Source organism: Trichosurus vulpecula, chromosome 3 (assembly GCF_011100635.1).
Source record: "Trichosurus vulpecula isolate mTriVul1 chromosome 3, mTriVul1.pri, whole genome shotgun sequence".
In the NCBI taxonomy this organism is placed as follows: Eukaryota; Metazoa; Chordata; class Mammalia; order Diprotodontia; family Phalangeridae; genus Trichosurus; species Trichosurus vulpecula.
In genome coordinates this window covers 408,157,664-408,229,752 of record NC_050575.1, presented here as the reverse complement: position 1 = coordinate 408,229,752, position 72,089 = coordinate 408,157,664, and the positions used below count along the sequence as shown (strand labels likewise).

Genomic DNA, 72,089 nt, shown 5'->3' with positions numbered 1-72,089 from the left:
ACATCATCTTTCCATGTTGGAACAAAATAGTTCAACTTTAGTAAATCCATTATGATTTCTTTCTTGATTACCTTTTCATGCTTCTCTTGATTCTTGTGTTTGAAAGTCAAATTTTCTATTCAGCACTGGTCTTTTCACTGAGAAAGCTTGAAAGTCCTCTATTTTATTGAAAATCCATGTTTTGCCTTGGAGCATGATACTCAGTTTTGCTGGGTAGGTGATTCTTGTTTTTAATCCTAGCTCCACTGACTTCTGGGATATCATATTCCAACCCTTTGATCCCTTAATGTAGAAGTTGCTAGATCTTGTGTTATCCTGTATGTTTTCACAATACTCAAATTGTTTCTTTCTGGCTGCTTGCAGTATTTTCTCCTTGACCTGGGAGCTCTGGAACTTGTTGACAATATTCCTAGGAGTTTTCTTTTTGGGAAGCTTTTCAGGAGGCAATCGGTGGATTCTTTCAGTTTCTATTTTACCCTCTGGCTCTAGAATATGAGGGCAGTTCTCCTTGATAATTTCTTGAAAGATGATATCTAGGCTCTTTTTTTTGATCATGGCTTTCAGGTAGTCCAATAATTTTTAAATTATCTCTCCTGGATCTATTTTCCAGGTCAGTGGTTTTGCCAAGGGGATATTTCACATTGTCTTCCACTTTTTCATTCCTTTGGTTCTGTTTTATAATATCTTGATTTCTCATCAAGTCACTAGCTTCCACTTGATCCAGTCTAATTTTTAAGGTAGTATTTTCTTCAGTGGTCTTTTGGACCTCCTTTTCCATTTGGCTAATTCTGCCTTTTAAAGCATTCTTCTCATTGGCTTTTTGGAGCTCTTTTGCCATTTGAGTTAGTCTATTTTTAAAGGTATTATTTTCTTCAGCATTTTTTGCATTTCCTTTAGCAAGGTGTTGACTCATTTTTCATGATTTTCTTTGCATCATTCTCATTTCTCTTCCCAATTTTTCCTCTACTTCTTCTACTTGATTTTCAAAATCCTTTTTGAGCTCTTCCATGGCCTGAGACCAATAAATATTTTTTCTTGAAGGCTTTGGATGTAGGAGCTTTGACTTTGTTGTTTTCTTCTGGTTGTATGTTTTCATCTTCCTTGCTGAAGTAAGTAAGTAAATACCTTTTCACCAAGAAAACATGACTCTGTAGTCTTATTTTTCCCCATTTGCTCATTTTCCCAGCTAATTACTTGACTTTTGAGCTCTTTGTTAAGTGGAACTTAACTGCCCCAAGCTTCAGGGGTTTTGTGCATCTGTTTTCAAAGCTATTTCTAGGGACCTGTAATTTTTCAGTTCTTCCAAGGCAGTATTATCAAAGAGGTATTTACTCTTCTCATAACCTGTGCTCTGGTCTGTGAGCAACTACAAGCACTCTTTTATGCCTTGGAACTGTGAGGAGGATTCCCTCTCCATAGCCTCCAAAAATGCTACCATGCTAGTGCTCCTTCTCACCCCAAGACTGCCACCCAGGACTGTGATGAAAGCATGGGCAAAGCAAGAGAATCCTGTCTCATAGCCAGCAAAGTGATCCCTCCAATCTCCATCTGATCAGCTTCTTGATTCCCCCACTATCCTTAAGCCAAGAGCTCCAGAGTGTGGCTGTGGCTTCTGCCACCTTGGGGCTGGGGCCAGACCACCCTCCTCTCTCACCCAGATGAGAGAACTTTCCCACTGACCTTCAAAGCTGTCTTTGGTGTTTTGGGGTTGAGAAGTCTGGAAACAGCCATAGCTGTCAGTGATTCAGTTCCCTAAGGCCTGCTCCAGCCCCATCTGTGCCAGCACAGCTCAAGCTGGACTGCGCTCTGCTCCCAGCGTGGTGTGATAGAACCTTCCAATCAAAGTTCCAGATGTTCTTTGGCTGGAAATTTGGTTCAGTCTGTCATTTTGTAGCTTCTGCTATTCTAGAATTTGTTTAGAGTCATTTTTACAGGTATTTTGAGGAATTTGGGGAAGAGCTCAAGAAGGTCCCTGCTTTTACTCCATCATCTTGGCTCCTCTCCAACTTTATTTCTTTCTGCCTCCGTTTCCTCAATGATAAAATGAGGATAATATTAGCACCCACCTTTCTGGGACATTATGAGTATAAAATGAGATACTATTTGTAAATTGCTTAGCACAGTGCCTGGCACATTGCATGGAGCTTAATAAATATTTATGTCAATTAGGAGAGCAAGGAGTAGTTGAACTGGTAGATCTATGGAGAAGGGAAGAATTTATGACCAAACAAAAGAAAGAGAGCTTTATGAAATGCAAAATAGATAATTTTCTTTACATTAAAATAAAAAGGGGTTGCACAAATAAAATCAATACAACAAAGATTAGAAATAAAGCAGAAATCTGGGAAACAATTTGTACAGCCAGTGTTTCTCATAAAGGCATCATTCGTCAAATGTATAGGGAATTGAGTCAAATTTATAAGAAAACGATTCAGTCCCCAACTGATAAATGGTCAAAGGATATGAGGAGGCAGTTTTGTATGAAGAAATTAAAGCTATTTATAATTATATGGAAAAAATACTCTAAATAACTATTTATCAGAGAAATGCAAATATAAAAATCTCTGAGATACCACAACCCACCTATCAGATGGGCTAACATGACAAAATAATAAAATAATAAATGTTGGAGAAGATGTGGGAAAAATGGAATGCTAATAAATTCTTGGTAGACTTGTGAACTGATGCAATATTCTGCAGAGCAATTTGGAACTTTGCCAAAAGAGCTATAAAATTGTGGACACCCTTTGATCCAATAATACCACTACTATGTCTGTATCACAAAGAGATCATAAAAAGGGGAAAGGACCCACATGTACAAAAATATTTATAACAGTTCTTTGTGTGGTGGCAAAGAATTAGAAATTGAGAAGATGGCCACCAATTGAAGAATGGCTGAACAAGTTGTAGTATATGAATGTAATGGAATACTATTGTTCCATAAGAAATGATAAGCAGGCAGACTTCAGAAAAACTTTGAAAGACTTACATGAACTGATGCTGAGTGGAATGAGCAGAACCAGGAGAGCATTGGATACAATAACAGCAACACTGTGTGACGGCCAACTTTGACAGACATCTCTTCTCAGCAATGCAATGATGTAAGGCAATTCCAAAAGACTCATGATGGAAAATGCTATCTATATCCACAGAAAGAACTATGGAGTCTGAATGCAGATTAAAACATACTCTTCTCTATCTCTCGCTTTTTTTTTCTTTATTGTTGTTTTTCTCTTTCGTTCTGACTCTTCTTTTGCAATATGATTAATGTGGAAAAATGTTTAATATGATTGTACATATATAGCCTATATCAGATTACACGCCACCTTGGATACTGGGGAGGGGAGGGAGGAGGAAAGTTTATGACTCAAAATCTTATGAAAGTGAATGTTGAAAAATAAAAATAAATTAATTAATTTAAAAAAGAATACAAGTCATTCACCAATTGATAGATGGTTAAAAGTTATGAACAGTAAATTTTCAGATGAAGAAACGACAGATGTCAATAGTCATATGAAAAAATGCTCTATATCACTTTTGATTAGAGAAGTGCCATTTAAAACAACTCCAAGATACCACTTCATGTCTATCAGATTAGCTAATATGACAAAAAAGGAAAATGATCAATGTTGGAGAGGGAAAATTGAGACACCAATGCACTGTTGGTGGAGTTGTGAGCTAATCCAAACGTTCTGGAGAACAATTTGGAACTATGCCAAAAATGCTATAAAACTGAGCATACCCTTTGACTCAGCAATACCACTACTAGGTATATGTCCCAAAGAGATCATAAAAAAGGGAAACAACTCACATCTGCAGCTCTTGGTGTGGTGGTAAAGAATTGGATATCGGGGGGATGCTCAGCAATTGGGTAATGGCTAAACATGCTATGGTATATGAATATAATGGAATACTACTGTGCAATAAGAAATTATCAGGCAGATTTCAGAAAAACCTGCAAATTCTTATACAAAATGATGAAGAGTGAAATGAGCAGAAACAGGAAAATGTACTTAGTATCGGAAACGTTGTGTGATGATCAACTATGAATGACACAGCTCTTATCAGCAACACAGTGATCCAAGACAAGTGCAAAGGACCCATGAATGCAAATGCTAACCACTTCCAGATAAAGACCTGATAGACTCTGAATGCAGATGGAAGCATACTTTTTTTCACTTACTTAATTATTTTTGTGTTTTTTTCCTTTTGATCTGTTTCTTCTTTTACAACTGTGAAAAATATGAAAATAGATTTTACATGATAGCACATATATAACCTATATCGAATTGCCTACCATTTTAGGAAGAGGGGAGGGGATGGAGGAAGGCAGAAAATGTGGAACTCAAAATCTTGCAAAAGGGAATGCTAAAAATTGTCTTGACATGTAATTGGGGAAAAATACTCTTAAAAGATTTGAGAAAGTCTCATTGTGATGGCCAATTATGATTCCAGATGACTGATGATGAGGCATACTAGAGATACTCAGAAATGGACAGAGAAAAGGGATGGATTCAAGGTAGATGTATTATGAAGGCAGAATTTATGATTTCAAGGAGAATCATATATATGTCTGAAAGGTTCGGAACCGCCAGATATAAGGAATTCTCTAGGTAGAAGGCGGAAGAATTAAAGCATGTATTTAAGCTCCAAAGTAACAGACCCACGAACCAGCATCCCCATTTTTATATTTTGATCAAAAGCTTCCAGGCCCAATAAGTCCACCTCACAAGAGTAACCAGGAGGCCACAGAGAAGCATGATGGTATAAAGCAAAATCATATACATGCTTCCCCTCTACGGTAAAAAGATTACCCACTGGCCTCAAGTCCTTGCTCAGCACTCCTTGGTCCACACGTGGGTCAGCTCTGCTACTGGCAGTTCCTGCTTCAGCTTCGGCTATAGCTATCTCTGGCTCCAATGGAAAAGTGATCTTCAAGCTGTCTTCTCTCCTCTTGTAGAGTTTTTGACATCATCAAGCATCGCCTGAATGACCAGAGTCGATTGGTTCTTGAGTTGGCCCCTCCCCTTAGGACCCTGGGAGGTTCACATCCATGTAGATTAGGTTAACACCCCATAGGGCATGGCTCTGGAGTTAACACCTCCCCTTAGCCAGCCCCATGAATTGTCACAAAGAGGCAGACTTAAACCCACGTGGTCTAAAAGCCTCTGCTGTCCCAGACATGGAAACTAGGCCCTCCCTGGAGTTAGCCTTACCTTGGGCCCCACCAAGGTTCCACACCTAACAGGGCTCTGGGCCTGGGGCCCAGCACCCAGCAAGGCTCAATGAGATAAAATGAGTCACTCAAAGAAAGCAAAGACCATTCTGCTTACAGTAGAGAATAAAGAAAATTTTTCTGGGTACAGTCAATGTGATTGTTTGTTTAGCTTGCCTATACATATTTATCCTAAGAGCTTTGTCTTTCTTTTATCTAATAGTGGGAATGGGAGGTGAGGGGACATAGAAATAGGGAAAGAGAAGCAAAAAGAAAACAAGCAGAAAACGTGCCTTACGTATCTTTTTTAATGCAGACAAGAGAACAGTAGGAAGGACAGAAAGAACCTGAGACAAGAAGGAAAGTTTTGAAAGTTACAGGTGGAATTTATTATAAACAAAGAAGGAAAAACAAGCTACACATAATAGAAATTTGCAGCTTCATATGCAATCCTGATTTTCCATTCTTTTTCTTTCTGGAAACACTCATTTTATTTGGTGTTTCCTTGGTACTATTTACTTCACTTTACATCCCTTCATAGGTCTTCCAGCGTTGGTTCATGAAGACCAGGCAGCAGCTTCATGAATCAGGGAATGGAGCAAAGTGAAATTTCATATCCTATGCCTATTTTCTCCAAACACACTTATAAACCACATTTTTATGAGAAGTAATATTTGTCAAAAACTTTGGAAATATTTATCTGATAACAATGATGATCAGAGGTTGTGGGAATGTTGTTGTTGGTGGTGATTGTGTTTGTCCTTCATTTTCAAAGAGGACCATGACATCAGGAAATGATGTCATGACCTGCAGTTGACTTGTATTTGAGTGAAGGAGGGCTGTGAAGGGTCAACAACCTCACTTTCTCCTCCAGAGCCATCAGGATCCAGTGACCAGATATGTATCAGGATGACTGGAGATGACCCAGGATGCAATGGGGGACCCTGGCCCTTTTAGGCTAAGGCCTTTTCATGTACTCACTTCAAAGGAGGTAATGCCCATTCAGTGAAAAGGCCTCTTAAAGAAGTGAGTCAAGGGATGGCCCCTTTAATTAGAAAAGAAGATTTTTAAAAATCAAATTGAGAGGAGAAAACCCTCAGGGTTGCTGTTCCAAAGAGAAAGTTACCTTTGGGGCAGGAGGGCCCAAAATACAGCCATTAAGTGGAGCTTGGGCAGGAACCTATTGTGGTCCAATCTATGAGTTTCAGAGTGAACTGGGTTTAAGGTTTTGTGAAAGAAAGAAAGAAACAAACAAACAAACAAACAAAGGAACGAAGGAAGGAAGAAAAAAAGAAAGGAAAGAAGGAAGGAAGAGGGAAAGAGAGAAAGAGAGAAAGAAAGGAAGAAAAGAAAGAAAGAAAAGAAAGAAAGAATTTTTAGTGTGTTTTGGTGTATTCAATTTTTTTTTAATAATATCTATACCATGTTATTATAATGGAATGTAAATTCTTCTTAAGCATCAGAATTCCAGAAGTATAAAAAAGTATTACTTAAATATGTCAACATTTGTATAAAGAGAATGTTCAGATATTAGTCTCCTCATAATGTGATTAAACTTGACTATGTCAAGATTGAATCTGAAATTTAGCTCCAAAACCCCAAATCAACTCTTGATGTAAATAGCAATTGTCTTTATGACAGGTAACCATCAAGTTCATTAAACTGACCATATGGACTAGGCCAGGCAGTTATTCACTCACCTGGACTTCACTATCCAAGCAGAAGAGAGAGTTCATAGCAACACAATCTTTAATCTTGACTGAGTTGGGTCAAGAGCACACTGCATACAAACATTCTAGCACTCAGGGAGAAGCCCTGAACCAGGGCAACAGGAGATCCTAAATCCATGCTAGGGCAGCACCAGACCCATACCAGGGCAGTACAATGGGAACAGGTGAGAACTTTGTTGCCCATTAGCTAATTCTGCATCAAAGATCTAAATAAGATTGCAAAGGGCATCTATGCCCTGGAGTGGTCTCCTTAGGTAGGAAGGTCCTATGTAAACAACAACAAGAAGAAGAAGAAACAAGAACAAGAAGAACAAGAAGTAGAAGAAGGAGGAGAAGAAGGAGAAGGAGAAGAAGGAGGGGAAGAAAGAGAAGAAGGAGAAGAACAAGAGGAGGAGGAAGACAAAAAGGGAGAGGAAAAAGAAGAAAAGAGGAAGCGCAAGATGAAGAGGAAGAAAAACAAGAATAAGATGAACAAGAATAGGAGCAAGAATAAAGACAAGAAGAAGAACAAAAAGAACAAGGAGAACAAGAACAAGAAGAATAAGAACAAGGACAAAAAGAACGAGAAGAAGAAGAACAATAAGAACAAGAACAAAAAGAACAAGAAGAAGAAAAGGAAGAACAAGAACAAGAAGAACACAAACAATAAGAACAAGGACAAGAACAAGAACAAAAAGAAGCATAGTACTTCAACATCCTATTTCAAGAAATCTTAAAAGAAACTGCCCAGATTTCTTAGACCAAAGGCGGGGAGCCTGTAGCCTCAAGGTCATATGTGGCCTTCTACATCCCTGAGTGAGGATTTTTGACTGTCTGGTTTTACCAAACAAATCCTTTTATTAAGGGGATTTATTTTGTGAAGTTTCAATTCAGTCAAAGAGCCACACTGAAGGACCTAGAGGGCCACATGTGGCCTCGAGGCTGCAGGTTCCCCACCCCTGCCTTACAACCATATGGAAAAGTAAAAATAAAAAGAATCCATTGTTCACATCCTTAAGGAAATCCCAAAATGAAAATTCCCAGGAAAATCATAGCCAAAATCTAGAGTTTCCAGGTCAAAGCAAAACTACTGCAAGCAAACAGAAAGAATTCAGGTACAGAAGAGCCACAGAAGAGATCACACATGATTGAACAAACACTACTATACAGGAAAGGAAAAGAAAATTACAGAAGGCAGGGTAATAGTCAAAAATAACTTACCCAGCAAAACTGAGTAACATGCTGCTGAAGGGGGAAAAGCATTTTCAGTGAAATAAAGGTCTTCAAAGCATTCCTGATGAAAAGACAAGACAAGAATGTAATTATGTTCATAAAGTTTCTGGGTTTATCTTGGCAGTAGACTTTCAATTATTTTATAATGTCTACAGTAACATCAAATGGAATTTCTCTTTGCATCTCTTCCTGTTGGGGTTTGTTAGTATTATATAGAAATGCCAATGATTTATGAGGGGCTATGTTATATCCTGCAATTTTACTAAAGCTGTTAATTATTTCAGGTAGTTTTTTACTTTATTTCCTAGGATTCTAGGGTTCTAGGATTCTCTGACTATACCATCATATCATCTACAAAGAGTAATAGCTTTGTTTCTTCTTTGCCTATTCTAATTCCTTTGATTTCTTTTTCTTCTCTTATTGCTAAAGCAAATATTTCTAGTACCAAGTTGAATAACAGTGGTGATAATGGACATCCTTGTTTCACCCCCAATCTTATTGGAAATGCTTCTAGCTTATCCCCATTACATGTAATGCTTGCTGCTTGTTTTAGGTAGATGCTACTTATCATTTAAAGGAAGATCCCATTTATCACCACTGCCACTGGCTAGCTGGGATGCCTCCTGCCCTGTACTGCTCCACCTACCTCAGAGCAAGAGGGGCCTTTCCCATTCATCCCTCAGGCTTCCTGGGATACAAGATTGGTGTACCCCATCTTTCTGCTGGCTGAGTTGTTCCAGGGGTTTTTTTCCTGGGGTGATATTTTCTGGGCTTTCAGAGGTCAATTATGGAGGGTGAGAGTGACTTACTTCTTACTCTATCATCTAAGATCCTGGAAGCAGAAGATACCAGGAGATATCTCTGAGTGTTCCAAAACCACAGACCTCTAGACCTCTCACTACTCTTCCATCTAGGCTTATTCTTTCCCCTAAGGTAAGAATAGTATAAACAGAAAGGGAAAGAGGCAGCCATCTTTTCCCAGCTCCCATGGTCAAGGGGAAGTAGAGAGAGGGAAGGCAACTTCCCCATTCTGGCTCTCCAGAGGCAGCTAAAAGATGCCCTCCCTTACTCACACTGGATCTCTGTATGGATATCAAGTTCTAGCTTCAGGGCCCCTGGGTCATTAGTCCTTTCAAATAATCAGGTAATCAGATTTCCTCATCTCCCAGACAGTACAAGCACTCAGTCATACATGGCCAGACACAGACCCATAAAGTTTCATGTGGTAGACCAGAATCAAGCAGGGAATATCTGGATTAGCCCCTAAGAAGGACAAAGCTGAGTGTGCCCCATGCCTGTTGTGCTAATGTAAAGTTTAATAAACAACACTTAAGGTGTCTGCCTTACATTCCAATGATTTTTAGATTCTTCCCATTCTGCCTGCCTGTCATCTCTTTCCCTTCCATTAAATTCATATGGCAGCACAATCTCTGACATTTACAGTCACATTCCTCCTTCTCATCCCCTTACCTCCTGCACAGAAAAGCATCCCTTCACCTCTATATGAACCCGATTCATGTCCTGAGTTTCCTGATCACTAATGGAAAATTCCTTGGAGGAGTATGGGGTCTCTGCTAAATCCTTCTCCCCTGGATGTTGTGTAGACATAGGCTGCCAGGAGCAAAATCCAATGGCCTTTTCTCAGTCTTCATCCTCCTTCCCTTCTCTGCAGATTTTCACACTGCTAATCAGCCTCTTCTTCTGAAGATTAATTCTCTTCATGTTTTCAGGACACTGCTCATTCTTGGTTCTCCTACCTATCAGGACACTCCTCAGTCTCCCTTGCTGGATCCTCATGCAAACTATGCCCTCTGACCCTACATGTTCCTATTACATAAATATTTATTAGTCATCTACTATGTGCCAGGCGCTGTGCTAACCTTTGGGGGAAAAGATGGTCACTGACCTCAAGAAGCTTATAACATAATGGGGGAAGACAATACACAAATAAAGGTGGGAAGGGGATGAGACACCAGGAGGTATCTTGTACCATGGAATTGAAGCCAGAGGGAGCTGCAGATGCAAATTAGAATTGATCTTAAAAAATAGATCCCTTGACACATAAGAATGACAGAATCCAGTACAAAGGAAGACATTGGGAGGAGTTAGGCACTTTAGCCTCCAGCCCAGTCAGAGGAGAAGTGGCTGAGGGAGATGGTCTCAAGGCTTAACTTGGTATCATGGTGGGGATGAGCAGTGTTGAGCTTATCCTCAGAGGGGGATCTTGTTTCATAGAGTAGAAACTAGAGACAGCTGCAGATGCAAAGTGAAGTGGTCCACAGGGATCACTGTGGACTCTTTCCCCTCCTCCCTCTTTATGATTTCACTTCAAAATCTCATTAGCTCCCACAGATTTAAATATTATCCGATGCTGATGATTCTCATATCTACCATTCCTGTTCCAGCCTCTCTGCAGACTTCCAATCACCCATCTCTGACTGCTTTTCAGACATCTTGAACTCGATGTCCAGTAGATGTCAAAAACAATGCCATTATCTTTTCTCCCTTAAACCCTACCCCCTCCTATCTTCCCTGTTACTATAAAGTACAACATCATCTTCCCCATCTCTCAGAATCACAATCAAGGAATCATTCTCTTCTACTGGGAAAGCCCATTCTTTTCCCTTGGGAACCGCTAAGCTATGAAAAAGGAAGGCCTGCTTATCTACAAGAGTGCCTTCTACCTAAGTAGTTATTTGGTCTGATACAGGCCAACTGGTATCTGTCTTGATTCCCAAGGACATACAGGGAGTCCAGTTGGGAGAGCAATAACCAATTATGTCAGCAGGGGTGGGGGTGGTTCATCCTTGACACATTCAGAGCCACCTGGATACTTCAACTCCAGGGTTTCTGGAAAAAATGACCACTCAAGATGACAAGTTCAGGGGACCCCTATACATTTCCTCACTGGATCCTGCCAAGGCATCTCAGAGTCCAGGGGTCTCCATTGCTTCGATTCCAAACTTTCCTCAATAAATTTCTGCATTTAGGAGGTTGATGCAGGCAGAAAAGTGAAGATTTAATTATGAAGAAATCCTAATACTAAAATATCTCTTTTTTACTCAAAGTAGATAGCCTATTGATTCATATTAAGGTTTCCATTCCATTAATCCTCTTGCTCTCCCATCCATTGTCATAAGTATTATTTTCCTCTGTTTGGCTTTGAAAGTCCTTGAGGAACCAGACCCTTCTTAGCTTTTTAGTCTTACACTTTGATCTCTTCCAAGCAGTTTCCGTGCAGTTTGAATACCCCAGCTTTGCTATTCCTCAAACAGGACACTCCACTTCTCAATTCTGGGTCTTTTTCCTGGCTGAACCCCATGGGTGGAATGTTCTCCCATCCTCACTTCCATTTCTGCTCTCTGGAGAATTTTAAGACTTAAAAAAGGTACTTTCTGCAAGAGGATATGTCTATTATTCCCCTTCCTCACCACTCACTTCCTGCCTTCCTAATTGCCTTCATATATACTATATCTACCTTGTAAGTACCTGTTCATTCACCACAAGTCTTTCCCATTAAAATGTCAGCTCCTTGAGGGCAGGGACTGTGTTTTAGCCTTCCTTTGTATCCCTTGTACATGGCAACTTCCCTGGCTCACGATAAAAGCCTTTTAAATGCTTGTGGACTGTTCTTTGACTGACCACATTTCCCTTCCCCAATCCCCAAACCTGTACTTGTACAGCTCCTTCTTTTTTCCTGTTCTGGGGCAGGACTTTACAGAAAGTCCTAGAAAACCCATGTCATTAAATGTGGCCCATTATTTCAGTCTTTGGAAAACTTTTTAGATTCTATCCCTGTTCTTCTACATGGAAGATAATTTCCCCAAAAAAATCCATGCAGTTTTGGTCCACAAGTAAAGAATGAATAAGAGAATCAAGGGTAGAAATTACCTTAATTTCCTGTGAGCTCATTTTCTAGGGCCAAACTCCCATTACTCAGCTTCCTTTCCTCTTCGCTGACCAAAAGCCTTCAGGGCAGGGTCCATTCAGTCCTGCCTTCCTTCACCCAGACTCTGCTGGACCTCAATTACTTTTCATCCTTCCCCACCCCAGATTTCCCCATTACCATTACTTTAGGATAGCTGATTCCTTCAGGGAAGTGAGGGTGGAAAAGAAAGCTGGTTCCCCTAAACATACCAAGGAATAAAAGAAAGACAGACCTTCCATTTTAGGAGACTCCATACTAAGATCCCAAAAAAACTGTTAATAAGAGGGATATCAGGTCATTGGTTGGAGTAAAGTATAGAATGTCAATAGTTTTCTGATGTTGCCTGCCTTCAGGTCTTGACCTCTTTTCACTAGACAATATTGTTTCTCATGTAATATCTCTGGCCATTTGGAAATGTTTTTGTTGTTATTCAGTCATTTCTAAATCTTAGTAGCCTCAATTGGGGTTTCCTTGGCAAAGACAATGGAGTGGTTTGCTATTTTCATCTCTGTCTCATTTTACAGATGATGAAAGTGAGACAAATAGGGTTAAGTGACTTGCCCAGGCTCTCACATCCAATAAGTGACCAAGGCAGAATTTGTTCTCAGGAAGGTCAGTGTTCCTAGCCCCAGACTCAGCACTCTATCCATCGCACCACCTCACAGCCCCATGAAACCATAAAACTGACTAAAACCAAAAAAAGCCATCAAAGAATATAAACAGGCAGTTTTCAGAGAAATTAAAGATATCTATAGGCATATGAAAAATGCTCTAAATCACTATTGATTAGAGAAATGCAAATCAAAACAACATCTTTTCTGTCAGATTGGCTAACATGACAAAACAGGAAAATGGTAAATGCTGGAGAGGATGTGGGAAAATTGGAACACTCTTACACTGTTGGTGGAGTTGTGAACTGATCTAGCCATTCTGGAGAGCAATTTGGAACTATGCCCAAAGGGCTATAAAAATGTGCATATCCTGTGACCCAGCAATACCACTTCTAGGGCTGTATCCCAAAGAGAACACACAAGTAGGAAAGGGACCCGTATGTACAAAAATATTTATAGCAGCTCTTTTTGTGGTAGTAAAGAATTGGAAATCAAGGGGATGCCCTTCAATTGGGGAATGCCTAAACAAGTTGTGGTATATGAATGTAATGGAATGCTATTGTGCCATAAGAAAAGGGGGCAATACTGACTTCATAGTAACCTGGAAAGACCTACATGACATAATGCTGAGTGAAAACCAGAACTGGGAGAACGTTGTACACAACCACAGATATATTGATTCTGTGATGACTAAAGCTGAAAGATTTTGCTCTTCTCAGCAATACAAGGTTCAAAGAAAACTCCAAAGGACTCATGATGGAGAGAGCTGACTACATCCAGAAAAAGAACTATGGAGTCTGAATGCAGATTGAGGCAAACTATTTGTTCTCCTTTTTTTTTCTCTTTTTTTTTTGTTTTGTTTCTTCTTTCTCATGATTCCTTCCATTGGTGCTAACTCTTTACAACTTGACTATTGTATAAATAAGTTTAATGCGAAGTTATAGGTAGAAGATATATTGGATTCCATACCATCTTGGGGAGGGAGTGGGGAGGAGGGGAACAAAATCTGGAATTCGAAATCATGCAAAACTGAGTGTTTTAAACTAAAAATAAAGAATCTTAATTTTTAAAAAAGGAGCCTAAGGAAAGGGGGAAGGGCAGGAGCACTCATCACCCTAGGATTCCAGGAGGAGGGACATCTTCAGGGTCTTAGGGCCTTCCCATGAGCTGAATCAGCCACTTGTGCTCTAGAAGCCCCACAGCCCCAGCTGCTTTGCATACATGAGAATATAACAGATAATTCACAGAGTGATTGAGCATTTCATAGTGATGTGAGCAAAACAAGGAGAATGATTTGTAAAATAACATAAAATAATAATAATAGCATTGTGAGGACAGATAACATAATTTATTAATTTTTTGCAAAGCAATCAGGGTTACATAATTTGCCTGGTGTTGCACAGCTAGTAAGTGTCAACTGTCTGAGGCTGGATTTGAACTCAAGTCCCCCTGACTCTAGAGCTGGTGCTTAATCCACTGTGCCAGCCAGCTGTTCCAGAACACTAACTTTAAAAGACTTAAGCAAGAAGATTCTGGGACCCAAATGGTGGAGTAGGTAGTAAATAGCCATAACTCTCCCTGATTCACCACCAACCACAAAATCAAGCCCCTAAAGAAATAATAGGACCTATCTTTCCTTGACTTTCACCAACGACATCCTCCCTTGGCAGGAAGAAATGAAAACTAAGACAACACCCTGATGAATTTAGGAAATCAAAAGGGATTGGAGAACTTTTCAAATCTGCTTGCAATCTTTAGTTCTACATTCAGAGACCTTGTCCTACTATTATTTTAAATTCATGCTGAGGGAGGCACTTTGCGCTACAAGCACAGAATAGCAAAGGTCATGATTGTTTGGATCTGTTTTTTCCCAGGATAAGAACATCCTACCAACTGTCCTCTACATTCACTATTAGCTAGAGAGTGTTAAGGAGCCTGTGACCATCCCATGCCAAGGTGGGGGTCTTGCAAGGCATCATTCTATAAGCTTAGCCACAGTACATTGGGGGAAGCTGTAGCAATGTGGACCCACTCAGGGACTACTGCTCTTCTGACTGCAGCCACTAGGTGGTGCCATAGTGCACAGAGCACTGGGCTTGGTGGACTCTGGGTGTTTGCAGCCACTTCCTGGTCAAGGACTTTCCCACACATGCTCTCTCTTTAGATGAGCCCTCCCCCGCAACACACTCTTTTCCTCCTCATTGGAATAGTTCTCTTAATGTCTTCTGACTTTCATTCATGGAGGTCTTCCCATCCTTCCGGTGCTTCTTTCTCTCATAAAATTCTAGTCCAGGACTCTCATTCACAGAAAAACAGCACTCTCCTTTGTCTGCCACTTATGTTACAAAAGGAAAAAGCCCAGATGTCAGAGAGAAGGAAAGGAGTTCACGGTTCTGGACTCAGCCTTTACTTTCTACATTCCCTAAGTCAAAAATGTGGGCTACAGACATAGCTGCTGAGTTGTTAGACCTAGACCTAAGCAATGACTCAACCTTGTAAAGAGAAAATTAGCTTGGATGGGAGGCTCCGCACCACTGGACAAAATGCACCATGATGGAATAGATAGAGAAAGGGAAGTAAGGAAGCTCTATGGAGAGGGGCTTTTCCCACAGTGGAAGACGGGTCAGGAAGTCTAGGCACACACATGGAAATCCACTGAAACCCTGGATGTAATTAGGTGCCCAACTTAAGGGAAGCAGGATTAATTTATGGACTTTTTTTCTCTGTGTCAAACAGAGCCAAGTCATTGGGGGCAGGGAGCAGAGATCTCAGACCTGTGCTGTAGGACAAGGTCCAAGACTGGTGCTGATTGAGAACTGGGGAAGTATGGAGGAAAATGAGTGGCTGGTTGATATTCAGATTCCCCACCTAGATAGAAAGGGAGAGTTGGGCTGTTACTGCTGGTCTTATTCAGATAGAAAGATTCTGTTAGTGACCTTTGGGCTTCTTTACTTAGCAGTTAGGGGAAGCTACTATATTCCCCCAAGGTCCTATCTATTCCTTGTCTGAGCTCTCTGAAATCTGTTCTTCCCAAATCTAGGCAGCAGGCCACATGACATCTGGTTTTCCTCCCCTTTTCTCCATAAGTTTTAAGATGTCGTGATCACCACATATTTTGGTACAAAATCATAAAAGAAAAATCATCACAGAAGGAAAAAAATGACAGAAAAGAAATCAGAAAAAAATGGGAAAATTTGAATGAACCAATGTGTAATAAAGTAATCACATCTGAGAGGAAAATTTATCGAATGACAATAGTCAGGAAATGACCCACGACTAGACATCAGAAATCTGTTAAGTGCAATGCCCAGTCATGGTATGAAAGCACTGACAGTCAATCAGGCCTCCTTCCCCTCAGAATTTTGTGGTGGACTATAAGAAGGGTGTGAGGAATATACTCGGACATGGACAATATATTGGGTTGTTTCGTTTAACTGAATTTTGTGGGTGAAAAGGAGGGGTTTTGGGGTGGATCATTGAGAAGCGAGAGCAAAAGAAATTAACAAATAAATGTATGAAGAATTAATAACAGAAAATATTAAGTTCAGAAACAACTGGATCGAGACTGCCATATTGAATTTATTTTTTGGATTGATTTATTTATTGGATGCTATTTGGGCATGCACAAATACACACACACACACACACACACACACACACAAACTGACATCAATACAACAATTCTTCTTGAGCCATGTTCCTACTTGAAAGACAGAGCTCCAGCCTGGGTCCCCAGGAGGGTGAATATTAATTACTAGGAGTAATGCTGAGGATTGCACTCCTAACACTATAGTACCTGTAAGCTCTCTATCAAAAAACAGACTTCAATTTGTTAAAAGCATTCATTCCTGTGGTACAATAAGAACAGTTACTACGAAACATTCCCAGCCAGAGCCTGGAGCACCCTCTCCCACAGAGTCCACACCATGAAAGATGGGCACGCAGTAGTGAGGCTTCTAGATAGAGAACACGTATGACAAGTGGTAATTCTCAATGTTCAGCAGCAGATGTCCTTTCACTCCTTGTGGGCACCTATGCAACTCCTTTTCATTGGAGCTCTCTATTGCATATCTGCCATCTTGGCCTTTCTGGAGCCTACAGCTATCACCTCACTCCACCAGGAGGGGTCAGGATGCCTGAAGCTCTCTGTCCTCAGTATGTCTCTCTGCTCCCAAAGTAGACAGACAATTCCTCTGTCCTTACCTAGATATCAGAAGATATTTCTAAGTGAACCAAAACCACAGACCTCTAGACCTGGCAATACTCTTCCATCTTGAGTTATTCTTTCCCCTAAATGAGAATAGAATAAACAAGAAGAAACTGAAGCAGGTTTCACAACTCCCATGGTCAAGAGGGGATTAGAGAGGGCAGCAAACTTTCCCCTCTCTGGCTCTCCAGAAGCAGCTAAAAGATATCCTCTCTTAGCCACACTGGATCTTTCTATGTGTCAAGCTCTACCTCTGGATCATTAGTCCTTCCAAATAAAGAGGCAATTAGATTTTCTCATCACCCAAAGAGTATAAGCCCTCAGTCATACATGGCCAGATGCAGACCCATGAAGTTTCATATGTTAGACTAGAACCATGCAAGGAATATCTGGATTAGCCCCTAAGAAAGATAAAACTGAGTGTGCCCCATGCCTGTTGTACTAATGTAAAGTCTAATTAACCTCTCACCTTTAAGGTAAGTGCTTTACATTGCAACTATTAGCAAATTGTTCTGATTCTCCCTGCCTGTCATCTCTTTCTCTTCCACTATATTTATGTGGCAACACAATCTGACATTTACAGTCACGTTCTTCCTCCTCACCCCCTTACCTCCTACACACTACTATCTTCACCCCAATATTAACCCTAATCGTGACCTGGCTTTCTTGCTCACTAATGGAAAATTCCTTGGAGGATAAGGTGATCTTTGCTGACACCCTCTCCCCTGGATGCCATGTAGATATGGCCTCCTAGGAGGCAAATCCTTCTCCTCCTCTTCTATGCAGATTTTTCACACTGTTGATCAGCCTCTCCTCCTGGAGATTCTTTCTCTCCAGGTTGTCAGGACACTGCTCATTCTTGGTTCCCCTCCATATCAGACCGCTCCTCAGTCTCTTTTGCTTGATCCTCATCCAGATCATGCCCTCTGACCATCCATGTTCCAATTCCATAAATATTTATTAGCCTTCCATGTATATAATTATCATCTCATTGCTGATGATTCTCATATCTATCTTTCCTTTCCCAACCTCTCTGCTGACCTCCAATCTCCCATCTCCAACTGCCTTTGAAACATCTCAAACAGGATGTCCAGGACTCATCTGTAGCCATAATGGCTTTTGTTTTCTTTGAATGGCTCAGCTTGCCTCATTGAGTCTCTGGACACTGTGGCTTGCTCTTCCGGGGCAGGAGGCCCGGGGAGCATGCCGGGAGGCAGACGGCTTCCTGTGTGGGGAGTCATGGGGCTGGCTGAGGGGAGGTGTTAGCTCCAGAACCTGGTCTACCCTAGGGGGAGGAGCCAACTCAAGAACCAATCAGCCCTGGTCATTTGGGCGGAGCTTGATGATGTCAGAAACCCTATAAGAGGGGAGAGGACAGCTTGAAGATTCTCTCTCTCTTTCTTTTCCGGTTTGAGCCAGCGACAGTTACAACGACCGTTACAGAGGCAGTTACGACAGTTACATCGTCAGTTGCAGTTGCAGCTTCAGTTTCAGAAACAGACACAGCTGAGGCAGGAGCTGCCAGCAGCAGAGCTGATCTACGGGAGGAAGCTGAACAAAGACTTCAGTCCAGTGGGTAATCTTATTACCATCAAGGGGGAAACATGATTTTGCTTTACGCAATCATGTTTCTCTGTAGCCTCCTGATTACTCTTTCAAGGCGTACCTATTGGGCCTGGAAGATTATGACCAACATATCAAAATGGGGTTGCTGGTTCATGGGTTGGTTACTGTTGAGCCTAAATAAATGTTTTGATTCTTCTGCCTTCTACTATGAGAGTTTCTTCTATCCGGCGATTCCGAACCTTTCAGACATGTTTATGATCTTCTTTGAGATTATAAACTCGGCCCTCCTGATACATTTGGCGTCACGAACAGGATCGCTAGGTATAAGATCTCTATTTAGAAGCAGAACAATTCCAGAGGAAGAGATAAATATCCCAGGATGGGAGGATCCATTTTATTCCTCCCTAGCAAAAGAATTGGCTAAAAAAGCTGGACCCTGTGAAAACTGGGAACCAAGGCTACGGAGAGGAGATCCTAGGGATTTAGAAAAGTGTTTACGAGAAGTTGGGATTCAGTCAGGGGCATCACTATCTAGGCAAAGCTGGATAGTGTTATCAGCCTACCGGCTAGTATACGAAAGATTGAGATTAAGTGAAAGACGTGGGGGTACTCCTACCCCACAGGAAGAAGGGAAATCTCAGATAGCAGAAGACCAAACTGACTCAAATGAGAACTTTTCTATTAATGTGGCTAAGAGCAACAGGAGACCAAAAAAGCCCAGAGTGCATTTCAACCCAGCCCAGAAAGAGCCGGCTGAGGCACAAAACACTACTGGGGTTCAGGATGTGCCTCACACAGAGAATAGGAGATGGTTAAATGATCAGACAAGGGCTCGACCCATACAAAGGAGGAAGACAGAAACCCGAGGTGAAGATTCAGTTACAAGGGAAATTCAGGAAGATTTCTCACCGCAAGAGGTCACAGATATTTTGAGTAGATTCAGCCAAAGAATAGGAGAACCATTGATATCTTGGATGGTAAGACTCAGTGATCAAGGGGCCGGTGGAATATCAGTAGATGGGACAGACTGCATGAGATTCATAGGTATCAGCCATGATCCTCTAGTTCAACAAGCTTTTAGGGAACATCATCAGCAAGGAGATGGTGATAGCAAGACTACTCTGTTGGCATTAGCCGCTGTGGGATGCAATAAGAGATATGATACTGATTCTATGTGGCCCACTGAGCACAGACCCTGGTATTCACTTAGAGATTGTATCATGAGACTAAAGGAGGAGGTAATGAAGACTGCCATTATGACAGGAACTGCAGACAAATATTACAATGATCCAATGGGACTGCCTCATAGGAACTTAATAATTAGGACAGCTCCCCCTGCTTATAAACAACTAATTTTGAATTTATTACTTGGAGAAGTAGGGAGCCGTCTTACAACAGTGATAAATAAGATTTTACAGTTATATGACTTAGGTGACTGGGGAAGGGATAGATCTCCTCGAGAGAGAAGGGTGAATAACCAGCAAACTTGGCGCCAAAGGAGAGTAACAAGGAAAGAAATGTTTACTGCTTTATTGAGAGCAGGGGTAGGTTTTGAAATGATAGATGGAATTCCAACCAATGAATTATACAGAATGTATAGAGGACTTGATAACACGAGAAATAGGGAAATAAGAACTGCTCCTGCAAGCCTACAAGCCACTCAGACTGAAGGTGACCTTGTGTGATTAACGGATGAAAACTTGTACATCTGGGGAAAGGCTGGGAGGACAATCTTAGTCTATATCTAGGGTGGGATCCTCTTGGCTTCCTCATTATGTTCCTTTTGAAAAGAAACATTTCCCACCTGAGTTTGGCTCTGATGTTGGATCTTTGCATAACTAAAATCTCAACCAAACTTGAGATGATTTTATTTGAAGAATTATAGTCCATACTTGTCTATTCTTTTTGTCCTTTGTTTTGGCTAACCTTGTTGCTAGTTTTGTTTCCTTCAGGCTTAAGCACCCTGCACTTTCCGGTGACTGCCTAAGCATGTAGCATTCTTGGAATTCCTGCCAGCTCGTTAAAGAAATGACCTCTGGAATGGGACTTTTTGGGGGCAGGGCCATCTCTACATCCAATTTCAGCATGAAGAAGCTATGGAAAATGAGACCTTCACCCCTCACCCCAAGATTTTGAGCCCCAATCGTTCAAGGGGGGTGGAAATGATGATAGTGTTCTGTTTACTTATTTTGTGTTATCCTTGCTGTGTTGTTTTATTGTTATGATATTATTGATCCTATGTAATGGATACAAGGATTTAGGGGTGGACATTTGAATTATTAATAATTATTTTGGGGATGATTGATTGAAGAGATTATCTTGCTGGGACCTAGGGGTGGATCGCATTTGAATCGTTAAACCAATGTTTAGGAATGTCACCAAATGATATGTTTTGCTTTATAATGAATGATATGTTTTAGTTTCCTTTGTAATTGAATCACAATGTATGTTCTAGGATACATGGCTGATTAGATTATGTATCCTATAACAAGGGGTGGAATGTAGCCATAATGGCTTTTGTTTTCTTTGAATGGCTCAGCTTGCCTCATTGAGTCTCTGGACACTGTGGCTTGCTCTTCCGGGGCAGGAGGCCCGGGGAGCATGCCGGGAGGCAGACGGCTTCCTGTGTGGGGAGTCATGGGGCTGGCTGAGGGGAGGTGTTAGCTCCAGAACCTGGTCTACCCTAGGGGGAGGAGCCAACTCAAGAACCAATCAGCCCTGGTCATTTGGGCGGAGCTTGATGATGTCAGAAACCCTATAAGAGGGGAGAGGACAGCTTGAAGATTCTCTCTCTCTTTTCTTTTCCGGTTTGAGCCAGCGACAGTTACAACGACCGTTACAGAGGCAGTTACGACAGTTACATCGTCAGTTGCAGTTGCAGCTTCAGTTTCAGAAACAGACACAGCTGAGGCAGGAGCTGCCAGCAGCAGAGCTGATCTACGGGAGGAAGCTGAACAAAGACTTCAGTCCAGTGGGTAATCTTATTACCATCAAGGGGGAAACATGATTTTGCTTTACGCAATCATGTTTCTCTGTAGCCTCCTGATTACTCTTTCAAGGCGTACCTATTGGGCCTGGAAGATTATGACCAACATATCAAAATGGGGTTGCTGGTTCATGGGTTGGTTACTGTTGAGCCTAAATAAATGTTTTGATTCTTCTGCCTTCTACTATGAGAGTTTCTTCTATCCGGCGATTCCGAACCTTTCAGACATGTTTATGATCTTCTTTGAGATTATAAACTCGGCCCTCCTGATACATCATCTTAACCAAATCATGTCAAATTCAATGTCATTATCTTTCCCCCCAACCCTCCCCTCTCCTACCTGCACTATCACTATAAAGAGCAACCCCATTCTCCCCATCCCTTAGGCTCATGAACCGGAAATCACCCCGGATTCCTCCTTCTCTCTTCCCTCTCTTGCTTATCTCCCATTTACCCTCATAGATCTTGTTTGTCAATAGTTGTTCTTATGCAACTTACCCATTAGACTGGGTTCTTCATAAAAGCAGGGCCTTCCCCTGAGCTGTCAGCCACTTCTTCTCCTAGAAGCCCCACACCCCCAACTGCTTTGCATAAAGGGATCCCCAAGGAGAGGGCCTGCAGATCCAGGGACATAAACTGCGGCTGGGGGCAGAGCAGTCACAGGGAAGGAGACGCTGCACAATGGAGTCCCTGTCCCAGCTTATCTGTGGGCTCATCATGCTTTTGGTCCCAGGTGAGAACATGGGACAACACAACATGCAGATGTAATTTTTCTTAAGATAAGAGAATTCAAAGAAGCTTAGAATCTCTGGGGCCATGAGCCAGTATAGTCCAAGGGGGAATGTGAATTTATAGGAGGTCAGTGGGATTTGCCGAGCCAGATTGTCGGTGGGCTGAATGTCAAAATGGAAGGAGATTCTTCTGTTTATTTCATGTTGGTTGATCATTAATTCCTGCTTTTAGGTTCTAGGGGGGAAATTGTGCTGACCCAGTCTCCAGCTTCAGTGTCTGTGACCCCAGGAGACAGAGTCACCATCAGCTGCAAGGCCAGTCAGAGTCTCAAGCACAGTGATGGAAAGACTTACCTGTCCTGGGTCCAACACAAACCTGGACAATCTCCTCGGGGTCTCATTTACTATGTTTCCAACCTGTACTCAGGAGTCCCTGCCAGGTTCAGTGGCAGTGGTGCTGAGAAGGATTTTACCCTCACAATCAGCAGTGTGGAGCCTGAGGATGTGGCACATTATTACTGTGCTCAATTTTCTTTTTATCCTCCCACAGTGTTACATCCCCAAACAAAAACCTCCCCAGGTCTAGGTTGGCTGGTCAGGGAGGCTCAGCTGTCTCCTCTCCTTCCTCTCCTCCAGCAGCTGCTGGGCTGCCTGCTCAGGGCCAGGGCCTCTGGGGCTGACATGAGAAAAGGGACTCAGGGCTCAGAAGAAAGGCCATGGTCTGGCAGCTCTGTGTCCTGGGTGTTTTTTGATTCTCTTCAGCCATGAGCAATATAGTCAAGGAAACAACCAGCCCCTCTCAGATTGGGTCACTCTACACTACCCTGGGCCTGAGGCACTCTCCCATTCATATTTCATCTGACTCCCCACTGAGTGAGAAACAAAGAAGAAAACAGAAATCTCTAGCCAAGACTCTTTCTGTCCTTTCTTCCTAGCTCAATATTACATAGAAAACAATGAATCATTGACCCAAGAGCTCAAGAAGACCAGGCAGCAGCCTAAGGAAAGCCACCAATGGGCCAAGCTTAAATTTCACATTCTGGGCCCATTTTTTCTCACCAGGTTTTTAAATCAGATTTTGATCTAATTTTTTATCTCTTCATGTCAGTGCACTCTGAAGAGATCTCTCTAGATTCTGCTTTGCTCACTCTCTTTAAAAGAAAGCATTAATTCCTACAAAGAAGGCAAATAAGAGATTTGTGCCAGGAGGCTGGCTGTTCTTCTTTCCCCATAGGCACGGTACCTGGGTAGAATTATAACTACCTTCCCCATCTTAATAATGTCAGTATAAGAAAAGGAAGGAAATTACATCATGCTAAATGTTACCATATACAACAAAGCAACCAAATTAGAAGAGCAAGGAATGGTTCACCTGTCAGATCTAAAGAGAAGGGAGGAATTCATGACCAAACAAGAGATAGAGAGCATTACAAAATAGAGAATAAATAATTCTGATCATTTGAAATGGAAAAGCTTTTGTACAAACAAAACTAAAGCAAGCAAGATTAGAAGAAGAGGAGAAAGCTGGGAAACAATCTTTATAGCAAGTCTCTCTGATAAAGGTCTCATTTCTCAAAATACATAGAGAACTGAGTCAAAGTTATGAGAATGCAAGCTATTCTCCAACTGATACACACATATGAACAGGTAGTTTTCAGATGAAGAAATCAAAGCTCTCTAGAGGCATATGACAAAGTTCTCTAAATCACTGTTGATTAGAGAATAGCAAATTAAAACATCTCTAAGGTAGCACCTCACACTTATCGGATCGGCTAATATGACAGAAAAGGAAAATGATACCTGTAGGAGAGGATGTGGGAAAATTTGCACACTAATACATTGTTGGTGGAGCTGTGAACTGATCCAACCACTCTGGACAGCAATTTGGAACTATGCCCAAAGGACAACCAAACCACTACTGGGTCCAGCAATACCACTACTGGGTCCACCCACACAAGTGCAAGTGCCATGTAGAATGTCATCAGTTTTCAGAGTGTTCTGACTCTGTTTCTCCTTTTTCAAACAGGCAAAATCTCCTGGTTCCTGTGACTTTTTATCAGCTTTATTGGGGGTGGGGAGAGAGGGAGCATACCTAATAAGAGGCTGGCAGCAGCTGCTGCACTTGGACCTCAATGCTCCCCGCCACCCCGGGGAGACAGACCTTTCCTGCCAGGCCAGTAAACTGCTTCCCTGCTCCTAGATCAATTCTAGGTGATTTTCTAGTTGTTTGGAGCTCCTTCCTCAGTCCATTATCTTGGCACCAGAAGTCTTTGTGGAATTTTGCAGAAGCCATGGAAAACATGCGACAGCCAGCAGAATGTTTAAAAAGTCAGAAATACACAAAATAAATGTAAAGCATTGTGTAATATTAATGTTTTATCATTTAATACCATCATGATCAGAATTCTTCTCTGGTACAAAGTCAGGGCTCAAAATTTTTCCTGGGTTTTTTTTAGATTTCTGGGAGTCTCCTATCCCTAACCCCCCAATGTGGAAGAGATAACTGTACTTCACAAATTCACATCCATACAACTATTCTTAGACAATCTTTTGATTTTTAAAGCAATCTTGTGAATTAGAAAATAAAACTTAGATCTACTCTAAAAGTAAGAAGATATTCCTTCTTTTTGCAATTTAATATCACTACAAGTCATCCTTTGGGCTTTTTCTTTGGTCTAGAGGTAGCCCACTCCAAATCTTAAAAAGTAGGAACAGTCTCCTTGGGCAAGAGTCAGGGGACCAGAGGAATCAGATGCCAAGAATCCTTCTCTCTGATGCTCTTGCCACACTCTGGGATCCTCAAAGAGGTCACAGGTTCAGGTAGGATGGAGCAAGTTGGAAACTGGCAATGCATCAGATGAGGGCCTCTGATTAGAGGTTATCATCATTCCACTGTCAGAGCCCAGCACGGAACCACCAGAACCCTCCAGTCACCTCTGCCCTGTGACTCACTTACAAAAAGATTTTTTTTTATTCATCAGTTCTGGTTATTTGAGGAACTTTGAGGACTTCCCCACCACCCGTTTCTGTTTCATTCTTTTCTCCCTGAATCATCTAATAGAGTTTGAAGTTTTTACATCTGTGTAGGGAGCAAAACCTCAAGCCTATGTTGATTAATTAGGAGGCTACTTTCAGCTGCAAAGCACCAGTGAGCTCAGTTTCCCCTCTCTGCCCCATCAAGATGAGGTTTAGAGTCACACTGGTGCCTAGCATTATCCCTGGCCCCTGTTAGTAGAATGATGTCATCCTTTTCCTCTACTCTCTCTTTCTCTTTCTCCTGCTAAATAACAAAATTTTGCATCTTTGTAACTTCCATGTTTCCCCCATTGAATTCTATTCTTTGGGGCCAATTACTTTTCTATCCTGCAACTTGTCTAAAGTTGTTTATTATTTCAACTAGTTTTTTTAGTTTATTCTCTAGCAAGTGTAACATCATATCATGTCATCTTCAAAGAGTGATTGTTGTGTTTTCTTTTTGGCTGTCATAATTTCTTCAGTTTCTTTTCCTTGCCTTATTGGTATAGCTAGTATTTCTAGCACAAGACTGAATAATAGTGGTGATAATAGGCACTCTTGTTTCACCTCTGATCTTATTTGGAAGGCTTCTAGCTGATCAGAGCAAGTACAACATGGTTAAATTAAAAAATTTGAACATAGCTTTCATGTTCTCCCTGGGTCATTGCTTGCCCAGAGGTTAAATATCCCCCTTTTCTTCAAATGAGCCTCAAAGATACGAACTCAAGGTCTTTCACCAATCTGGTGACTGTTCTCTAGACCGGCTCCAATTTATCAATGCCCTTCTCAAAGAAGGAAGCCCAGTACTGAACATAATGCTCCAGATGAGGTCTGAAGAGGGCCAGGACAGGAAGAAGACCAGCTCCTTATTCCTGGAAGGTAGACCCTTATTTTGCAGTCCAAATCTTCAGTGCTTTTTTGGCTGCCACATTAAATTGATGGCTCGAATTCAGTTTCAGTCCACTAATTTTCCCAGTTCTTTTTTGAACATCTGTCTAACCCTGGCTCCTTCACCTGTCCTTTTGAAGTTGATATTTTGTTCCCAAATATAAGCCTTTGCACTTATCCCCATTGTACAAATAGCAAAGAACTGGACAATAATCAGCTGCTCATCCATTGGGGAATGGCTGAATAAATTATGTTCTGTGAATGGAAGGGAATGTTATTGTGCCCCAGGATACAGTGAAAGGGATGGTTTCAGGTCAGCTTGGGAAGACTTGTATTAATTGATTCAGAGTGATGTGAGCAAAACAAGGAGAATGATTTATACAGTAACACAATATGATAACAATAGCATTTTGGGAACGATAACATTTAAAGACTTGAGCAAAGAAACTTCTGGGAGCCAAGATGGTGAGTAAGCAGTAAATCACCATAACTTTACCGTATCCACCACCACAAAACCATAAAATAGCAACCCAAAACTAATACTGGGTCCCACTTTTCTAGCACAAACTCCTTGACTTTCACAAATCACATCCTGCCTTGCAAGAAAGAAACAAAAATAACAATAATTCTCTGGTGAATTCTGGAAATCAAAGGGGATTGGACAACTTTTCAAATCTACTTGCAATCTTTAATTCTACATGTGAAGAGCTTGTGCAATCATGATTCTAAATGCATGCTGCAGGAGGCGCCTTATGCTTTTGTGTTGGAACACAAAGGTCATGACTTTTTTTTCCTAACATAAGCAAATTCTACATTATCTTCATTCACCATTAGCTAGAGACTGTTAAGGAGCCTGTGACAAAGCCACAATGAGGGGCTTGTGAGGTCTGTTTCTAAAAGGCCAGCCACAATGCATCTAGGGACTACTTTTCTTCTGACTGGGGTTGCTAGGTGGCACCCTAGTGCACAGAGCCCTGGGCAAGAGAGACTACATGGGTATTTGTTGCCAGCTCCTGGTCAAAATGTTCCCTACATGTGCATGATCTTTAGGTGACTCTCCTCTTTGCCCCACTCCCCACAAAAACATACTCTTTTCTTCCTCATTGGAATAGTTTCTCTAATGTCTTCTGAATTTTGTTCTGAGAAGACTTCCAGTCCTTCCTGTGTTGCTTTCTCTCGTAAAATTCTCGTCCAGGAGTTTGTCTTCATACAGACTCAAAGAGTTTCAGAAAACCTAAATCATTCAGAGAAAGACAGCAAAACTGTCTCTTATGTTGCAAAGGGAAAAAGCCCAGGTGACCAAGAGAAGGAAAGAGGATCACAGTTCTGGATTCAGCTTTTACTTTCTACATTCCCTAAGTCAAATACCTGGGTTACAGATGTGGCTGTTGAGTTTTTAATCATAGTCCTAAGCAATGACTCATTCTCCTTATGAGAAAATTGGCTTGTCTGGAAGGCTCAGCACTGGTGGACAAGTTGCAATGTGATACAATGGACAGGGAAAGTGAAGCAACCAAGCTCTATGGAGAGGGGCTTTTCACACAGTAGATGGGCAGGAAGTCTGTACACACACAGAGAAACCCACTGGGATCCTGGATGGAGTTAGGTGCCAGACGTAAGGGAAGTGAGATTGTTTTTAGACCTTCCTTATCTGGGTCGAAGAGAGCCAAGTCATTGGGGACAGGGAGCAGAGATCTAAGACCATGGGTGTAGGAAAGATTCAAGACTGGTGCTGATTGAGAACTGGGGAAGTATGGAGGAAAATGAGTGGCTGGTTGATATTCAAATTCCTCACCTCAAAGGAAATGGGGAGTTGAGCTGTTACTGTTGGTCTTATTCAGACAGGAAGATTCTGTCAGGGGTCTTTGAACGTCTTTACTTAGCAGTTTGGGGAGTCTACTATACTCCCCCAGGGTCTTGTCTATTCCTCCTCTGAGCCCTTTGAAATCTGTTCTTCCCAAATCTAGGCAGCAAGCAACATGACACCTGGTTCTCCTCCCCTTTTCTACAAGAAGTTTTGATATGCCGTGATGACTTCTTACCAAGCTACCTAGTTATTGGGGGACAATGAGGTCTAGAAGAGCAGGTGCCCTTCTTGGGTCCTCCCTTATTTGAAGAAATGGAGTTTTATTATGGAAATCAATGAAACTCTTCATTTCTCACCATTACTTGAGTAATGGAAGACCCCCCCATTCCAGTGTCACACCTCCATGCCAACCTAACAATTTATTTCTAGAAGCACTGTATTTTCTCCTATTCTGGTGAACTGCAGTCCCATGATATCAGTTTGTATTTCACCCTTCTTGGATATTTACCCAAAAGCATTCTACCACCAGAGTTCTCCCTCCACATCTAATCTTCCTCATGTGTTTCTACTTTCTTAATGTACATTGCTATTCCACCCACTTGCCTACAGACACAGACACAGACACACACACACACACACACACACACACACACACACACACACACACACACATCATTATATAGCTGGTTTATTTTCAATAAATTACTTAAGAGTCATTCTCCAAAAGCTAAGTAATGCATATGAAGTCTAATTTGCATCCTCTTCTAGGATATCTAGTTCATCTCATTGTTATCCAAGCTTTGAGCATCTACAGATGGGCATCTGAAGTCAGCATTTAATTATTGGGTCCCTTTGTAAATTTGGTATCATGAAATTCTGAGACTCTACTCTCCCTGTTGAATATCTGTAGCTGTATTATTCACAGTACCATGTACCTCAGAGAGGTCAAGGTTGAGGGGGATATGGACAGAAAAAGGGTTGAGATCAGTGGTGACTTTGGATAGAGCTATTTCATTAGTGTAGAAGGAACTAGGGGAGAGGGACACACTGAAGATGCATAAAAGAGATTGTTGGAGTGAGGTCATTGTAATGCAAATTTAGATTTGAAGATCTTTCCCACCCTTTAACAGGCCATGTGACCTGCTTACATCACAGTAAGCCTAAGTCACATGTGGTGGGAGGAGCTTGCTGAGAGGAAAAGGAAAGTGTGTCAAAGGAAATGCTGAGAGAGAACAGTTAGAGCTGAGGGAAAGAGCAGACTGTGATGTGTTGTGAGCGTATTTGTACGAAGGCCCCAGAATGGGGGCAGGGGGTTTTGAGATGGTGAGGCTCCATGCTGTGGTATTGTGTATTGAATTCTTTGCTGCTATGATAGATTGGGCTTATTGGTTTCAGAATCTGGTTCTCAGGGTTCTGAATAAATGGTTTACTTCTTCTACCTTCTATGTGAAGAGTTGCTTATACTTTATGATACAGAACCACATAGGCATTTTGACAATTATCATCTATATTGTGATTATTGCCTTGCTAATACACTTGGTGACAAGGATGGGATCACAAGGTATAAGATCTCTATTTGGCAGCAGAAAAGTTTTAGAGGAAGAAATGGTTATCCCCGGATGGGATGAGGTACTTTATTCCTCTCTAACAAGGGAATGGGCTAAAGGCACAAGACTCTGTGAGGACTGGAAACAGAAGCTACAGAGGAGAGAAACTAGAGATTTGGAAAGATGTTTGCAAGAAATTAAAGTTAAGCCAGGGAGAAAACTGCCAACAGCCCTCTCTAGGACAGTCTGAATTTTACTCACAGCCTATCATATTATATGTGAAAGCAGAGACAGACTATTATAAGAGAGAACTCAGATGTCTAGCTCAAATGAGAATATTTCTTTACCACAGAAAGATGGGGAATCTCAGGTGGCAGAAGAACAGATTTTTGTTCAGGAATCAACTGGTTTTCCTGTTAATTTGGCTAGAAGAAAGAACCCAAGGAGGTCAAGAGTGCATTTCAGTTTGATCCAGGTCGAGTCTAGCTGCCAGTCTGGTTGCCATGGTGACAGGGGAAGCGAGTTAGGAGAGAATGATACAATATCAGAAGCTGAGGCATGAAATGTTATTTTGTGGTATGATACTCCTTTGCCAGATAATGATACAATATCAGACCAGGCTCCTCAGACAGAAGTGCCTCCCTATATTGCAAAGAAGGCAGGAAACACAAGAACATAATACAGTGTTCAGACAGGTGTTAGAGGATTTTCCACAGCAGGAAATCACAGATATTTTGAGTAGATTTATCCAAGAAATGAGAGAATCATTAATATCTTGGATTGTGAGAATCAGTGATGAATGGGCCACAGGAGTATCTGTGGATAGTGGGGACTGTATGAAATTCAAAAGCATTAGTCAGAATCCTTTTGTGCAGCAAGTTTTTAAGGATTATCATCTGGAAGGGGGTAACAGGACAATTAGCCTGTTAGCTTTAGCAGCAACAGGATCTAACAGAGAATACACAACTAATTCTATGTGGCCTAGTGCAGACAGGCCCTGGTATTCACTTAGGAACCATATGAGAAAGTTGAAGGAGGAGGTATGAAGACTGCTATTATGATGGGAAACACAGATGCATACTATGATACTCCCTTGGGAGTCTCTCATAGAAGTTTTATAGTTAAGACAACTCCTCCTGCTTATAAACATCTAGTTCTGACTGCTAATCAGGGAGGTAGGGTACCTTCTTTCAGAAGTGCTAGATAAGATTACACTGTTAAGTGATTTAGGAGAGTGGGGAAAAGATAAATTTCCTCAAGAGAGAGGAGTGAATAGCTAGCAGATTCAACATCAGAATAAAGTGACAAGGAAAGAAACGTTTACTGCTCTGTTGAGAGCAGGGGTAGATTTTGGAATGATAGATGGTATTCCAATTAATGAGCTACCCAGTACAAGATAAGGAGCTGAATAGCAGATGGAACACAGAGGTAAGGACTGCCCCTACAGATCATGAACGCTTGTATACAAGTGAGTCACTCCTTCAGGGAGACTAGGAAATAGGCTGTCACCCAGCTCAGATTAGAGGAACATGCAGATGAGATTACAGAGCCCATATTAATCCGACTATATATTGGAAAAATGGATCAAACACTATAACTAGGGCATTGATTGACATCAGGGTGGAAGACACCTTGATTTATGGAAATCCTGACAAGTTCAGGCATGAAACTCCTATTACCATCACAGGACTAGGAGGGGCTGAAGTATCAGCCAGACAAGTCAAACTAATGATGAAAATTGGACAATTACCTAAAAAAGAATATACCATGGTTATTGTACCCATTCCTGAATACACCATTGGAATAGATATATTGAAAAGCATGACTCGGAATTTACCTGAGGGGAGATATCAATTTGCAGTAAGGAAGATAGGAATAAATACAGTTTTAGTGGGAAAAGTAAAAATGGATCCAATAACTTTGCCTGAACCTTCTAAAGTAATTACTTTGAAGCAGTATCGTGTATCATATTGGCAAGATGAAACTGCCAGTATTATAGAATACAGTATAGGAATACATTGAGGCAGGAGTGTTAGTCCCTACAATCACTCGATGGAATAATCCTGTCTGGTCAGTTCGAAAGTCAGATGGAACGTGGAGAATGACAGTCAATTATAGACAATTGAACAAGGTGACTCCTCCCTTGTATGCTACTGTTCCAGATACTGTTACTTTAATAGAGAGGATCCAGAAATATGATGGGACTTGGTATGCAGTTATTGATTTGACCAATGCTTTCTTTAAGATCCCAACAGACTCTAAACAATGGGACAAGTTTGCTTTCATGTGGCAGGTCCGAGACTTTTACATGCTTGCCACAAGGATATCTGCATAGTCCAACTATTTGTCATAGGATTGTGACTGAACATTTAGAAGAATTAAAGTTACCTGGGGTACAGCTTACCCACTACATAGATGATATTATGATACAGGGAGAAAATATAAAAGAAGTGGAGAAGAGTTTGACACTTTTCATTGAGCATATGAAAGGCAAAGGATGGGAAATTAACCCTGCCTGAATCTTTATTCAAGGGCCAGCTCAAACTGTAAAATGTATGGGAATACAATGGAATAAGGGACTGGGAGAAATTTTCCCACAAGCCCGACAAAAGATTCGAGATTTTCCTATCCCTGCCAATAAGAAAGGGTCCCAAAAGCTTATAGGACTGTTTGGATATCGGACATGTCACATTCCACATTTAAGACAGATTTTGAAGCCCGTACATAAAGTTACTAAGAAACAGTATGAATTTGATTGGGGACTTGAACAGAGTAAAGCTTTTGAACAAGCCAAGTCTGCTATACAATTAGCTCTGGATTTATAGCCTATACAAAGTGCACCAGTGGAATTACAAGTGACTATACAAGATAACTATGTCAACAGGAGTTTTTGGAAAAAAACAACAAAGTCAAAATGTACCCTTGGGATTTTGGTCTAGGAAACTTCCTTTGTCTGGAGTTCAATATACACCATTTGAAAGGTAGTTGTTAGCTGGATATTGGGCTTTGGTATAGACTCTGGGCCATGAAGTGATATTAAGGCCTAGAATCCCAATTATGACTTGGATAATGAGTACCCCAGCTTCTCACAGAATTGGACATGGTCAAGACACAAGCATAATTAAATGGAAATGGTATGTTCAAAATAGATCAAAAATAGGCAAAAGTGGAGTTTCTGCTCTACATGAATCTATAACAAGCATAGACATTGAGAGAAATGATAAATCCCCTCAACCAAGGCAACAGTTGACACAATTCTTGATAAAATAGAATGATGGATGGACTGAGAAACAGCTGAAACCTGCATGGTTTACTAGTCAGACAGCAAAATATTTGGGCCATAAAAGACACTGGTAAACAGTGACTTATAACCCATGTACTAAGAGAACTTTGGGAAGTACTGGGATAGGTGGAAGTAGTCAATATGCTGAAATGATGGCACTACATCAAGCTATCAAAGCAGATCAAGGAGGATAGTGTCATATATTCACTGATTTGTGGGCGGTAGCTAATGGGTTAGCTACATGGATGCCCATGTGAAAAAATCAAAATTGGGAAATTCATGGTAAACAAGTTTAGGGTGAAGTATTATGGGAAGATATATGGGACTTGTCTTTGGTTACTAATTTGTCAGTTTTTCACGTAGACACTCGTGGCCCTCACCATGCCAGAACATGAGTACAATGCACATACTGATAGACTAGCAAAGATTGCTACTGAACATATTGTCCATACCCTGACAGCTGATGATCTGTTACTAGCAAAATGAGTGCACAAAATGGCCAGCCATTTAGGGGTACAGGCTATTGTATCAGCAATGCAATAATCACAATATAGATGGTAATTGTCCAAATGCCTATGTGGTTCTGTCTCACAAAATATACAAGACTCTCCACATAAAAGGTAGAAGAAATAAATGATTTATTCAGACACCAGAGATCCAGACCCCATAAACCATCTGCCCCATCCATAACAGCAGCAAAGAATTTGATACACAACATCATGGCATGGAGCTTTGTCATCCCAAAACCATCCACCCCCTGATGGGGCCTTCCCAAAAACCCACTTAGAGCCACCACCGCACGTCTGCTCTTTCCCTCAGTTCTACCTGTCATAACTGCTCTCAGCATTTTCTGTGACACGACTTCCTTTTCCTCTCAGCAAGTTCCTCCCACCACATGTGACTTAGGCTTACTATGACTTATGCAGGTTACATGGCCTATTAATGAGTGGGAAAGATTTGCAAATCTAAATTGCTATGACAGCTACACACTGGTGAGCACAAGATAGAGGTATTAGTATCTCTTATTCATTGGTAAAACAAGTAGCAGAGGAATGTCATATATGTCAATTGGAAAAAGAATGAATTGTTCCTAGGGTAGTAACTAGAGAAATAGCAAGGGGAAACGTCCCAGCCCAGATTTGGCAGATAGATTATATTGGACCACTACTTCAGGATAAATGATGCAAATTTATATGTACTTGGGTTGACATCTATTCAGGTGTACTAGTGGCTTGTCCTTATAAGAATGCAACTCAGAAAAACATCTGTAAAACTCTAGATATTATAAGTCTACATTATAGAACTCCAATGCAGATTCAAAGAGACAGTCAGTCACATTTCAAAGTAATGAAACAAAAAAATATTGTATGTTAAACAATATAGAGTGTATATGTTATATTCCATATTATCCACAAGCATCTAAGACAATTGAAAGAATGAATGGATTATTGAAAGAACAGTTTAGAAAGTTAAGTTCTAATAATTTGTATCAACATTGGAAGGATAATTTGTTCATTGCTTCACAGAATTTGAATAATAGACCATTAGAATGAAGTACACCTCTAGCCACAAGGATGACCCCAAATCTGCAAATTAGAAAACAGCAAACACGTAAGATCCCAAATATTGAGTACTGGACTGTGAGGGAAGATGTCCCACCACTGTACCCAGGACTACCTGGTTCAGCAGGATGTGATTTACATTGTTTAGAGGCCTTTTGGTTGAATAGAAAAGAGATGAGAAAAATCTCTACAGGGATTTATATGAGAATCCCTAAGAATATTTTTGGATGGATATTACCTAAATCAGGATTAGGAGTTCAAGAAATACATGTATTGGCTGGAGTGATAGATTCTAATTAGCAAGGAGAAATTATTGTGACATTCCAGAATTTGGGAAAAGAATCCATACAGTTTTGTAAAAATGATAGAATAGTTCAATTGATTATTATTCCTTATGAAACCAAACCTCTTGTGAAGACTGACTCTCCTTCTAAAACAACTAGCAGAGGAAAGGAAGGGTTTGGTTCTACTGATAGAATAAAATTGGGAGCTATTATGGGTATAACGGAAGCCAGATGATGTTCCAAGTGCTGCAGAAATTACAGCACGTGGGGAAGAAAATACTGAAACTGTTGTTTATCCAGAAGAAAATGCTTATGAAACTCTTTCCTTGACTCATGTATTCTATCGTGAATAAGGCTATGATTGTTTCCTTGTTTTGTTTTGGGTTTTTTTGGCTTTTGTCTGTTAAATTTGTTTATGAGATTTGTTTCCTTCAGGCTTAGTACCATCCACCTGCAGATGCCTGATTGTTTAAGCCAGATGTCATCCCCAGATGTCACCTGGGACCTGTCCACAGCTGTGATATGTCATCTCTGGACCTGGCATTGACTGAGTTCCAGATGCAAGCTTGCTAAAGAACTGATCCCTTGAATAGGACTCTTTACTTCTTGGGGCAGGGACAGCTCTACATCCAATTTCAGCAGGAAAAAGCTATGGAGGATGAAACCTTCACCCCTTACCCCAAGATTTTGAGCCCCATTCATTCGAGGAGGGAATGATGACATTGTTTTATGCACTTATTTTTGTTATCCCTGTTATTTTGTTATAAAGTTCTGTTGACACCAGTTATCCAAGAACTCCTATTGATTGCTCCATTGACCTATATAATGTATAAGAAAGATCTTGGGGCCAAATATAATGACAATTTAGATTTGAAGATCTTTCCCACGCATTAATAGACCATGTGACCTGATTACATCACAGTAAGCCTAAGTCACCTGTGGTGGGAGGAGCTTGCTGAGTGGAAAAGGAAAGTGTGTCACAGGAAATGCTGAGAGAGAGCAGTTAGAGCTGAGGGAAAGAGCAAACGTGTGGTGTGCTGTGATTGTATTTATGGAAGGCCCTACCAGGAGGGGTGGGTGGTTTTGGGATGGCAAGTCTCTATGCTGTGGTATTGTGTATTGAATTTTTTGCTGCTATGATGGATTGGACTCATTGATTTCAGAATCTGGTTGTCCGGTGTCTGAATAAATGGTTTACTTCTTCTACCTTCTATATGGAGAGTTGCTTATATTTTGTGATACAGAATGACATAAGCATTTTGACAGTTATCATCTATGTTGTGATTATTGCTCTCCTAATACTGTGATGAAGATGGCTGAGAATCCAGAGAATTCATGTAAAGAAAGGAGGGTAGGTTAGCTTTGGGAAGAAGGATAGTAGATGGAAGGAGTCAGGTGATTTAGATAATGCCTATTATGTACCAAATGCTTTTTTAAAAATTATCTCATTTAGATTCTCAAAACAATTCTGCGAGGCAGATGTTATTATTGTCACCGTCTCACAGTTGAGGACACTGAGGTTAAGTGACTTGCCAAGGGTCACACAGTGATTGTCAGGGTTGAGATTTGAATTCAGGATTTAGTGATTCCAGGCTCAGCCAACTATCCAATCAGAAGCCTACGAATAGGAGGAGCTAGAACAAGACCAAACACTTAAGGAGACTGAGTCTCTTCAATCCCGGTACAGAATAAAACCCCTCCAGGCTTTCCTCACCTGGCCCATTCACATTCATGACCTTCCAGAAAGTCCACATGAAGTGTCCAACCAACACACTGAAGACTTTCCTCTCATTCTTTAAGCATCTGAAGACAAAATCTCTAGGAACTGGACTGTCCCTCCAGTGACTCTCATCTTTGCTACTTCTGTTTCAAATCATAAATGTTGCTCATCATGCACTTTACAAACTTTTTACCAGGAAGTCATTTTGGGTAGCATGCAACAGTCCCCACTTCCTTTTGGTCACCTTTAGTTGAGTTGAATCAAATGGGGAAGTTAGGAAGTTAAAAGTATAGTCTATAGGGATGTATGGAAATCAGAGACACATGGGATGCAGACAAAAGTGCTCTCAGCAAGGCAGAGTGGAGCCTTGAGAATGTTCTGTATAGTGCCCCAGTGGTGCTGGTATAGCTCCCCAAGCCCATTTTTCATTCCATCCAAGATTCTTTTTCTGCTTTCCCAAAGTAGTTGTATCTTCCTTCATCCACTCTGAACCTATTCCTCCAGCTGCCTTTAAAGTATATCTTTTCTCTCTTCTGAAACTAAATCCTAATTCAGCTCATTTATCTTTTTTGATGCACTTTTCAGCTACTTCCAGCCAGGCATCTGTCTTTCCATTTAGTTAATTATTTAAAAAAAAACAGTGATCTCTTCTCCCCAGGGAAGAGGCACTTCTCTTATTTATAACCACCAGAGCCACTTGTTACAGCCTCACCATGGGACCTTCAAGGCTGATTTGACAGAGTTGGAAGGAAAGGTCATTGGACCATGAGGTCACAACTTCCCACACATAGACTACCGAGCTAGTCTGACCCACCTGTAATACCCAGTGTTGACTCTTGGAGGAGGGACCTTACATCTGGGACTGTTTTGCAAACTGATATCACAGCAACCTTTCACCCAGGGCCTAAAATATAAATATGCTCCCTTCCCATCTATCTCACTGTGGCTTCAGAGGTCAAAGGCCTGAAGTTCTACAAAAGAAACAATGATTTCCCTATCCCAGGTCCTCTGGCTCTGGTGCTCTGGGCCCAGGGTAAGACCAGCCATGCACATTAGGAAGTTAACAAGTGTTCACTTGTTATACTATACCAGGAGATTCCAAAACTTGGAAACTAAAGATAGGTTTGGGCAGGGGAGGGTGATGAGGTACTGGTTCCTATAGTCAATGGGAAGGACATCTGAACTCACTCAGAGCACACTACTGGGCATGCTTCTTGATTACAATCTGTTTCTGCTCATTTTCTTTCTTCACCCAAGGGTCCTGTGCAGCCATTGTGCTGACCCAATCTCCAGCTTCTCTGTCTGTTAGTCCTGAAGAAAAATTCACCATCAGCTGCAAGACCAGTCAGCATATTAGCCATTATTTAGCCTGGTACCAGCAGCCACCAGGACAGTTTCCCAAGATCCTGATCTATGGTGCTTTCAACCTGCACTCTGCAGTCCCTGCCCGATTGAGTGGCAGTGGGTCTGGGATGTGTTTTACTCTCGTGATCAGCAGTGTGGAGACTGAAGATGTTGGACATTACTACTATCAGCAGAGCCCAGGGGAGGGATTGGCCTAACAGCCCAGCTGAGGGGGCCACAGATACTACTCTCTCATATCTCTCACATAGGGGCTGTTCAGATGAGATCATCAGGGTCCATTTACGGGAAAGATTTGGAGGGTTCCTGGGAAATGGGAGGCCTGACATCTCAGAAGTTTCTCTTGTACCCTGCCCTGACAGGCAGCACCAGGAGAGCATCCTTAGCAATACTCTGGAGGTCCCCTTCAGTATTTCCTTCCTTATTCTGGGAATACAGTTCTCAGGAAAATCTCTCTCCTTGTCCCTGTCATCTCTTAGGTGTCACCAGTACATCATCCAAGAGCCCTAGAGAATCAACAATGGGTTTGACCAACCATCATGTCCACTGAAGGGACATTGTGGTGGTGGACAGTGGTGGTAAGGAATTTTCTTGGAAGGCTACTTTAAGCCTCTCTGTTTGTCTTCTTCCAATCATTGGGTGTATTTGAGTGTATGTGTTGCCCAGAGAGGTTGTGTCCCAATAGGCCTGTCCAATAGTCTGTGAATGGATCTCTAGATTTTCTGAGAAATTTTACTTTTTAACCAATATGTGAGGAAAAGACTGAGGTCATGAGGCTGGCCATTCTGCTGAGCTCAGAGAGAGGACACCAGGCTAAAATCTGATCTCTCATTAGTCTGGAGAAAATCTTTTTTTTACGTGTTTACTATTTTATTTAATAATTTCTGTACCATGTTATTACAATGGAATGTAAATTCCTCTTAAATATCAGAATTCTACAAGCATCACAAAGTATTACCTAAATATGTCAGCATTTGTATAAGGAGAATGTCCAGATATTAATCTGCTCTTAATGTGATAAGCCATCAACTCAAAAGGACAATAATATATTGTATCAGTTGGACATGACTCTTATAGAGAAAACACAAATACTATTCATATTTTAAAAGTTCTCTGTATTTACGGCTGAACAAGCACTACAAATACATAGAAAACTGGTGACATGTAAAAACAATTTCAATATAGTAGCAGCAAAAACATAACTCTCCACCATACCATTTGTATGTTATTCTCTAGAATTTTTAGTAACTTTGCAAAAATATAACTCTCAGACATACCACTTATAGATTATTCTCTAGAATCTTGTAGTAACTTTGTAATAAATACTACTGTGTTAGCCTAGTTAAAAACTATTGAAGGCTCATCTTTAATGCAAACAAGGGAACGTAGGGAGGAAAATTCTTGCCACAATACTTTTTTCATGTTCTTTTGACATTCTTTTGGTGCTAGTCAAAACCAGGCAGTCCTAGACACTGAAATCTCCATCCCATCATCCTCCAAGATTTGTTTAGGTCCAAGCTTAGCTACTGATTTCCTTCCCTTGGTGGGGATGTGTATCCCAATTTATCTATACAAGGCTTATTTCCCTTGTCACATAACTCCAGTTAGATAAATGCCAGGCACCCTAACCTGCTTACAATATTCCTTTACCTTTTGTCTTTGCACTAATTTATTCACTAGCCCAGAGCTTTCAAACACCAGGATTACTGCTTGAAGCAGATGAAAATGTAATTGAGAAATGGTTAACAGAATGAATAAAAACACAAGCAAACATCAAATAATGGTAATTTGGTGTTTTCTAAGTCAGTATGCAGATTGCAGGGATCCTTAAAAATGGCTTGGTGGTGCCCTTTCTATTTCAATTTGAAACTGTTACAATTGGCTGTAACTTTTATCTAAGGAAATTCCCATTCATTCTCAGAAAAGGGAGATTTCCCCAGCACATTATTGTCATCCTTTTCTAGCCATGGGAAATCACTAAGTCATGCAAGAGATACAGAGATACAACCTGGGGTGGGAGCCTTGAGACAGGAATTTGTGGAGTCCATTCCTCCCTCAAGGACAGACATTTATCCATCAGACTTCTCTTTTCTAAGCTACCTAATTCCCAATCCTTCACTCTCCCTGCCAGGGCCACAAGTATCTTTGTCCACAGAGCCTGTCGAACAGGACCCAGGGATCTAGAAAGCACTACCTTCAGATGAGAGCAGGGGAAGTTGTCCTGGGGATCTCAAATCAGAGGACATATTGACAGAGGAAAGGGATGGTAGTGGGGCAGGCAAGACTGGGAAAGACCAGAACCAGTAGGTCAAGAACAAGGAACTCATCACAGACTGCAGGCTACATGTTGATTATTTTAAAGAAGTTGGAACCTGAACTATGTCAAGTTGTGAATCTGAAATTTAGGTTCCAAACCCCAAATTACATGGGAAAATGGCATTGTAGGAGAGTTTATTCAACACAACTAGGGAAAAGACAAATTAAACCAACTCTTTCCTCACTTGGTAAATAACAAAGATGACAAAGATGGAAAGAGGTCAGTTTGGAGGCTGCAGGAAAGGAGGTATTTGAATAAACTCTTTCCTGTGCTGCAAGTTGATAGAATTATTCTAGAAAACAATATTTAATTATATAAAAAGTCAATAAACTGTTCATATCCTTCTAACCACTTATCCCACTGCTGGTAATTGATCTCAAAGACTGCCTTTCTCTCAGCCTGAGTTTTCTCCTCTATAAAATGAGAACAATAATACCTGGGATGACTCTCACCAAAACCATAGAGTTGTGGTGATCATCACATGAGAGAGTGCACATAAAAATGTTTGAAATTGACTTCCAACAATTATGGCCCTGAGATTAAGACCCTAGGGACATAGAGAAACCCAGAAAGACAGGATCTGAATCTGTTCCCTGCCAAGGAGAGGTGATGGTACTACCTCTCTTTGCTTTAAAGAGAAGAAAGTGTAAGGATTACCCCCAAAGTAATCTGGAGTTGTGTGGCTACTGATTCATAAGAAATCTTGATTGTGCCAATTAGGAATTAGGGTCCCAAGTGGACCATGCTTTAACCTTAAGATAATACCAACTTCCAGAACTGGAATGGACAAGGGAATGGAATGAGTTAGGAAAGAAATCCCAGAATTCTGGGACCCTGGCCTAAGGTGCCCTCAATTCATCTTAGATCACAGGTATTAGTCTGTCTTGTCAGTTCACCTGGGACACAGATTCTCCTGCCTTTGCTGGGTGTCTATGCTGTTCCTGCCCAAAGTTCTCAGGACTAGCCTCCCCAGAGAAACCAGGAAAGAGAAAGACAGGTCATTGTACCCTTGTCTCTAAATCACTGTGTGTGTTCAAAACACAGGAGGTTATCTGGAGATAGGAGTGAATGAGTATTTCAGTGTTGGTGGATGCAATTTTCCCCACATCACCTTGCAACTCCCGCTCTGAGTGCTCAGGCTATGGATGCCCACTTTGGAGACCACTGGTCTATACAAATCATCTCATAAAAATGACTGAAAGGGCATGGGGCAGAGCTGGAGATCTCTGCTTACTTCCCTCCCAGGAACAAAGTCATAGCCCTTCCTATACTGACTATTTAAAGTCTAAAATTATTACTTAGAGATAATTGGCTTACCTAGGCTAGCATGAAAGGCTGAAAGCTCTCCAAGGAAAGTCATCATCAGCTTTTAAGTGTATTTAGGGATTCGTATCTATCTGAATTGGTTCCAAAAGAAACAGAGATGGCTTTAGTTATTAGAAGATTCCACTGGGATACTGGCAGTGATGATGGATACACTAACCTCATGTAATGCCAATTATGGCAGCACACCTAAGGACTGCTGCTGTGAATAATTTCAGTGGTCTAATCACATAGTATGATGAACTCTCTATTTAGGCAGATATTAAACATTGTTCAATAAACCAAAGTTTAACATTCATAGCAACATCCTTAAGCAAGTCATATCATCTAATACATATATATCTCATATCACTCAGTATGTCATGCAGTGCATAGCATATATCATTGCATTCAGAAGCATTCCCCAAAATACTTCTTTACATAGCACGGGGATCCAGGCTAGGGTCTTCCCTAGCACAACACATTACGCAGCATATATCATTTCATCCCCAAAATCAAGGGGACCCAGACCAGGGTCTTCCTTAGCAAAATATATTATCATTAAGGAGTATCAGAAAATACAAACACTATCCACCACTAGGTCACAGCAAGTTATGATCTCCTCAGTCAATACAGAGTGTCCAAGTAAAGTCCTCTTTTATCTTGACTTCAGGGTTGACTTCAAAACCCCATGGTTCCTCCTCCTCGGGCCAACAGCTCCCAGCTCCCACCTGTGTTCACAGGCAGGCAGCTCTCTGCTTCTGCCTGACAGCAGGCTCCAGGGGCTCCTGCCTGCAGCCTCTGCCTCTGGGAAAACAAAGTTTAATAGGGCTACAACAATATCTACACACATTACCAGCACCATCATCTCAATTCACTTTAACAGCTCTTAAAAGAGATTTAAACTAAGCCTCCTTCCCATGGGTGAGTCTCAACCTTCAGCTCAATTCACTCACAAAGATCAACAGAAAGGGCTTCTGTCTGAGAAATTAACACAGGTCAACAGACAGGGCTTCTGTCTGAGAGATTAGCACAGACCAACAGACAGGGTTTGTTCAGAGAGATTAACACGGACCAACAGACAGGGCTTCTGCCTGAGTGATTAACATAGGCCAACAGACAGGGGTTCTGTCTGAGAGATTAACACAGACCCACAGATAGGATGCCAACATCCCAAACATTCTTTCTGTTAGGCCTCACACAAGCGAGTTCCCCCAGGAAAATTCCTCCCTCTGCCCACTCAGGCTAACTTTTCTCTCTCAGCTCTGCCTTGCTCTATCTTCCCACTCTTTTTCCCTTTTTTTGGCAAGATTCTCCCACACCGGGCTCCAGGTGACTCATGATGTACCATAGTTTTGAGCTGGGCCAGAGCTCAGAGCATGTCCTATTCCATTAACATTACCTTCAAAAGCACTTAATGTATTACATAAACTTAACTCCAAAAGAAAAAAACAAAAAGATCCCACTTTGCTTGCCATTACACCTCATCAGCTGCAAAAACTGATGACTTCAGATCATCACTGCCAGTGCCCCCTCCCCCAGCCCCTGAAGTCATACCCTTAATGAACTCCTTTCTTGCTCTTCATCCAGTTGAGGAGGAAGCAGATGCTTCCTCCAGAGACACCATGACTCTATTGGTAGGCAATCCCAAATCTGAATTTGTACTTCACCCAGTTTCTACATAGCATTTGCCCCACCAGATGCTTGAGCCCTTTAAATCAGGAAAGTAACTATGTTCTTCAGAGCAAAAGTCAGAGCAGCCCCTGAACCCAGGGGAAGACTGGGTGTAATTCAGCTTTACTATGGCCACAAGGAATCCAAGGCTCTCCTATGGTAGGAAGGGGCATAGAGTCCAAAAAAGAGCAAACAGAACCCTCTACCTCTGCCCATTCTAGGCTAACTCATAACCTACCTTCCCTGCCCTCCAGGGAAGCTGGGCCCCTTCCTTACTCCCTGCTCTCACCTTCCTCAGCCCCTTTCTGGGAAGGTTCCTTAGATGAAGCCCATTAGGACCTTCCCATTTAGGGGAAGGATTTGGAGAACTCCTTCAGAGGGACTGTCCTGATACTTCTGGATGTTTTTCAATAGACCTATACTGACAGGAGGGGCCAGGACAAGATTATGAGCAGTGATTATGAAGCCCTATTCTCGGGCATCCATTTGGGAATATAATTCTCAGGAAAGTCTATATCCCTGTCGCTGTCACCTCTAAGCTCTCAGTTAATCTCCCAGAACTGTGAATGATGAGCAGTGGGTCTGACCATCACTGACTCCCAGTGAAAGGAGGCTATGGCCAGGCTGGGCTGATGAGTAACACCCTGGAAAGCCTGCTTTAAGCTTCCTTTTCTGGCCTCTTCCCATTAGAAGCTAAGCTCTGTGACTCTACTAGGGTGAGGGTAGCAGTGTAAACAATTAGTGAATGTTAGTATCAAGCCCATGTTTCTACAACAAAATGCATTGCACAGAGATCCTCACTGGCCACCAGGCACTCTAACCTGCCCCTTTACCAGAGGGCTTAGAATAGGATACCCTGGAAGGCAATAGAGCTTGGATTACAACCAAGAATCAACTATGCAGCAAAATTGAGCATAATCCTTCTGGGGGAAAGATAGACATTCAATGATGTATGGAACTTTCAATCATTCCTGGTGAAAAAATGAGTACTGAACAGAAAATTCAATCTTCAAATACAAGACACAAGAGAAGCATAATAAGGAAAACCAAAAAGAAAAAACGCATGTTATTTAATGATGTTAAACTGCTTACATCCCCACAAGGGAAGATGATATCTGCAACTCTTGAGGACTGTTTCTTTACTACAGTATTTAGAATGGGTATTCATAGAGAAAGGGTGCAGGTATAAGCTGACTTTGATGTGATGATAAAAAATAATTAATTAAGGGGTGAAAAGAGGATTGTACTGGGAGAAGATGAAAGTGGGAAGCAGGAAAGGGTAAATGATATCACATTAAGAGACGCAAAGACTATTACAGCAGGGGGTAAGAAGTGGGGGAGGCAAACATTGTTTGAACCTTACTCTCATCAGATTTGGCTCAGAGAGGGAAAAACATACACATTCATTTGGTTATAGAAATCTATCTTATTCTATAGGGAGAAGAAAGGGATAAAAAAGGGAGGGGCAGATAGAAGGGAGGGCAGAAGGGAAGGAAGAAGGAGTAGGGGAAATGGGAAATAAAAGGGAGGGGGGCTGATAAAAGGGAGGGTAGGTTGAGGGAGCTAGTGGTCAGAAGCAAAATATTGGTGAGGATGGAAAAGATGAAAGAAGAGAGAAAAAGTACAAATGGGGTGGAGAGATAGGATATAGAGAAAGACACTATTAGTAATCATAACTGTTAATGTGATTGGGATGAACTCTCCCAAAATGCAGGAGTGGATAGCAGAGTGGATTAAAAACATAATCCTACAATATGTTGTTTACAAGAAACGTATTTGAGGCAGAGAGGTACACTCAGAGTAAAGGTAAAGGACTAGAAAAGAATATATTGCGCTTCAGCTGAAGTACAAACAACAGCATGGGTAGCAACAAGAGATTGATGCCAGAAAGCTGGCCATACTGCTCTCCTCATAGAAATGATGCCTGGTCAGAATCTTCCCCATCTTAACAATGTTAGTTCAAAAGAACTATTTTTTTAAATACATGCTAATCCCCTCGTTATTGGGGAAGGAGTGCCCCAAGTTGTGTCTGTGTGTGTGTCTGTGTGTGTACCCAAGATTTGATTCACTTCCTACCGGATGCATATTACACAAACACCACAGAGAGCACACATCCAATATACCCCCTTTTCCTAGATGATAGTCCAGTTAATAGTCATAACTGTGAATGTGATTGGGATGAACTTTACCAAAACACATAAGTGGATAGCAGAGAGGATTAAAAACCATAATCCTACAATATGTTGTTTACGAAAACATGTTTGAGATCAAGAGATACACACAGAGTAAAGGTAAAAGACTGGAGAAGAAGATCGTATGCTTCAGGTGAAGTAAAAACAAAGCAGGGGTAGCAACAAGAGACTGGGGCCAGGAAGCTGGCCATTCTGCTCTCCTCATAGATATGGGGCCTGGTCAGAATCTTCCCAATCTTTCTTTTTTTTGAAACTGTAAGTTTTTATTGGCAGCACTAATATTTCTTTTTAACTTTCACCATTCCTTTTACCCCCATTTTCTTTTTTATATTAATTTATTTTTAACTTTCCACATTCATTTCCACAAGATTTTGTGTTACAAATTTTCTCCCCACCTCTCTCCTTCCTCCCATCCCAAGGTAGCAAGGATATCCCCAGTCTGCCTTCCCTTCTATTACCCCATCCCCCCTTTATCCCCTTCTCCCTTACTCTCTTGAAGAGCAAGATAGATTTCTATACCCCATTGTCTGTCTATCTTATTTCCCAGATGCATGTAAAAACAAATTTTAACATTTGTTTTTAGAGCTTTGAGTTCCAAATTCTTTCCCTTCTTCCCTCCCCATCCACCCTTCTTGAGAAGGTAAGCAATTCAATATAGGTCATACATCTGTTGTTGTGGAAAACACTTCCATAATAGTCATGTTGTGAAAGACTAATGATGTTTCCCTCCCTCCTACCCCATCCCCCATTTATTCAATTTCCTCCTTTGACTCTTTCCTTTTTCAAAAGTGTTTGCTTCTGACTGCTCCCTACCCCAATCTGCCCTCCCCTCTATCATCCCCACTTTTATCGCCTTCCCCACTACTTTCCTGTAGGGTAAGATATGCAATTGAGGGTGTATATTATTCCCTCCTTAAGCAAAATCAAATGAGAGTAAGGTTCACTTATTCCTTTTCACCTCCCCCCTCTTCCCTTCCATTATATCAGCCTCTGCTTGCATTTTTTATGTGAGATAATTTACCTCCATTCTATCTATCGCTTTCTCCTTCTCCCAATATATTCCTCTCTTACCCCTTAATTTTATTTTTTAGATATCATCACTTCATATTCAACTCACCTTCTGCCCTCTGTCTATGTATATGTATATTCCCTTTAACTACCCTAATACTAAGAAAGGTCTCATAAGTTATAAATATCATCTTTCCATGTAGGAATGTAAACAGTTCAATTTTAATAACTCCTTTATGATTTCTCTTTTCTGTTTACCTTTTCATGTTTCTCTTGATTCTTGTATTTGAAAGTCAAATTTTCTTTTCAGCTTTGGTCTTTTCACCAAGAATGCTTGAAGGGCCTCTGTTTTATTAAAAATCCATTTTTCCCCTGAAGTATTATACTCAGTTTTGCTGGGCAGGTGATTCTTGGTTTTAATACAAGGTCCTTTGGCTTCCAGAATATATCTTCAATCCCTTAACGTAGAAGCTTCTAGATCTTGCGTTATCCTGATATACTGGCAATCAAAATGGACTCAGCACTTAATTCAACCAAGTGCCCTTGAAGAGTTTGGCCTTTACTTCCTTGATGACCTCCTTGCCTCAAGGGAAAGCCTAGTTTACATGGGTTTGAGTGACATGTTTGTGACATCAGAGGCTTTTGACCACATGGGTTTAAGTCTCACTTTTGTTACATGGGTGACTCACCCTTGACCCTGAAAAAGATTGGCTTTTCTCTTTTTCAGAGCTCTGACCCACAGCATGAGTATTGCGTGACTCTGGGCCAGTGCTTGTTGAGCTCCTGGCTGAACTCATATGTTGGTAACTATGAAATGTATTTGGTCTGTCTGTTGATGTTTGTAATTTGTTTGTATTTGCTCTGAAATTCAGGGTGCTAGTTTTTTCCCCTGAACTAAGTGAATGATATTTGTATACTAGATTAAAGTAAGATTGTTAACCCCTTAACATTGCTTTCCTTAGTAAAGCAGATCAAAAGAACCTGGGCTTGCAGCATTCTGTGAGCTGGTTGTTGTTGGTTTCACACCCCCATAGCAGCTGCTAGCTGGATTGTTGAAACTCCCGATTGTGTTTCCACGATACTCAAATTGTTTCTTTCAAGCTGCTTGCAATATTTTCTCCTTGGCCTGGAAACTCTGGAATTTGGCTACAATATTCCTAGGAGTTTTCCTTTTGAGGATTTTTTAAGAGGCAATTGGTGGATTCTTTCTATTTCTATTTTACCTTCTGGTTCTGGAATATCAGGGCAGTTTTCCTTGATAACTTCTTCAAAGATGGTGTCTAGGGTCTTTTTTTGATAATAGCTTTCAGGTAGTCAGATAATTTTTAAATTATCTCTCCAGGATTGATTTTTCCAGGTCAATGGCTTTTCCAGTCATATATTTCACATTGTCTTTCACTTTTTCATTCTTTTGGTTCTGTTTTATAATTTCTTGATTTCTCATAAAGTCATTAGCTTCCATTTGCTCCAATCTAATTTTTAAGGTGGTATTTTCTTCAGTGGTCTTTTGGACCTCCTTTTCCATTTGGCTAATTCTGCCTTTCAAGGCATTCTTCTCCTCAATGGCTTTTTGGACCTCATTTGCTGTTTAGGTTAGTCTAGTTTAAGGTTTTATTTTCTTCTGGTTTTTGGGTCTCCTTTAGCAAGCTGTTGACTCATTTTTCTTGATTTTCTTGCATCACTTTCATTTCTCTTACCAATTTTTCCTCTACTTCTCTAACTTGCTTTTCCAAATCCTTTTTGAGCTTTTCCATGGCCTGAGACCAATTTATATTTTTCTTGGAGGCTTTTGATGTAGGATCTTTGAACTTGTTGTCTTCTTCTGGCTGTATGTTTTGATCTTCTTTGTCACCAAAGTAAGATTCTATAGTCCGAGTGTTTTTTTTTTTTACTCTGTCTGCTCATTTTCCCGGCCAATTATTTGACTTTTGTGCTCTTTGTCAAGGTATGACTCTGCTTCCAGAGTGGAGAGTACTCTGTCCCAAGCTTCAGGAGTTTTGTGCTGCTGTTTTTTGAGCCAGGAACCTGCAAATTTTCAGTTTTTTTGAGGTGGGGTGATCCAAGGAGAGGTGTTTACTCCTCACCTGCCCTGTGCTCTGGTCTTTGAGTGACCTCAAGCACTCTTTTCTGCCTTCAAACTGCTAGGAGGACTCCGTCTCAACAGCCACCACAAGCTCTGCCCCACCAGTGCTTCTCTTCACCTCAGGACTGCCACCTAGAACTGCAACCCAGATCCAAACAGGACAAAGCAAGAGAACCCTGCCTCTGTGCCAGCAAACAGATGCCTGCACTCTGATTAGCTGCTTGATGCCCCCACTGGCTGCAGAAGCAGCCACTGTCACTGCTGCTGCCACTGCTGCCACCTCCACTGCCCTGGGGCTGGGACCAGGCCACACACTTCTCTCACCTAGGCACAACAGAGTTTTTCCACTGACCTGCTAAGTTGTCTTTGGTGTTTGTGGGTTGAGAAGTCTGGAAACTGTCACAGCTGCCAGTGATTAACTGCCCTGAGGCCTGCTCTGCCAGGTCTGCTCTGGGCTGGTCTGTGCAGGCATGCTCCACTCCCACCTTGGTGCAATAGTCCCTTCCCATTGACCTTCCAGGGTGTCTTGGGCTGGAGACTTGTTTCACTCTGTCATTTTGTGGGTTCTGTAGCTCTAGAATTTGTTTAGAGTCCTTTTACAGGTGTTTGGAGGGATTTGGGGGTGTGCTCAAGCAAGTCCCTGGTTTTTCCCAGTCATCTTGGCTCTGCCCCAGAATCTTCCCAATCTTAATCATGTTAATTGAAGAAAACTATTTTTTAAATCCATGCTGAGTTCCTCATTTCTATTCCTTAATGGGGAAGGAGTACCCCAAGTTGTGTGTGTGTGTGTGTATGTGTGTGTGTGTGTGTGTGTGTGTGTATCCAATGACCACACAGAGCACACAACCAATATACCCCCCTTCCTGGATGATATTTAATGAAAAACAGAGGAATGATCCACATGAGAATATACCAGATAATACACAGAGTGTCTGAGTGGTTCACAGTGATGTGAAGAAAAGGAAAATGATTTATATAAAATCACAATATAATAACAGTGGCTTTCTGAAGAAGGATAACTTTATTTATTTATTTGTTTGTTTTTCCAAAACGATCAGGGTTAAATGACTTGCCTGGTGTTGCACAGCTGGTATGTATCAACTATCTGAGGTTTGACTTGCATGCAGATCCTCCTTACTCTAGGGCTGGTGCTCTATCCACTGTGCTACCCAGCTGCTCCAAAATCCTAACTTTGAAAGACTTAAGGAAGGAGACTTCTGGGAGCCAAGATGGCAGAGTAAGCAGTAAATCACTGTAACTCTACCATATTTACCAACAAACAACCATAAAATTACACCCCATAAAATCACCCCCCAAAACATATGCTAGGCTCCAATTTTCAGCCAAAACTCCTTGACTTTCACAAACAACATCCTCCTACACCAGGAAGGAACAAAAACTAAGACCACATCCTGATGAATTTAGGAAATCAAAGGGGATTGAATGACTTTTCAAATCTACTTGTGATCTTTTATTACATTTTTTTTAGGTTCAAAGCATTTATTTTCATTTGCTAATTCATTACTCAAAGGCTAGCCACCCAGACTTCCAATTCTAGTTACTGCAGAAAAGGAATGTGACTTCTGACAACCATAGAAATCTGTTACACATAATGTAGATGTCTCAGAAAGTTCATCATAATTACATATGTAAAATTTTTTATGAACATGAAGTTTTGTCTCTGTAAAAGATTTAATACCTCATCTAATACAAGCCCATTGTTCTATAGAATGTTCCTCATTTTGTGTAACGCTAGAAAGCCAAAAACTGGTAATATCTTCATTCTGAAAATTGAGGAAATGGGCCTAAAGTCACACATCTACACGAAAACTGGTGTGAAAGGATTAGAGATGCAGAATTAGAAATATACAATCCTTTTCTGCAACTGAAAAGATGAGAAATTAATTTCAAATAAAATAGATGCCATTTCACTCATTAAAATGAAAGAGTATCAGAGTGAACAATATATGCGATTACTTGCAAATTAACATTTCTGGACTAAATTAAAAACCAGTAAGTAATTAGAATAATAGCTGCTTCATTACAACTTTAATTTTAATCAATTTTTGCCAAACAGGCAAAAAAATTACTTCTCGAGCAACATATTTTATTTCATACAATTTGATAAAGAATTTGGTCCTAAATTAATGCCAAAAAAAAAATCTGAAATTGGGCATTTCTCATTAAATTAAAAATTATCCAATGTACCCCAGCTACACTAATATAGTTCAGCTATTAAAAAAATACACAACCTGTGTAGCCATTGACATAGATAGCAACTCCACTAAAAATTGCAGATGGTGTTCCATCCTTCTGCAAAGAAGCATCTGATCTGAACTGCTCCTCCAATTTCTGGACCTTCGCAGCCATGTACCCACCCCATTTCCCCCAGCCGTCATTTTCAGTTCCAGTTCGTTTTCTCCATCCACCGCGCCTCATAGTGGAGTTTCTTTCGCTCTGCCCCAGACCACCATGCCCGGTCACAGCGGCCGCCTCCTCCCTCACTGGCTCCGTCTCCTCGGCTGCCGCCACCGCTGCTGGGTCCCTTCGGCCCGGGCCGGGATGGGAAGAGGGGAGGGAAAGAGGGGAGAAGGAGGAAGAGGAGGAGAAGGGCAAGGAGGTTGGGGGCGGGGTGGGGAGAGTCACATCGCTCGCGCCGCGTCCTCCATCCCGGGCGGGCCTCGGTGCGCTCGCACGCTCCCCGGCTGCCTCGCTCTTCGGGCTCCTCCTCCGGCGGTGCGCGGGCTCCGAGCGTGACCAGCTCCCACAGCTACACACACACGTACACCCACGCTCACACGTCTCGCACCCCTTCCCAGGGCGACCCCTAACGACGGGAGCCGCGCGCGGCACCAAGAAACGCCCCTGCTCCTTCTCTCGCTTCCCTCCTCCCGCTCCCCTCCCTCCGTCTCCCACTCTCTGTCTCTCCCTCTGCTTTTATTCTACATTTAGAAAGCTTGTCCTTTTATGATTCTAAATTCATGGTGGCGCAGGCACTTTGTGCTTGTGTGTAGCATAGTAAAGGTCATGACTGTTTTGTTTTTTTTCCACAGCATAAGCAAATCCTTCCAACTGTCCTCTACATTCACTGCTAGCTAGAGAGTGTTAAAGAGCCATGCCAATCCCATGCCAAGGTGAGGAACTGGTGAGGCCTGTTTCTGAAAGGCCAGCCACAATACATTACAGGTGTATAGGGCTGTGGATCCATGTATGGAATACTGCTCTTCTGACTGGGGCAGCTAGGTGGCACTATAGCACAGAGCATGGGGCTTGGGAGACTACATGGGTATTTGCTGCCACCCCCTAATTAAGGGCTTACCCACACATGCTCTCTCTATAGATGACCCCACCAAACAAACAAATCCTTTTCCTCCTCATTGGAATAGTTTCATTTAATGTCTTCCTTCATTCTCGGAGGTCTTCCAGTCCCTCCTGTGCTGCTTTCTCTCATAAAATTTTAGTCCAGGGGTTTGTCTTCATACAGACTCAAAGAGTTTCAAAAACCCAAACTCTCATTTGGGAAAAGGACAGCAATCTCTTTCATCTGGTACTTATGTTGCAAAGGGAAAAAGCCCAGGTGTCAGAGAGAAGGAAAGACGCTCACAGTTTTGGATTTAGCCTTTCTTTCTACATTCCCTAAGTTAAAAATTTGGGCTATAGATGTGGCTCCTGAGTTGTTAGTCATAGTACTAAGTACTGACTCATCCTTTTAAAGGAAAATTGTCTTGGCTGGGAGGTTCAGCACCGCTGGACCAAATTGAATCAAATGAGGGAGGAAGTTAAAAGAACAGAATATAAGCACGTGTGGAAGTGAGAGACACATGGCATACACACAAAGGTGTGCTCAGCAAGGTAGAGTGAAGCTTGGGAGAGTTCTGTACAGTGCCCTGGTGGTGTTGGTCCAGCTCTCAAAGCACAGTTTTCAGTAGGTCCAGGATTTTTCCTTCCTTTCCCAAGGTGGCTGTATCTTTCCTTATTTCCTCTGAGCCTGTTTATCCTGGTGCCTTTAAAGTCTATCTTTTCTCTCTTCTGTAACTAAATCCTAGTTCAGCTCATTTCTTTTCTAATAGCTCTTTCTGCTGCCTTTAGTAAGGCATTTGTCTCTCCATTCAGTTAATTTTTTTCTAAATCATCTTGATTTCTTCCCCCTAGAGAAGAGAGGATTCGGTTGTTTATAACCACAAGAAGCCTCTTGTTAGGGTCTTACCATGGGACCATCTTGGCAGGTTTGACAGAGATGGAAGGAGAGATCATTGAACTGTGAGAGCACAACTTCCCACACATTGACTACTGAGCTAGACCCACATGTAATACCCAGCAATACTCATGGAGGAGGGACCTTATACATCAGATTGTTTTGCAAATTGATATCTCTAGGGGAAGGGGAAAATCAGAAGCAAAACCCTTTTGAGGAGGGGCAGTGTGAAAGAAGAAAGAGAATAGGATAAATGGGGGGAATAGGATGGAGTGAAATACAGCTAGCAATAATAACTATGAAAAAATCTTGAAGCAACTTTCTCTAATAAAGGTCTCATTTCTCAAACATAGAGAAAACTGAGTAAAATTTATTTTTTAAAAGAGAGCCATTCCCAAATTGATAAATGATCAAAAGATAGGATCAGTTTTCAGATGAAGTAATCAAAGCTATCTATAGCCATGTGAAAAAAATACTCTAACTCACTATTGATTGGAGAAATTCAAATTAAAACAGTACTGAGGTACTACCTCATGCCTATTAGATTGGCTAATGACAATGACACATGTCGGAGGGGGTGTGGGAAAAATGAGACTTTAATGCATTGTTGGTGGAGTTGTGAACTGATTCACCTATTCTGTAGAGCAATTTGGATCTATGCCCAAAGGGTCATAAAACCATGCATACCCTTTGACCTAGCAATATCACTACTAGGTCTTTATCTCAGAAGAGATTAAAAAACAAAAACAAAAAGAACCTATACATACAAAACTATTTATAGCAGCTCTTTTCTGGGAGCAAAGAATTAGAAGTTGAGAGGAAGCCTATCAATTGGAGAATGGCTGAACAAGATGTGGTATGTGATTATGATGGAATATTATTGTACCTCAAGAAATGATGAGGGAGATGCTCTCAGAAAAACCTGGAACGACTTGCATAGGTGTAGCCAGAATGGACTTTGTTTTCTTTGAATGACTCAGCTTGCCTCGTTGAGCTTCCCTGGACGCTGGGGCTTGCTCTTCCGGGGCAGGAGGCCCAGCGACCATGCCAGGGATCGGAGAGCTTCCTGTGTGATGAGTCATAGGGCTGGCTGAGGGGAGGTGTGTTAACGTGGTCTACGCTAGGGGGAGGGGCCAAGTCAAGAACCAATCGGCCCTGGTTGTTCAGGCGGCACTTGATGATGTCAAAAACTCTATAAGAGGGGAGAGGACAGCTTGAAGATCCTCCTTTCCTTTTCCGGTTGGAGCCAGAGACGCCTACAGCCGAAGCTGAGCTGCCAGTAGCAGAGCTGACTAGAGGCTAGTGGGTAATCTTCTTACCGTAGAGGGGAAGCATGTATACGATTTTGCCTTATACCATCTCGCTTTTCTGTGGCCTCCTGGTTACCCTTGTAAGGCGGACTTATTGGGACTGGAAGCTTTTGATGAAAATATCAAAATGGGGACGCTGGTTTGTGGGCTTGTTATTGTGGAGTGTAAATACATGCTTTAGTTCTCCTGCCTTCTGCCTAGAGAATTCCTTATATCCTGCAGTTCCAGACCTTTTAGACACATATGAGATTCTCTTTGAAATCATAAATTCTGCCTTCCTAATATAATAGGATGATGCATAGTAAAATGTGCTGTGCACAAAGTAATAGTAACATTGTAAGATGATCAACTGTGAATGACAGCTAATCTAAGTAAAACAGTGATCCAAGACAATTCTGAAGGAGTTAGGAAGAAAAATGCTATCCGCCCCCAGAGAAAGGTGTGACGGTATCTGAATACAGATTGAAGCATAAATATTTATCTTTATTTTCCTTGAGTTTTTTTGTCAGTTTTCCTTCACAACCTGACCATTATAGATATGTTTTGCATATCTACAAATGTATAACCTATATAGAATTGCTTGCCTTCTCAACGAGGGGGGGCATAAGGAGGAAGTGAGAGAACTTGGAAGTCAAAATTTCAAAAATAAATGTTAAAATTATTTTTACATGGAGCGGGGAAATGAAATATAAAAGCTAAAAAATGAAAAAAAAACAATAAATATCCATAAAATAAAATGAATAAATGCCAAAAAAGGGCAAAGCTGAGGGTGTCCCATGACCGTTATATTAATGTAAAGATGAATTAACCTCTCACCTTTAAGGTGTCTGCCTTGCACTCCAACTATTGGCAAATTCTTCCCATTCTCCCTGCCTGTCATCTCTTTCCTTTCCATTTAATTCATACGAAGCACCCTCTCTGACATTTACAATCACATTCCTCCTCCTCACCCCCTTAACTTAGCACATACTAGTATCTCCTTGCCCCAAGATGAACCCAGTTCATGCCTTGGCTTTTCCTGCTCACTAATAAAAAATTCTTTGGACCAAGGCAGGATTTGATCTCAAGAAAGTCGATGTTCCTAGCCCCAGGCTCAGCACTCTATCTACTACCCCACCTCACAGCCCAATGAAACCAAAAAACTGACTAAAACTAAAAAAAAAAAAACATAAGTATGGGGGGAAGAACAGGAGCCCCTTTCACACAAGGGTCTCAGGAAGGGGAGACATCTTCAGGTGTCAAGGTCTCAGGGCCTTCCCCTGAGCTGAGTCAGTCACTTCTGCTCCTAGAAGCCTCACAGCCACAGCAGCTTTGCATAAAGGGATCCCAAAGGGAAGGGCCTGCAGACACAGGGACATAAACTGAGGCTGGGGCAGAGCAGCCACAGGGGAGAAGACATTGCAAAATGGAGTCCTTGTCCCAGCTTCTCTGTGGGCTCTTCATGCTTTGGGTCCCAGGTGAGAACAAGGGACAACACAACAAGATTGGCAGTTTTTCACAAGATGAGAGAATTCAGAGGCACTTAGAATCTCTGGGGCCATGAGAAAGTACAGTCCAAGGGGGAATGTGGATTTCTAGGAGGTCAGAGGGATTGGCAGAGCCAGGCTGTCTGTGGGCTAAAGATCAAAATGGAAGGAGATTATTCTGTTTATTTCATGTTGGCTGATCATTAAATTCTACTTTTAGGTTCCAGCGGGGGCATTGTGCTGACCCAGTCTCCAGCCTCAGTGTCTGTGACCTCAGGAGAAAGAAGCACCATCAGCTGCAAGGCCAGTCAGAGTCTCAAACACAGTGATGGAAAGACTTACCTGCACTGCGTCCAACACAAACCTGGACAATCTCCTCGGAGACTCATTTACCAGGTTTCCAAGCTGGACTCAGGAGTCCCTGCTAGGTTCAGTGGCAGTGGTGCTGAGAAGTATTTCACCCTCACAATCAGCAGAGTGGAGCCTGAGGATGTGGCAGATTATTACTGTTATCAAACACTTTCTTCTCCCACAGTGCTACATCCCTGAACAAAAACCTCCCTAGGCCAAGGCTGGCTGGTCAGGGAGACTCAGCTATCTCCTCTCCTTCCACTCCTCCAGCAGCTGCTGGCCTGCCTGCTCAGGGCCAGGGTCTCTGGGGCTGACATGAGAAAAGGGACTCAGGGCTCAGGGGAAAGGCCATGGTCTGGCAGCTCTGAGCCCTGAGTGCTCTCAATTCTCTTCAGCCAGGAGCAGTACAGTCAGAAAAGAACCAACCCCAATCAGATCACGTCACCCTACAATGCCCAGGGCCTCAGACACCCTCCCATTCCTATTTCATCTGACTCCCCAGTGAGCAAGAAACAAAGAAGAAACTGAAATCTCTAGCCAGAGACTCTTTCAGTCCTTTCGTCCTAGATCTATATTCCATAGAAAGCAATGACCTTTAGGTGCCTAGAGCTCAAGAAGACCAGGCAGCAGCCTAAGGAAATCCACCAAAGCACCAAGCTTGAATTTCACATCCTGTGCCCATTTTTTTTGACAATGTTTTCAATCAGATTTTGATCTAATTTTTTTATGAAGAGACCTCTCTAGAGCATCCTCTGCTCACTGTTTTTCAAGGAAGACTTCAGTTCCTACAAAGAAGGGGAACAAAAGATTGGTGCCAGGAAGCTGGCCATGCTGCTGTCCTCATAAATATGGTGCCTGGTTAGAATCTTCCCCATTTTAATAATGTTAGTTCAAGTGAACTAATTTTTAAAAATCCATTCTGAGCTCTTCGTTGCTATCCCTTACAGGGGAAGCAGGGTCCAAAGTTATGTGTGTGTGTGTGTATCCAAATTTTGAGTCTCTTTCGAACAGATGCCAGTTACACAAAGACCACACAGAGGACACATCCAATATACCCCCTTTTCCTAGATGGCAGTGTTTTAACAATCCGGCTTGCAGCTTCTGTGGGGGTGTAAGATCCACCCACAGCCAGCTCCCAGAAAGCTGCCGGCATACTGGGAAAGCACAGGTTCTTTTGATCTGCCTTAATAAGGAAAGCAAGGTTAAAGAGGTTGACAAGTTTACTTTAATCCAGCACACAGACAGCATTCAGTTAGTTCAGGGGAAAAAGCCAGCACCCTGAACTTCAGAACAAATACAAACAAATTACAAGCATCAACAGACAGACCAAATACAGATTCATTCACTTACTACAGGGGAAGAGACCAGCACCTGAACTTCAGAGTATTCATTTAGTTCAGGGGAAAAGCCAGCACCCTGAACTTCAGAAGAAAATATAAACAAATTACAAATATCAACAGACAGACCCAATACAATTCATAGTTACCAACATCTACGTTCAGCCCGGGAGCTCAGAACAAGGGCTGGTCCAGAGTCACGTGCCACTACTGCGGCCGCAAAGAGCTCCAACAGAAAAAAGGGATCTTCAAGATGTCTTCTCTCCTCTTATAGAGTTTTTGATATCATCAAGCGTTTGAATGACCAGAGCCCAGGCTCTGGTGAGTGGTTCTTGAGTTAGCCCCTCCCCTTAGGACCCTGGGAGGTTCACATCCACATAGATTAGGTTAACACCCAATAGGGCATGGCTCTGGAGTTAACACCTCCCCTTAGCCAGCCCCATCTTGGGCCCCAGCCCACTCACCAATCCTCACCCACATAGGTTCCACACCTAATAGGGCTCTGGGCCTGGGGCCCAGCACCTAGCAAGGCTCAATGAAATACACTGAGTTATTCAAAGAAAACAAAGGCTATTTTGCTTACCAACACAGGCAGTAAACTGAAAACAGAGTAATGATCCACATGAGAATACGCCAGATAATAGAGAGAGCCATGTGAACAAAACAAGGGGAAGGATTTTTACAATCACACAAAATAATAACAATAGCATTGTGAGGAAGGACAACTTTATGTATTTATTTTACTTTTTGCTAGGCAGTTGGGGTTAAATGACTTGCCTGATGCTGCAGAGCTGGTAAGCGTGAACTGTCTGAGGCTGGATTTGCACTCAGGTCCTCCTGACTCTATGGCTGCTGATCTATCTATTGTGCCACCCAGCTGCTCCAAAACACTAACTTTAAAACAGGTGAGCAAGGAGAATTCTGGGAGCCAAGATGCAGAGTAAGCAGTAAATCACCATAACTCTTCCTTATTCACTGTCAAACAATCATAAATTCACTCCCCAAAAGAAATCCTCGGAACTACTTTTCCTTGACTTTCAAAATCCACATCCTCCCATGCAAGGAAAACATAAAAATTAAAACAATACTATGATAAATTCAAGAAATCAAAAGGGATTGAATGACTTTTCCAATCTACTTGCAGTGTTTAATTCTATGTTCAGAGAGTTTGTCCTATCATACTTCTAAATTCACAATGGGGGAGGCACTTTGTGCTTCTGTGTAGGATAGCAAAGGTCATGATTGTTGTTTTGTTTTGTTTTATTCTCACCGTAAGCAAACCTTACAACTGTTCTCTGCATTCACTGTTAGCTAGAGCGTGTTAAGGAGCCGGTGACAATCCCATGCCAAGGTGAGGGGCTTGTGAGGCCTCTTTCTGAAAGGCCAGGAACATTGCGTTACAGGGGTGTAGAGTGTGGACCCATTTAGGGACTACTGCTCTTCTGACTGAGGCAGCTAGGTGGCGCCATAGTGCACAGAGCACTGGGCTTGGGAGACTACATGAGTATTTGCTGCCACCTCCTGATAAAGGGCTTCTCCACACAAGTTCTCTCTTTAGATGACCCCCTACCGACCCCAAACACACTGTTTTCCTCCTCATTTGGAATAGTTTCTCTTAATGTCTTCTGACTTTCATTCTTGGAGGTCTTCCAGTCCTTCCTGTGATGTTTTCTCTCATAAAATTCTAGTCCAGGGGTTTGTCTTCATACTGAATCAAAGAGTTTCAGAAAACCTAAATCTCATAGAGAAAGATGGCAATCTCCTTTATCTGTCACTTATGTCGCAGAGGGGAAAAACTCAGGTGTCGAAGAAGAGGAAAGAGTCTCACATTTCTGAATTCAGCCTTTACTTTCTACATTCCCTAAGTGGAAAACCTAAGCTACAGACGTGGCTGCTGACTTATTAGTCACAGTCCTAAGCATTGACTTATCCTTCTAAGAGAAAATTGTCTTGGCTGGGAGGCTCAGCATCTTTGGAGAAAACTGAATCAAATGAGGGAGTGATGAAGTTACAAGTATTGTCTATAGGCAGCTATGGAAATCAGAGACACATGGCATGCAGACAAATATGGGCTCAGCAAGGCAGTGTGGAATCTTGAGACACTTCTATACAGTGCCCCAAGAGTGCTGGTACAGCTCCCCAAGCCAATTTTTCAGTCTGTCCAGGATTTTTCCCTGCTTTCCCAAGGTGGCTGTATCTTTCCTTATTTCCTCTGAGTCTGTTTCTCCAGCTACCTTTAAAATCTATCTTTTCTTTCTTCTGTAACTAAATTCTAGTTCAGCTCATTACTTTTTTCTAATGGCCCTTTCTGCTATCTCCAGTCAGGCATTTGTCTCTCTAGTTAATTTTTTTTTCAAAACCACCTTGATTGCTTCTTCCCAGAGAAGAGTTGGTTTGCTTCCTCATAACCACAAACAGCCTTTTGTTAGGGTCTTACCATGGGACTCTCCAGGCAGGCTTGGCAGAGATGGAAGGAGAGATCATTGGACCATGAGGGCAAAGTTTCCCAAACTTTGACTACTGGGCTAGTCTGACCCATATGTAATACCAAGCACTGACTGGTGGAGGAGAGACCTCATACGTTAGATTGTTTTGCAAATTGATATCAAAGCAACCTTGTACAAGCACTGCCAGAGACGTAAATGTGCCACCATCTCCATCTGCCCCATTGTGGCCTCAGAGGTCTCAAGACTGAAGGTCTACAAGAGGAATAATGATCTCGCTATCCAGGTTCCTCTGGCTCCTGGTGCTCTGGTCACAGGGTAACATCAGCTACCGGTGTTAACATGCAAATAAGTGGTCACTGGTTGGGCTACGCCAGGAGATTCCAAAACTTGCAAATTGAAGATGGGTTGGGGGATGAGAGAGTGATGTGGGGCTGGAAAGGCTGATGAGGGGCTACTTCATATACTCAATGAGGACATCTCAAGAAATTAGAGTACACATTAATGGACATGCTTCTTGATTTCAATCTATTTCTCCTTATTTTCTTTTATCCACCCAAGGGTCCAGTGCAGCCATTGTGCTGACCCAGTCTCCAGCTTCTCTGTCTGTTATGCCTGGAGAAAGTGCCACTCAGAATGTATATGGTTATATAGCCTGGTACCAGCAGCCACCAGTACAGACTCCCAGGATCCTGATCTATGATGCTTCCACACTGCAATCTGGGGTCCCTGCCCTCTTCGGTGGCAGTGGGTCTAGGACAAATTATACTCTCACAATCAGCAGTGTGGAGGCTGAAGATGCTGGACATTACTACTGTCAGCATTATTATACCTAAACCACAGTGGTGCAGGCCTGAACAAAAACCTCCAGGGACTGTTGAGCTCTTTAGCTCAGGAGACCGGTTGCTTCCTCCAGAGCCCCTGAGTCAGAGCCACCACAGAGCCCAGGGGAGGCCTGGGCCTAACAGCACAGCTGTGGAGGACACAGATGTCACTCTCTTACATCCTAGAAACGGGTAGGGAAGGGAAAAAAGGAAGAAGAGAGACTACCATCTCCCCTCTTCTCACAATGTTCATAACCACCTCCTAGGTATCCCAGTGAAGCTGGTCTATTCCTTACTATGGGGGCTGCTCAGATGAAGATCATCTGGGTCTATTTAGGGGAAAGATTAGAAAGGTCCTTAGGAAGGGTAGGCTTAACACATGAGATGCTCTTTTTGTACCCTATCCTAACAGGCAGCACCAGGAGAGCATCCTTACCCTTGCTCTGGAGGCCCCCTTCAGTATTTCCCTGCTTATTCTGGGAACACGGTTCTCAGGACAGTCTCTATCTTTGTCCCTGTCATTCCTAAGTTGTCACCAGTTCATCACCCCAGAGCCCCAGACTATCTGCAATGGGTTGGAATAGCCTTTGTGTCCACTAAAGGGATATCATGGTGGGGGGCTATGGTGGTGAGGAACTCACCCCATCATTGGATGTGTTTGAGTGTATGTGTTGCCCAAATAGGTTACGCGTCCCAATAAATCTGTCCACAGGTGGCTTATAAGGTGCTGTGAACAGACAACTCTAGAGTCTCTTTCCTCTACCCTATTTCAAGGGGGATTTTAATTCCTCACAGGAGGGGAGCAGCAGATTGCAGTCATGAGGCTGGCCGTGCTGCTGAGCTCAGAGAGAGAGGAGACTAGGCTAGAATTTTAACTCTCTTGTTACTCTAGAGCCAATCATTTTTGACCTGCTCATTTTATTTTAAAATGTCTATACAGTGTTATTACAATGGAATGTAAATCCTTTTTAAACAACAGAAATCCAAAAGTGTAACAAGGTGTTACTTAAATATGTTAACATTTGGACAAGGAGAACACTCAGATATTAGTGTGCCCTTAAGGTGATAAATCATGAACTCAAAAGGACAGTTATATATTTTATCAGTTGGACATGACTCGTATGGAAAAAACACAACCACCATTCCCATTTTAAAATTTCTCTATCTTTGCTGAACAAGCACTTCAAAAGCATAGAAAACAAGTGGCATTTAAAAAACAATTTCAACAGAGTGGTGGCAAAAATATAACTCTAAGCCATACCATATGCATGTTATTCTTACCTTTTCCTAACTTTATAATAAATGCTACTGTGTTAAGTACCTGGGTTAACAACTGTTACAAACAGTTGGTACAAACCATCCTCCCAAAAGGCAGTGACACCCTCCTCCAAGGAAAAGTGGCCTCAGGAAAGCACATGTGGCAATAGTAATTCACAACTCCTGGTCACTACAAGGCCTGTGTCACTGGACTCCGACGACTCTTGAAGAAGAATGAGCCTCATTACTTTGCACACCTGTGCCTCCCTTCAGTCCAGTTTATAGCACAGTCAAAAGCAGACAAGGAAGCAGCAGATGCAGATGCCCTGGGGGCTGTAGTCACAACCCTGCACACAGGCAGCCCAGGCCATAAGATTGTATTCTCACTGGACTGAAGCAGCAGTGGGATTCAGCAGCTACTCTGGATGTCTGAGCATCCTTCTTGGAGGACCACACTGCTCATCTCCTGGTGCGAGGAAGGGCTAGAAAAGGTGTCTTAAAAATTGTATGCTTCACCCAACCCTGGCCTTACCATGGCAGGCAGATATCCCAAAATGTGGTCAAAACACAAAATAATTGTACAAAAACTTCTGTGAAGATGATTCCTTTGACCATCTGCTCAGGGAATGTGCACACATGTTTATGGACAACATGAAATTCAGTATCAAGATAAAGAGACACGTGTTTTTGGACCTGACTCCTATGGGGATTCATTTTATTTGACCCTGTTTATTTGCTACTTTGGCATTTTTTTTCTTTGACATTTCATTCTCTCAGTTATTGGGGTCACAGAAAGGGAGGGAATAGAAGCATTGATCTGAAAATAGATCCATTGAGACATTTTTAAATGCATGCAAGAAAACGGGAGAAAGTTCAGCAGGAAACACACAAAAGCAGAAATTTTAAAAAATCATGAAGAATGCATTGTATACCTTTCTGAAAAGGAAAGCATTGTGTGAAGTGGAAGTTCATGGTTTTATTGAGAGTCCACTTTTTGTGTTTTGCCATGAGTGTGGAAATGCTTTTTTTAGAGTTTGAGTTTAAAAAAATAAAATTTAAATGATAACCTTTGGAGCAGCATATTCAGGAGTGGCAAAGAACTGGAAGGAAAGATTCCCTGAGGAATGACAACAGACATTTTGGTACAAAATTGTAAAAGAAAATCATCACAGAAGAAAAAAATGACAGACATCAGAAAAAAAAACTAGAAAGATTTGAATGAACCGATGTGCAATAAAGTAATCACATCTGAGAGGACAATTTACCAAATGGTTACAGTCAGGAAACCACCCATGATTAGACATCAGAAATCTGTTAAATACAATGCCCAGTTCTTCCTTCCCCTCAGAATTTTGTGTTGGACTATAAGTGGCGTATAAGGAATCTACTGTCAGAAATGGATAATGTATTGGCTTGCTTGGTTTAACTGTATTTTTTTGTGTGAAATGGACTAGTTTGGAATGGGTCACTGAGAAGTGAAGGCAAAAAAATTAACAAGTAAATGCATGAAAAATTAACAATGGAAAAATATTAAGTTTAGAAACAACTGTTTTAAGACTGCCATATTGGATTTATTTTTTGCGTTAATTTATTTATTGGATGCTATTTGGACACGAATACACACAAACACAAACAGAGACATGAATACAACATGGACCATGTTCTTAGATGAAATTCCTAGCTCCAGACTGGGTCCCCAGGAAGGACAATATTAATTACTAGGAATAATGCTCAGGGACTGTACTAACACTACAGCACCTCTTAGCTCCCTATCAAGAAATAGCCTCAGTTTGATAAAAGCATTCATTGCCATGGTACAATAAGAACAGTTACTATAAACATTCCCAGCCAAAGCCTGGGGGACCCTCTCCCGCAGATACACATAGAATACATGCCATGAAAGATAGGCACAAACTGAAAACAACAGCATTGAGATACCTGGAGAGAGAACATAGATGGCACAGTGGTAATTCATAACATTTAGCAGTGGAAGTCCTTTTCCCCTTTGCGGGCCCCTCCACAACTGCTCTTCATTGGACCTCTCTGCTGGGTGTCTGCCATCTAGGCCTTTCTGGAGCCCATAGCAATCACCTCACTCCAACAGGAGGGGTTCAGGATGCCTGCAGCCCTCTGTCCTCAGTATGTCTCTCTGCTCCCAAAGTAGACAGACAATTCTGCCCTCGGCCAGATGTCAGGAGTTATTTCTATGTGCGTCAAAACCACAGACATCTAGACCTCTCAATACTCTTCCATCTTGGCTTTTTCTATGATGAGAATAGAATAAGCACAAGGAGAAAGAGGCAGCCATCCATTCCCAGCTCCCATGGTCAAGAGGGAATTAGAGAGGGCAGCCAACTTTCCTCTCTCTGGCTCTCAAAGGCACCTAAAAGATGCCCTCACTTACTGACACTGGATCCTTGTATGTGTATCAAGTACTTCCTTAGCAGCCCCTGGATTATTAGTCCTTTCAGGTAAGCAGGCAATCAGATTTCCTAATCACCCATACAGAAAGAGCCCTCAGTCATACATGGCTAGATACAGACCCACAAAGTGTCATGTGGAAGACCAGAAGCATTCAGGGAATATCTAGATTAGCCCCTAAGAAGGACAAAGCTAAGTGTACCCAGTGTCTGTTATGCTAATTTAAAGGCCAATAAACCTCTCATCTTTAAGGAGTCTGCCTTACATTCTAACTATTGGCACATTTTTCCATTGTCACTGTCTGTCATCTCTTTCCTTTCCATTAAATTCATATGGCAGCAACACCTCTGACACTTTAATATTTCCTTTTTTAAAATTTATTTTTAGTTTTCAACATTCATTTCCACAATATTTTGAGTTTCAGATTTCTTCCCCATCTCTCTGCAATGCCCCATCACGATATGCCATGCATTCTGATTACACCTTCCCCCACTCTGCACTCCCTTCTATCACCCCCCCTTATCCCCTTCCCCTTTACTTTCTTATAGGGCAAGATAGATTTCTATACCCCATTTCCTGTACATCTTATTTCCAAGGTGCATGTAAAAACAATTTTTAACATTTGTTTTTAAAACATTGAAATCCAAATTCTCTCCCTTCTTCCCTCACACCCACCCTCCTCGAGAAGGCAAGCAATTCAATATAGGTTATACATGTGTCATTATGTAAAACACTTGGGTAATAGGCATGTTTTGAAAGACTAACTATATTTCCCTCCAACCTATCTGGACCCCCCCAAATTTATCTTATTTTCTCCATTGACCCTGACCCTTTTCAAAAGTGTTTGCTTGTAACCATCCGCTACCCTAATCTGCCCTCCCTTCTATCATTCCCCCGTTTTTCCTTTTCCCAGCTACTTTCCTGTAGGGTTAGATACCCAATTGAGTGTGTATGTTGTTCCCTCCTTTAGCCACATCTGATGAGAGTAAGGTTCACTCATTCCCTTTCACTTCCCCCTCATCCCTTCAAATATAACAGCTTTTTCTTGCCTCTTTTGTGTGAGATAATTTACTCCATTCTATCTCTCCCTTTCTCCAACTCCCAATATATTCCTCTCTCACTCCTCAATTTTATTTTTTAGTCATCATCCCTTAATATTCAATTCCCTTGTGCTCTCTCTCTCTCTCTCTCTCTCTCTCCTTATACATATATACATATATATGTATATATATATATGCACACACATATGTACAAACATATATACACACATACAAACACACACACACATACACATATGTATATTCCCTTCAACTACCCTAATACTAAGAAATGCCTCATGAGTTACAAATATCATATTTCATGTAGGAATGTAAACAGTTCAATTTTAATAAGTCCCTTGTGATTTCTCTTTCCTGTTTACCTTTTCATGCTTCTCTTGATTCTCGTATTCAAAAGTCAAACTTTCAATTCAGCTCTGATCTTTTCATCAAGAGTGCTTGAAAGTCCTCTATTTCATTGAATATCCAAATTTCCCCCTGAAGTATTATACTCAGTTTTGCTGGGTATGTGGTTCTTGGTTTGAATCCTAACTGATTTGACCTTTGGAATGTCATATTTCAAGCCCCCCACCCCCACCCCGATCCCTTAATGTAGAAGCTGCTAGATATTGTGTTATCCCGATTGTGGTTCCACAATACTTGAATTGTTTCTTTCTGATTGCTTGCAATATTTTCTCCTTGACCTGGGAACTCTGGAATTTGACTACAATATTCCCAGGAGTTTTCCTTTTGGGATCTTTTTCAAGAGGCAATTGGTGGATTCTTTCAATTTCTATTTTACCCTCTGGTTCTAGGATATCAGGGCAGTTTTCCTCAATAATTGCTTGAAATATGATGTCTAGGCTCTTTTTTGATCTTGGCATTCAGCTAGTCCAACTCTTTTGAAATTATCCTTCCTGGATCTTTCTTCCAGGTCAGCGTTGCAACAATTTGGCTAGCAGCTGTTGTGGGGGTGAAAGGCCAACACAAGCCCAACAACAAGAATACTGCCAGCACAGGTTCTTTTGACCTGCTTTACTAAGGAAAGCAACATTAAGGGTTTAACAATCCTACTTTAATCCAACATATACATATAAACTCCCTTAGTTCAGGAGGAAAAGCCAGTGACCTGAACTTCAGAGCAAATACAAACAAGTTACAAACATATGCAATATAAACAGACCAAATATAATTCATGGTTACCAAGAAACCATCAACACCTGGGTTCACAAGCTGGGAGGCTCTTAGAGGGCTGCCCAGAATCCCATGCCAACACTACTCCAGGAGTGAGAGCCTGAAGCAAATAGCTCTGTTCTCTCTTTTTGTACAGTCTGGACATCATCAAATGTCATCTGAGTGATCAGAACTTAGGCACGTACTATTGGCTCTGGTCTTAACAACTCCCCTTAGGGCCATGGGGGCCTCACGCCCACATCTGCTTAGCACCTAGTAATTAGGGCTTTGGGCCTGGGCCTTTGCACCTAGTAAGACTCAATCAAAGACACTTAATTAGTTTAGCTTTCTAAAACAATAAAAAAGTCCCAACTTAATATTACAGTCAATGGTTTTTCCAATGAGATATTTCCAATGAGAGATATTGCCTTCTATTTTTTTCCATTCTTTTGGTTCTCTTTTGTAATTTCTTGATTTCTCATAAAGTCATTAGTTTCCATTTGCTCCATTCTAATTTTTAAGGAATTCTTTTCTTCAGTGAACTTTTGGACCTCCTTTTCAATTCGGCCAATTCTACTTTTTAAGGCATTCTTCTCCTCATTGGCTTTTTTGACCTCTTTTGCCATTTGGGTTAGCATACTTTTAAGGTGTTATTTTCTTCTGTATTGGGGGGGGGGTCTCCTCTACCAAACTGTTGATTCATTTTCATGATTTTGTCACATAACTCTCATTTCTCTACCATATTTTTCCTCTACTTCTCTTACTTGATTTTCTAAATCTACTTTGAGCCCTTCCATGGCCTGCAACCAATCCCTATTTTTCTTGGAGTCTTTTGACTTAGGATCTTTGACTTTGTTGTCTTCTTCTGGTTGTATGTTTTGATCTTCTTTGTCAACAATGTAAAATTCTATAGGCTGAGTTCTTTAACTCTGTCTGCTCATTTTCCCAGCCAATTACTTGACTTTTGAGCTCTGATCCAAAGTATGACTGCTTCCAGAGTGGAGAGTGCTCTGTCCCAAGCTTCAGGGCCTTTTCACTACCAGCGTTCCTCCTCAACCAGGTCCAAGCAGAGCAGCAGGGCAAAGCAAGAGAATCCTGCCTCAGCACCAGCAAAGAGATTCCTGCAATCCTGCTCTGATAATCCACTTGATCCCCTCCACCATCTGTGGGTCTGAAGCTCTAGAAGCAGTAGTAGCCACTATGACCACCTCTACCATCCCGGAGCTAGGGCCAGATCATGCTTTTCTCTCAACCAAGTACAAGAGAGTTTTCACATTGACCTGCTAAGTTGTCTTTGCTACTTGTGGTTTGAGAACTCTGGAAACTGCCACAGATGCCAGTGATTCAGTGCCCTGAGGCCTGCTCCAGTCCTGTCTGTAGCAGCACAGGCCACACTGCATGGGCCATGCTAGGCTGCACACTACTCGCAGCCCAGGAGTTGTCTTGGGCTGGAGATTTGATTCATTCTGTCATTCTGTGGGTTCTGTAGCTCTAGAATTTGTGTAGAGCCATTTTTACAGATATTTGTAGGGGTTTGAGGGAGACTCAAGAAACTCCCTGCTTTTACTCTGCCATCTTGGCTCCACCTCCCCCACCCCTTAACATTTCCTAACTAGATCCTGTGAAAACACCTCAGAGTCTAGGGTTCTCCGTTGCCTCATTTCCAAAACTTTCTCATGAAAGGTCTGCATTTAGGAGGTTGATGCAGCCAGAAAAGTAAAGGTCTCGGCATTTTAATTATGAATAAATCTTAATATTAATTTTTTCTGCTCTACATAGGGAACCTATTGACTTATCCTGAGGTTTCCATTCCTCTAATCTTCTTTCTCCTGCAGTCACTGACATAAGTGTTGTTTATCCTCTGTTTGGCTTTGAAAGTCATTCCGGACACAGACCCTTCTTGCCTTTCAATCATTAGCTTTGATCTCTTCCAAGTACTCTATGATTCCAAGACTCTGGCCTTGCTTTTCCTCAAACAGGACACTCCATCTCTCAGTTCTGGGCCCTTTTTCTGGCTGTCCCACATGGGTGGAATGTTCTCCCTCCCTCAACTCTATCTCTGCTCTCTGGAGAATTTTAACACTGAAAAAAAATCTACTTTCTGCAAGAGGATATGTTTAGTATTCCCCTTCCTTAACACCCACCTACTGTCTTCCTAACTGCCTTCACATACACTGTATCTACCTTGTAGGTCCCTATTAGGGCATACAGAATGTCTTTCTCATTAGAATGTCACCTTCCTGAGGGCAGAGACTGTATTTTAGCCTTCCCTTGTGACCCCTGTGCTTGGTATCTTCCCTGGATCATGATAAGAGTTGAATAAATGCTTGTGGACCACTCACTGAATGAGTACATTTCCCTTCCCCAGTCCCCAGATCTGTACTTGTGAAGCTCTTTTCTTTTTCCTACTGAGTTCCAGGACATTAGGGAAATTCCTAGGAAAACCCATGTCATGAAATCTGGTACATTGTACCAGCCTATGGACAACTTTTTACATTCTATCTCTGTTCTTTTGCATGTAAGATAATTCCCCCCAAAAAATTCCTCGACTTTTGATACATAAAATAAAGAATGAATTAGAGAATAAAGGACAGAAATTACCTTGATTTCTTGTGAGCTCATTTTCTGGGGGCCAGACTCTCATTACTCAGATTCTATTCTTCTTGGCTGCCCAAAAGCCTTCAAGCCAGTGTCCACTCAGTCCTGTGTTCACTCACCCAGTCTCTTCTGGATCTCAATTACTTTTCCCTCGTGCCTCACCACAGACTTCCCCAATGCCATTATTTCAGAACAACTCATACCTTCAGGGAAGTGGTGGTGGGACAGAAAGATGGTCCCCCTAAACCATATCAAGGAATAAAAGAATGGCAGGCCTTCCATTTGGAGAGGCTCCATGCTAAGCCCCACAAGGGTCACTAATTAGTGGGATATCAGGTCATGGGTTGGCATAAAGTGCAGGATGTCAGGAGCTGTCAGATCTTTGCTGCCATCAGGTCCTGAGTTCTTTCACTAGAAAATATTGCTTCTCATATGATGTCTCTGGCCTTTTGGAACTATTTTTGTTATTGTTCAGTCATGTAGGACTCTTAATAAGCCTATTTGATGTTTTCCTGGCAAAGATACTGGAGTGGTTTGCCATTTTCTTCTGCATCTCATTTTACAGATGAGGAAACTGAGGCAAACAGGATAAAGTGCCTTTGCCAGGCTCTCATAGCTACTAAGTATCTGAGGCAGGATTTAATCTCAGGAAGATGAGAGTTCCTAGCCCCAGGCTCAGCACTCTATCCACTTCCTCACTTGACAGTCCCATGAAACCATAAAACTGACTAAAACTATAAAAGTCAAAAGGTTATTGGGAAAAACAGGAGTACCCTTCACACAAGGGTCCCAGGAGGAGGGACATCTTCAGGGTATGGAGGTCTCAAGGTCTTCCCCTGAGCTGAGTCAGTCACTTTTGCTCCTAGAAGCACCACAGCCCCAGCTGCTTTGCTTAAAGAGATCCCCAAGGGGAGGGCTTGCAGACACAGGGACATAAACTGAGGCTGGGGGCAGAGCAGCCACGGGGGAGGAGACATTGCACAATGGAGTCCCTGTCCAATCTTCTCTGTGGGCTCCTCATGTTTTTGGTCCCAGGTGAGAATATGGAACAACACAACATGCAAAGGAGCTTAGAGCCTCTGGGGCCATGAGCCAGTACAGTCCAAGCACTCTTCCTTTCCTATTTTATCTGACTCCTCATTGATTGAGAAACAAAGAAGAAACCTGAGATCTCTAGCCAGAGATTATTTTCTGTCCTTACTTCCTAGATCAATATTCCATACTAAGCAATGACTCATGAATCAAAGAACTTAAGAGGACCAGGTCTAATGACATCCATCAATGGACCATGCTCAAATTTCACATCCTGGGTCCATTTTCTCTGATCATGTTTTAAAAATCAGATTTTGATCTAATTTTTTATCTGTTCAAGTTAGTGAGCTCTGAAGAGATATCTCTAGGGTCTCCTCTGCCCGCCCTTTTCCAGGAAATACTTCAGTTCCTACAAAGAAAGGGAACAAGAGATTGGTGCCAGGAAGCTGCCGTTCTGATCTCCTCATAGTTATGGTTGCTGCTTAAAATTAAAGCTGTCTTCCACATCTTAATAATATAAGTTCAAGACAAGTGTGTTTTAAGCCATGCTGAGCTTCTCATTGCTATCCCTTACTGGGGAAGGAGTGCCCCAAGTTGTGTGTGTGTGTGTGTGTGTGTGTGTGTGTGCGTGTGTGTGTGTATCCAAGACTTGAGTCCCTTCCCACTAGATGCCACTAACACAAAGACCATATGGAATACACATCAAATACACCCCTTCTTCCAGATGACAGTAACTAGAAAGCAGAATAATGACACATGTGAGATTATACCAGATGTTACACAGAGTGATTGAGCTTTCCTGCTCAGAGTGAAATGTCTCCATTTAACTAAGAGAGCATTCCAGATATCACCCAAGAGGAAAGTCCGCACAGTCTCTACCATAGGACATTTGGGATAAAGACATTGCTGCCTCCTCAACATGGTTGTTTCTTCCCCAACTCTTTCTCTCTCTTCAGGGAGTGCTCCACAAGAGAATCCAGAACTCCCTGTCATCTCTCTCTAATCTGGAAGCCTGAAGCCTATATTCACCCTACTCCCAACTCCACCCCCAAAACAGGCGTGGAACATCAAGTATGTCAATATAAATATATATATATATGTATATGTATATGTATATATATATAGATGCCTACATATATAACATCTGTTATATGTAATAATATATATCAAATATGTTGCGTGTATCAACATATCAACCAATGAGGAGAGTCTTATGAAATGGCCTTGAGGACATGAGAATAATGCTAGAAGCCCACTTGTTAACCTACTATCAGTGCAAGTGATTAATGGCTGCCTATTCCCAAGCTCAATTCCTGCAAGAAAATACAAACCACACAGATACTCACTGACAACCAGGTTCCCAAATGCACCACTCAGCTATATTACCACTTGGTCTCTCACTCTTCGGTCATCAAGGTATTACTCCAATCCACAGAGATTCCAATTAATTCTAACTAGGAGATATAAGCCCAATAATACATCTTGCTGTAACCAGAATTGTCTTTGTTTTCTTTGAGTGACTCAATTTATCTCAGTGAGCTTTACTAGGTGCTAAGCCCCAGGCCCAAACCCCATTAGGTGTTAATGTAATCCATGTGGATGTGAACATCCCAGGGTCCTAAGGGGAGGGGCCAATTCAAGAACCAATCACCAGAGCCTGAGCTCTGGTGATTCAGATGATGTCTGATGATGTCTAAAGCCCTATAAGAAGGGAGGACAGAGCTATTGGTGCGGGGCTCTGGAGATGGTGTTGATGAGGAGACTCCGGGCAGCTGTAGCTAAGGAGCCCTCCAGCTTGTAAACCCGGATGTTGAAACTTTGTTGAACTGTGGTAACTATCTGTTGGGACTTGAATCAGACAAAGGATATTGATGTCTGTAATTTGCATTTTGTTTTGAAGTTCAGGGTGCTGGGTTTTTTTCCCCTGAACTAACTGAATGATATTTGAATTAAAAGTAAGCTTGTCAACCCCTTCACCTTGCTTTCCTTAATTAAGCAGATCAAAAGAACCTGTGCTGTTGGCAGCTTTCTGGGTGTTGGCTGTGGGTGAATCTTATACCCCCACAGAAGCTGCCAGCCGGGTTGTTGACACACTTGCTCATCCTATTCAAGTCCTTGGCAATTAATAAGTGATATGAGTAACAAAGACAGAACATGAAGTGGGGATCTTGATACAGGAGTATTTGGAGTCCATTTCCTTTCTCAAGGATGGAGGTTTATCCTAGAACCTTCTTTTTTCTAGGCTCCCCATTCACTCTCCTTCATCTTCTCTTCCTGGGAAGCAGGCATCTCTATGATCTAATAGGTCTGTCAATCAGAAAATCCAAAATGAGACTTTGGATTCTAGAGAGGACTGCTTTACACAGAGAGCATCAGGAGTTCTCCTGGGCAATACTAGTCAGAGAACTTGTTTA

At 41.8% G+C, this 72,089-nt stretch overlaps 2 gene segments (V, D, J or C); both read left to right on the top strand.

The window, feature by feature from the left end:
• Positions 1 to 22,129: 22,129 nt before the first annotated feature.
• LOC118842763 lies at positions 22,130 to 37,854 on the top strand. The segment is given in 3 exon segments: positions 22,130 to 22,188; positions 22,419 to 22,772; positions 37,550 to 37,854. Coding segments are annotated over 3 exon segments (711 nt in total).
• A 17,286-nt stretch (positions 37,855 to 55,140) lies between these two features.
• LOC118842761 lies at positions 55,141 to 55,750 on the top strand. The segment is given in 2 exon segments: positions 55,141 to 55,192; positions 55,422 to 55,750. Coding segments are annotated over 2 exon segments (381 nt in total).
• The last annotated feature ends 16,339 nt before the right edge of the window (positions 55,751 to 72,089 follow it).